Raw genomic sequence first — 71,100 nt, forward strand, 5'->3', positions numbered from 1 at the left:
TTATTTTATAGTTCTGGAGATCAGACGCCTTTCACTGGACTAAAGGTGTCAGCAGGGCTGTGTTTCTTCTGGAGGCTCTAGGAGAGAATCTATTCCCTGGCCTTTTCCAGCTTCTAGGAACTGCCTGCATTCATTGGCTCACAGCCCCCTTCCTCTGTCTTCAAAATTAGCAGCATAGCATCTTCCAATGTCTCTCTGACTGTCACCCTCCTGCCTCCATCTTATTAGGAACATTATGATTACATTGGGCCCCCTGGGATCATCCAGGATGGTCTCCTCGTCTCAAGATCCTTAACTTAATCACATTTGCAAAGACGCTTTTGCCTTGTAAGGTAACATATTTACAGATTCTGGGGATTAGGATGGGGACATCTTTAGGGGGCCATTATTCTGCCTACCACAGACCCCGAGCAGGATGAGCTGGTTTTGGGGCACCAGCCTGGAACTCAGCCTGCCACCTCCCTACCGACTCTGTTCAAAGTAGAACTCAGTGTGGGCGGAGGGCTCACTCTCCTTGGCGAGTCGTACTGGCTGCTGGGGCTCAGTCGGGCCACAGAGAAACCAGCCAGGCCAGGCAGAAGCCTCAAGTCTGAAAGCCGAGCCCAAGCTTCTCTGGAAGAAGGTGAAGCGTGTGGCCTGTTCACCGCACTTGTACAGGTCCTCGATGTTCACATCCTGTGGGGACAAGGCAGCCGGCTGCAGGGGCTTGGCCAATGAGGGCCTTGACAGTGTGGGTCTTTACCCAGGGAACTACCTTCTGCAGGTTCTGGAGGTCAATGAGGCTGCTGATTGAGATGTCAGCCCTAGAGGCCTCTGGGGCTTGGCCAATGAGGGCTTTGACAGTGTGGGTCCTTACCCGGGGAACTACCTTCTGCAGGTTCTGGAGGGCAAGGGTGTTAGCACTGGGTACAGAAGGAGATGGTGGAAACCTGAAGGAGAGGGACATGTGGCGCAGAGATGCCAGACCATCCTGGAGGCCAGGCCGGGTCTACAGGTTGCCCTAGAATGGGGTGCAATCTCTCACCTCCAGCTGCAGGGAAGGCCCGTCTCCTGTCTCCACACATGCCAGGCAGCGACTGCCTCCCTGGATCCCCAGAAAGATGGGTACCTTGGTGCGGTCCAGGCCTCTGTTGGGAAGGATGCAGATCTTCTCTAGGAAGGAAGAGAGAAGAGAGCCAGGAGACTAGGGGACCCCAGATCACAAGCTTGTAGGTGAGCTAAGGCTCAGGCAGGAAGGAACAGGCCAGGGTGTACCTGGCTTAGCCCCTGCATGCAGGCTGCTGGGTGAGCTGCAACTCCTGTAGAGGTGATGATTCCTCACTAGGAGAGGTCCTCTGCTGCTCCCTGCCTCTTCTCACTGCCACTGGAGGCAGGAGGAAGGCAAGAGGAGAAGGGAGAGCCTGTGGTAGATGGAGCATGGGCGAGTCCCAGGGGATAGAGGCCCCAGATGCTCACCTGCACAACAGTTGTCCACCTCAGGATCTCCCACCAGGAGCTGGTTGGCTTTCGAGTATAGAGTCTTCTGATCTGCATCCTTAATTCTGGAACAGGATGGCAACACTGATGGCCCACTCCCTTCAGGAGCCACTGAGCCCCCCAGCTTTCCCCTGTCCCATGCTCTGAATTATCACACTGAGCATATGGGAGTTCTTCTCCCTTCCACAGGTGAGAAGGGGGCCCCGCTCCACCCCAGCACAGGTAAAGAACAGGTCAGCCTTAAGGCAAGGGAAGGCCTCCTGGGGCTCGTGATTTCCCAAGGCCGTTGTTCCTCCCTTACTAGGCTTGGCTCCTGTCAGGGCCCTTAGGGCGGTGAGGGGAACTGGCGCCTTCTCACTGAAGGGTAGAGTTGGCCTGACTACGCCGACCCTTTTCCATGACTTCCTGAGAGGTTTCCTAATGAGGCTCAGATGTATCTGGGATACAGCGAGCCTTATCTCAGCTTTTCTGGGTCTGCCCCAATTTTTCATAGATGTTTATTCTCTTCAGTAAGGGGGTTAGTTGAGTGTATAACGAAGTGTGATTTGCTTTTCAGATATTTTAAAGACTTTCTGTAGAAGAAAATCCACAAATCAGAAAAAAAAAATCCTATATGATGGTAAGTATGCCAACGTGGCCACCCTGCTCTGGGCGAGGTGTGCTCTGGGGTGGGCCCGCGTTATGGGTGCCAAATCAAGGAAGTGAGCAGAGAGCTGGAGCGGGGCCTGATGACAGTCATTTGAGGTTGGCTGTGGTTCTAGTGATCAGCCTGGGAGGGTGAATACGTGCCGGGGAAGCTGGAGAGAAACAGTGGTGAGCGTGTGCAAGATCAAAGTCATGCAGGTTATTAGCTCTGTCGCCTGGCTGGTTTCAAAGATGTTCATCAGCTGCTCTCAGGCCCTGGGGAGCCCACCTTAACTTCCAGGGCAAGACCTCTGGGCCAATGCTGCGCCTCCAGGAGATTTTTCTCTCTCAATGACAGCTAATTATAATAGCCTTAGCCTTAGCTAATGATCGTATGTGTTCAAAGCAGGTGTGCTTTTTTATTCGCTTGTGCAATAAAAATCAAGATCTGAAAAAAGCTTGGGCTTGACAACTGGGATTCTCCCCCAAGCCTGGACAACCAGGACTTGTAGATAACTCATCTGCCAGCAACAGTCTATTTGGAGACCAGAACCCAAGCTAGCTAGATTCCCCAAAGGGTTGATATTTGTTTTGTCATTTGCGTATTTTGTGCTCATGTCCTGCCTTCCCAGCCAAGATGTAACTTCTTGGAAGCCCCGACTGGCCCCTCCATGTCTAGGGCAGGACAAGCCCAGGGAGGAGCTGAGGAAATGCATCCTAGAGGTCAATCCTATTTTATCTTTATTATGTCTCATCTCATTCCTTGAAGGGCTTGAGGTAGTTTACAACAAAAATTACAGACCGTAAAGTGGTAAACTATAAGTAAAGACCCAAATGTCAAATGAGGTAAAACACAAGTAAGAGTTGGAAGCCCAGAATGGGAGTAAAGGCCACAGAGGCCAACCTCTGTCACCGAGATTCAAAATTGTCTCTGAGCTTTTAGAGAGAGGAGGATGGAGCAGCACAGAGAATGCGGAATCAGAGTCCTGGCTCTGTGTGGCATCAGGTAATTTATTTAACCTCTCTGAGCCTCAGTTTCCAGATCTGTAAAAGGGGCTTAGCAATGCTCCCCTTGTAGATTTCTCAGGATGGAGGCAAGGCAGTAGAATGACTTGCATCTTGCAGATGCTCAGTAAAGAGAGCTATTTTTGTTGTAATGAGGATTAAGCTTAATTGTGGGGCACTTGAGATTTCCAGGGTAAGAGGGAGCCTCATCCCTCTGACTTGGCCTTCTTTTCCTCTTCCCTTGTCATCCCCAGACTCCTGATTAGGTAAGGGAGGACTCCAAGAAGACTTACGTGTAGTATCTTGCCATGGGGAGGGAGCACATTCTTGCAATCAGGAGTGACTGGTTCTTGCTGAGGCGGAAGGAGAGAAGGGCTGTCAGAGAAGCAGGGCGGTGGAGCCAGAGGGCAGACACTCTCCGGGCCCCCAGTCACCCAGTCACACGGTGGAAAGATCCCACTAGCCTGCTTATGCATAAATGGCCAGCCAGAATCCACCAAGGTCTCCCCCAGCCCAACAAGCTCCAGGCAGCTCTAGATGATCCTCATGTGGGGCCATCCAGGAACAAGTCGAGCTGGCGGGGTGTGAGCCTGACGTGTGCACTGATGCGAGCCCTGGGAGAGCAGAGAACAGGTTCCAGCAAACAGGTTAGCCAGGAGCACTTCCCAGGGCTGACACTGGCATGGGGTGTGCTCTACTCTCACAGTTTGAGGACGAGCCCGGCTCAAACCCTGTCCCGCGTCCCAGCCTGGCCCTAGAGTTACCATACTCCTGCCGTCCCGTACCTAGCAGGGGTTAGGACCCAGAGCTCAGGGAAGAGCAGGTTGCCCTGCAGAGTTAGAAAGTATCATTCATAGGGACTGGATGGGTTTGCCAAGACTGTGAAACTATCTAAACTTCCCAATGCCCTATTCTGCTCCAAATGGAAAACAGGCTTGAGACAGAGACACTTGTGTTTTTGAGGGTGATGGATCTAAACTGAAGCCACTGTCCCCGTATAAATCCCAGAGCACAAAGCTTCCTATAGCTCTGCTCCTTCTGGTTGGATTATCCTGCCCTTAGAGCTTTTCCCTCAAACGACTACCTTCAACAAGGCCAATATAGAATCTACCATGGAAATAAACCCAGAGCTAATCAGGTCATGAGGATGGTAGGGGTCAAAAAAACAGCCCAGAAAAGTAAAATGCAAGGATGGCTAAGACTGAGTTTATGCAGTAGATCTGATTCTCACCAAGTAAGAAGAGAAAAGAGAAGAAAAAAGATAAGAAGGCAGAAACTAAGAAGGAATGGGAAAAAGGACGGTGGGAAGAAAGGACCAGAGATGAGAGAAAGAGAGAGGGACACTGAGGGACATTTTGGGAAGTGGGTAAGGAGGAACAGGCTGATGCTGACAGCAGGACTTCCAGCCACCACAGCAGCACTGAGCTCCCTGGCCTGGGTGTTAGAAGAAAGGGGGCTGCAGCTGAGCAGGCTTTTAGTACTAGATCTGCCAGTCGGTGACCTTAGACAAGTCATCTCCTATCCCTGGGCTCTTCAGTGGGAGTCTGAGTGTTGGTCAGACTGCAGGATAACAGGGCACCGACAGGAGTGCAAATTCTGGATGGATGTTGTTACGTGAATTAAAGTCTTCAAGCATTCTATGTACTTTGTAATTTCATCTGCTGTCCTTATTCCAAGGAAAAATAATGGATTGCCCAAATGTTTAGTTATAAAGATGTTCACTGCATCGTTTTTTACAATAGCAAGAAGTTGGAAATAATCTAAATACCAAATAATAGGTGATTGGTTAAAAAGTAATGGCAGGTTTAGTAACTACTAAGAAAGTGTGTGTACATTAAAGATGATATCATAGAAAAACATTCTATGATATAAAAATTTTCAAAATACATTAATTGAAAAGTGCAGGTTATAGATAATGTGTACACTACAATTCCATTTAAATCCACACACATTGAGAGACACAAGTACACAGAAACAAAGATTGCCAATATTGCTGCAGCTGTGGTGCTTATCTATGGCTGACAGACTACGAGTGATTTTTATTTTTATTTTTTAACATCTTTTAACATTTTTCCTATATGAACATGAATTTCCTTTGTAGTATAAAGTAAGTTTTAATTTTTTACAAAATGAAGTGTTCAGTTAAAGTCTTTGACTTCCAAGCGTGCCTGCCCATCAAATCACCTGGAGGACTCTTGATGAGTGCTATGTCCTGGGCTGAAGGTTCTGATTTGGCAGGACTTGAAGGATTCCAGTGATCAGCCAGGCTTGGAACTGCTGCACTAGCGCAGTTCTTCTCTCTTTCTAATGAACATGTACATCCCCTGCAGCTCTTATGAAAATACAGATTCTAATTCCCTAGGTCAGTGAGACCTGAGACTCTGCATTTCAAACCTTCAACCAAGTGATGTGAATGCTGCTGGTCCCTGGCCACACTTTGAGTAGCAAAGGACCAGATGATCCCCCAGAGCAGAGAGCCCAACAGCAGCAAGGCCTCAGTGCAAGCCCACTCGTGCTGTGCTCTCTCTCTGCCAGATGACTGGGGCTCCTTTGGCTGTAGCAGAACTATGGGCAGCCCGGTAGCTGTGCCACCATCTGGCCAGGGCAAACTAAGTGGAGGGTCCCTGTGTAAAGCTGGGCAGGCAGTCTGATGACTCCCACTCTTGGTCAGGGTCAGTTCACAGGGCCGGCAGAAATTCAGTGCCGGTCCAGTCCAGTGGGAATCCCTGGGGTCCCAGACGCCTCCTGTCCTGACCCAGCCCCAAATCCCAGTGTCTCTCCTACAGACTCCCATAACAGTCTCCCCTTGCCTGGGGTCTGGCTAGATCATGATGGGGCGAGTAGGAGTGAGAAGCTGGCTTCTAGTCCATCAGAGAGCCTGGGGGTCTGGTGCTGAGTGTCTGCCACGGTCCCTCCCAATGCACCACATACTCTATCTCCAAAGCTTTCCCTTCTCTCTTGCCCCCAAGTGACCTTTCACTGGACTGTAGCCTGTACTCCTCCCTGAACGCCATCTCTGGCTGTCTCAGACCTCCTCAATTCACCTGTCCTGGATCAAGCACCACCACCAAGTAGCCCTGGGCTTTCTCCGTGTTTCTTTGCACGTCACACACCCTACTCTCTCCTGGTTCTCCTACACATTATCTACATGGAATATGCTCTCTCCAAGACCAATATTAACTTCTGTGGAACCAAATCCAAAGACTCATTTTCGATTCCTCTGACATTTGGCTGCTGCCTCCTCAGAACCCTTGACATTGATCAACTCCCTTCCATTTTCCCCTTCTCAGGCCCACTGTAGATTCTCCCTTCCTTTTGGGGGCATCCCTAAGGCTGGAAATCGCAAGTCAAAGTCCAAAGCACTTCTCTTTCATATGCTGCAATTCATCCATTTCCACCGCTGCAGCGATCATCTTGGTCTAATGCCTCCCAAGTCCGGACTGAGCAACCTGCTTTATCTCCAGCAGTCTAAAGGACATGCCTTTTTGAACATCCTGCCATCACACTCAACTAAATATATCTAAGGTCAAATTAATCTTCTCCTCCTCCTTGCCCATTCATCCCTCCCAACTTCATTTCTCTCACTGCCGTAACCTTCCTCTAGTCCGTGAGATTTGAAACCTAGGGATCATTGACAATCTCTCCCACTTCTCTTGACTCTGCGTCTGATTTATCAACAAGTTCTGACAGACTATTCTTTAAAATATAACTTTGTTTTCACTATAGCCATAAGACCTGTGCCTGTATTCCTGGTTTTCCTACCTTCAATCCAGCCCCAACTGTGGAGTACCTGGACTCATGTTCTAAGTATTGTTTTCACCACATCCCCGTCCAGCTGTAGAATCCACAGTAGCTGCCCATTTCACCACCATCTGGCCCTGATTTGCTTCTATGAGTGTATCTCACGTGGTTCTTGCAAGCAGGACATAGAAACATACACAGCAGATTTGAATGGCAAGGTTGGATTCCAGACCTAGCTCTGCTACAAATTTATCTTGCCATCTCGGAAAGTCCCCTTTTGTCCCCGGGCTGCCAATTTACTATCATTGGAATGAGAGGCTGGGAAAGGTTAATATTTTTCAAAACTAAATTTCACAATGATATTTTTCACAGAAACCTAATGAAAGTAAAATGGGTAAAAGGGACCTGCCTTTGTTGAATCAGGAAGTGATGGAGACACCAGAACCCTGCTAGCATTTTCCTTGACCACTGAAGCAGGCACTGGAACATCTCTAAGGAACTCCCAAGCCTCACCAAACACTGCTGAATCCCAGTGGCCTAGATGATTTCCTCTGAAATTACTTTCTGCAATCTATGATTCTAAATATTTAAAGATCTTGACTTGACTTAACCATACCTTCTCTTCAAATTCCTTCCATATGCCTCTAGACTTATTTAGCATCCCGCAGTGTTCTGTGGAGGGGATACTTTGTTATCTAGAGATCTTGCCAGGAGGAGTTAAGGGAAGGGGCATATCAGAGATATTAACAGAAGGGAGAAGAAAAGAGAGAATACTGCCTGTCCACCACTGACCTGCAGATCCTGGGTACCTGGAACCTCCGACTGATTTATCCTGGGCATCTGCACTGAGTTTATACTGTCCCATCAGGGTGGGTCAGGCCTGCAGCAATCTTTATAATTGGTTCCAGGATGGAAAAGAAGAGCCTAGGGATTTCACAATGTCTTCAGCACAGTATGGATAATAAGAAGGTGGGGGCATTAATGAGTGTTTGTTGGAAGGGGAGAGAGTCACCCGTGAAGCCTTGGCAGAAGCCAGGCTCAGGGCCCCTGCTCGTAGCTACTATAATTGACACTGTTATTGGTGGTTTTGGCAGCCAGATAAACAGTGCTGGGGTCAGATATCTTCATACCACCCTCCCTTTGGTGCCCCATGGGGCTCCATTCTAGGCTTAGAGAGGTGGAAGAGGCAAGAGTGAGTGTGTCTGAGGGGCCTAAGGACAGGGCATCAGGACCTCTGATGTCTGAAGCCAGGCTGGCTGTGGCCAGCCAGGCAAATGAGAACAGGGCATTGACAGCATTGTGAGTAGGGCCCTGTTTGGAAAGACAAAAGGGAAGTCTCTGCTTTACAACAGGTCCTTGTAGTGGGTATCAGCTTGATGAGACAGAAGGTCTAAGGAAACCCACCTACAGAGGACGTTGCCCTTAGATCCATCCTGGGACTAGACAGGTGCCATGTGCCCTGGACTATTAGGGCACACGACATAGTGTGAGCAGGGCAGGGGTAAAGAACACTCAGGCCTCTAACTGACATTACTCAACTCAGTCCATCCATCCACTCATCTATCCACCTACTCACAAGGGCAGAGAAGCTTAGGCATAGTGTTCTGTGGGGACCAAGCACCTTATTGTAATTCTCCCTCTTAGGTCATTTGCAAAGTTCCACAAAGGGCTTGGTGAGGAAGTGGGAGAGGTCAGTCCAACACTCAGATGCCTCAAAAGTGAGAAATAGGTCACGGGCATACTGGAGACAATAGGGGCAGAGAATCTCCTTGAGTAAAAAAACAAATTCCTAGACTTGAAAGGGCCTTAGACATGACATCATAGTCTCCCTTCAAATGGAGAAATTTGAGCTATAGCATCCCTGAGAAATAGGTTAATCAGGCTCTGCTTCAACACCTCCCGTGTCAAGGACCTCACAAGCTCTTGAAGAAACCTTAACAGTGTATGTAGTCCTTATGGTTAAAATTTTCGGGTCACACAGGAAAAACAGCCTCCACGTAATTTCCAATCATCTGTCCTGCTTGTGTTTCTTGGAATTACACAGAACAAGTATATTCTACTAGGCAGGCCTTTGAGTACTTGAAGGGGGCTCTCTGTGTATGCTTCATCAGGATAAAGACTCTCAGCTCCTTAGCCTCCTCATTTACGACCTGGTCTTAGGACCCTCCCTCCTCTTCAGGACACACTATTAGTCCCCAATGCCTGTAGCTGGCACAAACTCAACCTCATACAGGCACGCACCTCAGTAAATATAGGCCTAGGCTGGGAGCTTATATTGAAATTGCAGAAATCTAAAACCACTAGATTTTTTTCACTTGAACAGTCATGATGCCAGGTCCTCCAGCCCAATCCATTCCTAAAGGTAGCATTTTATGTTCCTCCTTTTTCAATTGACTCTTGTCAGCTCATCCCTGCTAAGGCCCTTTTAAATTCTATCATCCCACAAATGATGAAGCAATCATTTCAGGTTTGAGAAAGCTTCAAAACTGAGGTGGAATTTCAGCTGTTCCCTGAAAGGTGGGCCCATTTAAATGGGTGAAGAAGAAAGAAAGAATATTCCAGGGTGGAGAAATAGTTTCCACATTCTACACTCACTGGATTCCAATTGTTTGCCAAACACTATTTGAGGTGCTTGGACACAAACTGATATAGCCTTGACCTTGACGTCATTTTAGGGACCACAGACCCCAAGTCAATTACAATGAGGTCAAGTTACCAAAGAGATGTGCACAAAGCACTATCAGAGAAGATGACCAGGGATCTCAACTCAGCAAAGGCTTCTCAGAGAAGGTGACACTATGAGACTATGGCTGGGTCTGTGGGCAAAAAGAGAGAGTGAGCTGGGTCTGCAGAAACACAGCCCGGTACCTGGAGCCCACGTTCTGAGCAGCCCTGTGCGGCTTGCTGCCCAAGGACTTCAGGAGCTTCTGAGGTCCACTGAGGCAGACCCTTCTGGCCTGGCCACCCCCTTGCTAGTCCTCAGCAGAATCTGAACCTGCCAGGCTGGTCTGATGGGTGAGGTGCAGGGGGAATTCCTGGGGCTCAGATTTGGGCCTTCCTCTGGCCTCTGCTCTTATCCCCCAGGGTAGAGACAGTGGAGTCACAGTCCCTGGCAGGTACGACTGGAGGTGCAAAGGTAGTTAAAGAAGATCTAAACCTTGTAGGAACAAAGAATACTCAACAAATTTAGTATGATCAGCTTGTAAATAGAATATTTGGGGAAGTAAAAGGGCTCATGTTCATTTTGAGAAGGAAAATGAAAATATTGGAGAAAATTACAATTGTAATAAAATAAATGCATTTGTTTCTCTTACCCTGCATATTATTTACCTATTGCTGCATAATAAGTGACCCCAAAACTTAGCAACTTAAAGCAACAAACATTTATTATCTCACACAGTTTCTGAGGGTTGGGAATCTAGAGCAGCTTGGCGGGGGTGTCCTGCTCTAGAGTCTCTCATCAGGTTGCAGTCAAGCCGTGGACCAGGGCTGCATCATCTGAAGGCCTGACTGGGGCTGGAGGAGCTGCGTCCAAGCTCACTATTGTGGCAGTTGGCAAGAGGCTTCATTTTTCACCCCATGGGTCTCTCTATGGGGCTGTTCACAACACAGCAGCTGGCTTCCCCCAGAGCAAGTAAGCAAAGAAATAGAGAGAGAGACCAAGACAGAAGCTGTAGTGTCTTTTATAACATAATCTCAGAAGTGGCATAAATTTCTTCTGCCGTATTCTATTGGCCACAGAAACAACTCTGGTACAACGTGGCACAGGCTGTGAATACCAAGAGACAGGATCATCGGCAGCTGTATTAATTTCCCAGGGCTGCTGTAGCCAGTTACCACAAACTTGGTGGTTTAAAACAACAGAAATTTGTTCTCTCTTAGTTCAGGAGACTTGAAGGCCATGCTCCCTCCGAAGGCTCTGGGGAGGAATTCTTCCTTGCCTCTTCCTAGCTTCTGTGGTTGCCTCAATCGTTGGCGTTCCTTGCCTTATTGCAGCATAACTCCAACCTCTGCCTCCGTCTTCACGTGGAGTTCCTCCCTGGGTCCCCTCTGTGTCTGTTTGTCCTCTCCTCTTCTTACAAGGACACAGTCATATTGGATTTAGAGTCCTCCCTTATACAGCTGAGCTCTTAACTAATTGCATCTAAAAGGCCCTATCTCCAAACAAGGTCACAGTCCGAGGTTCCTGGAAGGACATGAATTTGGAGGGAACACTACTCAACCAGCACAGGAGCCCCTTTGGAGGCTGGATCCCACATCTTGGAATCTCAGGGGGCTGTGACCACTTCAGGTCAAAGTACGGGATTTTTCTTTTTGTAAATTCCTTCCTTGGAATATTTCAGCCACACTAACCCATCACATCTTCCTTCTTCACAGCTTTGCTGAGATCACTATTCTGATTCTACCGACCAGAGCAGCAGAGCTCAATTCAATTTGCATTTCACTCCAGGGAAGTGGAGGCTGAGAACAATAAGAAATAACATCTGCTCTGTTTACCTCAAGATTAATTTTTCTTATTATTACACAAGTAATCCATCTTCATTGTAGAACAATTAGAAAACACAGATAAATAAAAAGAACAAAAAGAAAAATCTCCTATAATACCACCACCCTGACATTGCTAGAATTGAAGTAATCTCCTTCAGACTTTTTTCTATGAGGAAATATATAAATAGGTATTTTTTTTAGTTAAAATAGAATTATAAGATATGCTACTTTGTAACTTGCTCTTCTCACTTAATATGCCATGACCATCTTTTCAGGTGAATAGACACCAGCATCTTGGATTTTAATTGTACCTTGAGTTTCAAAAGGTATGACATGCCCTGCCCATCTTTGGTCTTCTGAACTGGAGCCGTGTCCTCGGACACCACCACCCTCCCCTGCCCATGGCTAGAGCATGAGAGTAGAGATGGAAAGGGCAGCATATGATGGCAGCCGAATTAAAGGGAAGAAGGAGGGGGCTGGGCCTTGGGTCCCTAACTCTATGACCACCCTCCCTCTCCTGCACAGTGGTGGGTGACAGGACTTCCTTTGGGCAGCTGGTGGCCCTAACAAGCTCAACTGGGAACGGGTTGGCCTGTGGGGCCAACCACGGATTATGAAGGATCCCTGCCAGTCTCCCTACCCTGATCCCTTAGGAATCTTCTTATGTGACTCCAGTTTATCTCATACGGCTTTTGCCAAGTTCCACAACAGTAAGACCACCTAGCAAGGAAGGAAACTGTGGACTGAGCTCCAAGTCTCAGAAAAATTTACCGAAACTGGGAAGGTGGCCATGTGCCTAGCTAGTGAGAGGTGGGGGCCCTGAGAGCAGGGGAGGGGTGATTGCCATGGGTCTCCTCCTCCACTCTCCTGCCCCCACTGGAGCTGGCCCTGCCCAGGGAGTTTTGGGGGGCACATTGTCCTAGTCACACTGCTGGAAGTAGAAGTCTGTGATGGGGTTATCCCAGCTGGCGTCCTCGGGAAGCTGGGTGAGTCTGAGAGGCTGGTCTGCTTCAGGCACAGTGCAGAGGAACCAGCCTGGGTGGGCAGCCGATTCAAAGCTGGAGGTGAGTCCCGTGTCCCGCCGGTAGAAGGTGAAGCTCTTGGATTCCTTGGCACCGAGATAGAGCTCCATGATGTTCACTGGCTGCGAGCAGAGGGGCATAGCAGGTGAGGGGCAGAAGTGGGGGTAGTGAGGAGGCTGGGCCGAGGGCACATGGAGACAGGTCTGCAATCCACAGAACCCTGCAAGGGCATCCCCAGGAGAGGCACTCGGGCCACAGGTTGCAAGGCCTCAGTGGGTTCAACGTCTGTTGATTTAGTTGCCAGATGGCGAGGATTCCCAAAAGGACTCACCTCTAGTTTCAGAGTTGGTTCCTGCCCCGTCCCACACGACAGGCACTGGCTCCCTCCCTGGACGCCCAGGATGACTGGAGAGAGCTTGGCATCCAGAAACCGATTGGGGACAACGCTGATCTCCTCACCTAGAGGAGGGAAGCCAGATGCAGGGGCCTTGGCCACCCTTCCTTCTCTCTCCCCATGTCCTGGACTTTGGGGAGCAGGACCTGTGTGAGACATCCTGTCCCCAGGCTGGGCAGAAGGGAAGCTTCTTAGCGGCTGTCATAAAGGGAAGAATGGTCTCCTGCCAGTTGGCCCAGTAGACATCAAGGCACATAAGCACATTGTACCATTTCCCACCCCCAGGGTCAAATCTTCAAGTCTTCTCTAACCCCTAAGGGAGACTGGACCTCCTTTAATGCCCCTCAACCCTCAGGCTTCTTTTCTGAAACTTGTCTAGATAAGCCTCCCATTAGAGTTATTTGAACATCTTTCTAACCCCTGTGAGATTCCTGAGAACAGGAGAGGATATCACTCCTCCCTGTACCACCCCACCCCCGCCACACACACACACACACACTCTCACACACACGTGCACATATGCATATATGCACACACACATACATGCATACACATGTGCATACACACATCCTCGCAAAGGGATCTGCCTAGCCCTAGCACCCAGTAAGGGTGTTCAGGGTGGGCAGGTGTGTGCTGTTTTAGAGAGAAGGATCTGTTCCAGTGGCGGGGAGGCAGAATGAGTAAGCACGAGGCCAGTTGGTGCCACCTGCTCTCTGGGTGCCACCACTTTGAGTGGCCAAAGATCCTGAGAGCAGAGGGGACCCAGGGCAAAGGGGCAGAAACCTAGTCCCATATGGGAATAAAGGCACAGAGAGCCTGCTTTGGTTTCGTCCTTAACACTGGCTCCCAGGAAAAAGAGTGTTTGACCCCAGTCCACCTAGGAGGGAATGACAAAGCATCCATCTTGGAAAACATTCCCATCTCTGCAGGGAGGGTTCCGGGGGCACTGGGGCACGGGTCCTCACTTTGCTGGAAGGTGTAGTATTTTATTTGTCCTTGCTCAGAGCCTGGTTTTACGATGCCCCATCTACCCTGTCAGGCCTAGGGTCTGTAGGCCTGTGCCAATTCGCATGACCGTGTAGGCCCCCTCCCCTAAGAGTGTGTAGAGACTTGGGATAGTACGGTCATGTTTTGCCACCAACCTTTCATGACCTTCCCTGTATGCAGCCCTCCGGCTAGAAGCTGGTTATCATGCAGATAAAGCACCTTCAATGCCGCATCCTTCATTCTGAAACATCAGCACGGGACGACACTCAGTTAGGGGAGGCGTGGGTGCTTCCCCTTGCCCGGGCTCTGGAGTCCCCCATCTCAGGTATTGTCTCCCTCTCCTCCAGCACGGAAGTAACGGCACAACTTTCTCTCCCTCCCTGCTGTGCTCACGCCCTACCAATGGGACAACCCCACAGTCTCCAATCTGAGGCTGGGATTTGCTCCTTCACCCTACTCAATCTTTTCTGCACCAACTCATCTCCTCTGTGTGTTATGTTGGAAAAGTAACTAGACTGTGAGTCAGGGTCCTGGGGTCTCGTCCAGCTCAGCCACCATTACTGCCGAGTCACAACAGACAAATCCCTCTCCCTCTCTGAGCCTGAGTCTCACCACTGCTAAGCTAAGACGATGACTTAGATAATGCCCAGGCCTCATCCAGATTAAAGTCTGATTCTTCAATTATTATTGAAGACATCAAGGTACATTTACTTCCACTTGGCCATATATTCCCTACGAAGTGAGGAACTTCTTGAAATTTAAAACTCTTTCATTTTACTTGTCAAATTTATTTTGCCTCTATGATCTCAGTTGATCTGCTGACATCCTGCGAAAAAGCTGAAATATGTAGCCTAAAGTGGATTTCTCCAGATGTTATATGGTAAAAAGTATGCTGTGTACAAATTGATTCCATATTGGCTAAACACAACTAAATCTCTACTTCAAAGTTACTAATATGCTGAATTGCACCCTGGTTTTCTCTTAAGGAGACATAGAATGAGGTATTTCCCACATTTGCTTAATCAAGGAGTGCCACTGTATAAAACAACTCATGGGACTGGGGTTCCGCAGAAGACACATTGGGAAAAACTCCACTAGACTCTGAGTTCAGTGAGAGCAAGGACCGTTCTCATTCCCTGTTGCAAAATCCAGAGCATAGCAGAGTGCCTGGCTCAGTACATGCCAGTGGACAGACAGACTGATTGACTGAATAGTTTTGTTGTTGTTGTTCTGTCTCAAAGGGCAGGAAGGAGGAAGAGAATAGCCGGACTGACATCAAATCGCCACAGTGGGTGGTAACAGCAGGGCTGCAGGCCAGGTCTCCTGACTTCCATTCTCATTATGAATAGATGAGGCTCCCTCTCTACACAGGGCGGTTCACTTGTGCCCCCTTCGCATCAGGGAACTCCCTTGAGGGGGCCTGCCCCAGTCTGAAGAAGGCTGAAGGAACTTTTCTCAGGGCAGTGAGGTGCCATTCACAACTTCCCAGCTGCCCCCCCACCTCTGAGAGTCCCAGCTCAGGGCCATCACAGCTCCTCCCTCCCTGGAAAGGCCGGACAACAGGTCTACCTGGAACTCACCTCCCCTACAGGACACGGCCAAATCAGAGGCTCTGTTACTCACCGGAAGCACAGCGCTCCACTCAGGACCATCTTGAGCGTCACAGTGTGTAGATTCTCCTATTTTGAAATAACAGAAAATCTTAGGTGGAGACAGAGGCTGAGCTGGTGGGAGCCTGGGTAGCAAGCAGCCTCCTGACCCCTGACCCTGACCCCACACCCCCAGCCTGTGAACAGAGAGCCCCAGCACTGCTGGGGAGGATGAAGCCCAGCTCCCCAAAGGACACCTCAGATCCTCCCTTCTCCTGACAGCGCCTGCGGTGCCTGCCTGCTCTTCCGAGGATGCCTCAGCCCTTTTAATGATGCACAAGGGAGGGGCTCCTGAAACTGCCGCGACCTGTGGAGGAGCAGGGTTTCCCAGAGAGATTTCACGTCACCCTAAGCCTCCAGAAACGCCTGCTACTCACTACCTCTTGCAGGGAAGGAAGATTCTGGAGACAGTCTTCTTCCAGCAATTCTGAAGAACTTCCCAGGGGCTTTCCAATTCTTCATAAGCACGCAGCTCCTCCAAGCGCTTCCAGACCCAGAGGCGTCAGTGCAGATAGCAGCTCAAGGAAAGCAGATTTTAAAACTCCTTTTCCTTGCTTCCTTCCTTCCTTCCATCCTTCCTGCCTTTGCCAGGCCTGTGGAAGATGTTGAAGGTGGGGCTCTCCTGCTTAAGTGATGTTTAATCTCCGTATTCATTGTCAAAAGACCTGAAAATCCAGACTGACAAAAAAAGAAAAACATGCTCATCTTCTGTGAGCACACGATCAGAAAACCAACGACAACACTTTTTCCTCTGCGCACATATACACGTTAAATGTGGACAGCTTTTCACACAACTGCATCATAGAACCCACATTCTTTCCAACCTGCTTTTTTCATGTAGCAAAGTAGCAACGTATCTTTTCATACCAAACATGAATACTGACATGATACCATTGAGTAGCTGTCTAGTATTTCATTGTGTAGATGCAGCATCAGTTACTTATAGCAATCAATTATTATTAGTCCTTTATATCATTAGTATTATTTGCTATTGAAAATCGTGTGATCATTATTTTCATGATCATGATCATGAAAACACCTTTGTATCAACATCTTTGCTCATGTGTCTGATTATTTCCTTAGGAACTAAAATCTAGCTCGTGCCATCTGTGAATGATGTTTCTTTAGCACCTAATTGGTAAAATAGTATGTGATTGTGTTTTAATACATCTTGCAATTTTAATACATCCATACACTCTCTGTGATGGATCTGAATTAAAGGTAACGATCAGTGTATAATAACAAACAATTTCATTACGTCTTGAGGACCACTGAAAACCATGTATTGTTAAGTCATAAATTTTAAAGAATTGTGTTCAGGCTTATGGGCTAAAAACTCCTTAAAGTGTTCAAGAAGAAATAAAATACCAAGTTGTTCAAAGGGTAGGAAGTAACCCACCACTCACCTAATGCCACTAATGTGATAAACACCTTTCATAAAAATGAAAGATGTTGAGGCTACCTTATGCAAATTTATTAAATTGATGATAAACTGAGCAAATAGAAATGACACTGAATTGGTTGCAAAAAAGAACAAAACAAAAAAGAAACTCCAGAAGGAGGTGGCCCATAGGCAAAGTGGTTTTAAACAGAAAGGCTTTCACTTGCAATGTGGTGATAGAGAAGTAGATATTGTTTCACCTAAAAGGGTGAAATACAGTCTGCCCAGGCTGCCTTCTCTGACCCCCTGACCCCAGTGAATTGCACCTGTGTGCCCGGGGGACACTGCTGTGGGGCTTCATAAGCTCTTCTCTCATTCTGCTGAAGAAAGAATGAGGCCAGTAAATCGCCGCCCCTCGAAATGGGGCGAGCCTGCTGAGGGTCCAGGGGCATGTCTCCGCCAGCTTTATCTACTCTGCAATGTGCTTAAATGGGGATGGATGTAGAATGAATGGATGGAGCAATGCATGGATCGAACTGGATGCAAATGGATGGAACTAAGAAGGCGAAAGTGAGACAAATAAACCCCTGTTAAGCAAAGTTCTTGTCTTGAAAATAAAACAAAATGATGACTGCATGTGCTTTCAACGTCATACTGGAGCATCGTCAAATAGACCCCACCAACAATTACTCAGTTCCCTAGGGAACGTATACCTTAGTTTGACTTGTTAATTACTATGGATTAGATACCAGACTGTAAGGTTAGTTGTGAACTAAGAGGAGATTGATAAATTGCAAAATATTTCTGCCTGATAGAAAAGATAGCCCTAGAGGGTGCAGTTTTATTGACTTGCAATTCATTAAGCAATTTTTTTTTAAATCTAAGTTAGCCAAACAATTCTACCATTTCTCTCCTGACTGATTATATAATCTTCTGTTCCTTGACTTATCTTTTGAATCAGTTTTATCATCTTGCTGGTTCCTTCGTTTATTAATAATGATAAATCTTTGACACATGCTCGCTATGCGTTTGCATGAGAGTCACGTTTTGGACTTTTTTGAAAATTAAACTGACACCATCTAAGACAATGTTATTTTGCCCCAAGATCACACACCATGGTTGGTGGTTTTAAAATATGTCCACAAATTTTTTGATACTTTATCCTTTAAGAGATGGAGCTTAATTCTTCTTCCTTTGAGTGTGGGCTGGACCTAGTGACTTGCTTCTAAAGAATATGCTATACGGTGGAAGTGACAGTGCCACTTGTGAGGCTAGAGCATAAGAGGCATGGGGGCTTCCTCCTTGATCTTCCTGGATCACTTGCCTGGGGGAAGCCAGCTGCCATGTCATAAGGGCTCTAGAAGCCTGTGGAGAGGCCCATGTGGTGAGGAACTGAGGCCTCCCGCTAACAGCCACGTGAGTGAGCAATCTTAGAAACAGACCCTCCAGACCCATTCAAGCCTTCGGATGATGCAGCCTTGGCTGACACCTTGACTGCAACTTCATGAGAACCCCTGAGCCAGACCACCCAGCTAATGCCACCTTTTTGACTCCTGACTCTGAGAATCTGTGTGAAATAATAAATGTTTGTTGTTTTAAGCTGCTAAGTTTGGGGATAATTTGTTACACAGAAATAGGTAACAATACCTATTTGATACCTTGTCATCACTATTGGCGGTTTGTCTTCCTTTTGTTTTGTTCTTCTCCACCATCCTCACTGGGTACCCTCCCTTCTTTGGAAACATCTCAATTCTTCACGCACTTTATATGACCAAGAAGGTGCCCCAGAAGCTGTCCCACCTACACCTACAGAGGCGTAATGTTCCCCGCGGTGACTTCTCACCTCCCTTGTGAGAGCGGCAGTGCCCTGGAGGTGGGAGTGGCTCCTATGCTTGCTGTAGAGATGAGAACTCAAACAGCACGAGTGTCTACACCTGTGTCACTATGTAAGCACGCCTTCACAGTTTATTACAGTAAAATAGTAATTTTTTATTAGGAAGATAAATTTAACAGTAATGTAGATAACCAGTATCCATTTGGTGTTCATATGTCCCTACAACTACGTTTCATCATTCGCCTAAATTTTCTCATTTTATGCTCATAACTGCCCTATTTGGTAAATACTATTATTATCTCTGTTTTATGGATGTGGAAACCAAGCACAGAAAGATGAATTATGTTGCCTGATATTGGGCCAGTAATTAGTATGAGAGTCAGAACCAAATCCAGGAAACTTGAGTCTAAAGCTTTGACCCCAAGACACAACATGGCAGTCAGACTGATCTTTTTACAATCTGAGTCAGATCATGTCACTCCTCTGCTCCCCATGTCTCTGAGAGTAAAAGGCAAGTCTTCACCACACTTCCAAGGCCCCACAAAATCAGGCTATCATTAACTCTTGACCTCATCCTTTCACCACACCGTGCAGTACACTCAAGCCACACAGACCCCTTGCTCTTTCTTGAACAAGCCAGACATACTCCTGCCTCAGGGCCTTTGCACTGGCTGTTCTCTCTGCCTGGAAAGCTCTTCTCCAAGATATCAGCATGGCTCATTCCCTTACCTCCTTAAAGTCTTTGCTAAAATGTCACCTTTTCAGTGAGACCTACACTTACCACCCTATGCTGCTCTCTTGCTCCCACATTCCCCTAACCATGCTCCATTTCTTTCCACAGCACTCACCATTTTTTTACATATTATATAATTCAGCTGTTATTGCGTGTATTATTTGTCAGCGCCCCCACTCAATCCTGCTGGAAGATAAGCTCATACAAAGGGAGATGCTGTCTATTTTTTTCACTGGTGTATGTCAAGCACATAAGATGGGGCCTGGTGTACAGTACATCTTCAACAACTAATGGTGCATTGACATTGAATGAATTGCATACTGTATCACACTGAAAGGCCAGAGAATTGTCAAACATTTTGTTCACAATTACGATTTTGTTTCTCAGAGAGCTTTGATGCTTCTGGGTCCTCGTTCTCTTAAGGTAGCAGTTAAGACCACGGGTGGACCAACTTTGGCCTATGGGCTAAGATGGGCCCCCTGTTTATTTTATAAATAAAGTTTTATTGGAACACAGAGCCATGCTCCTTTGTTTACACGGTCTATGGATGCTTCTGCACTACTGTGGCAGAGTTGAATATTTGTGACTGAGACCGCATAGTCAGCAAAGCCTAAGATATTTAGTGCATGGTCCTTCACAGAAAAAGTTTGCTGAACCCTGGTCAAAACTGTCTTGATTCAAGTCCAAATCTGTCACTTATTAGCACGTGTCTTTGGTGAAGTTATTTAACCTTTTTGTGTTTTGGACTTCTCATCTGTAAAATGGGGATAAAAATAGCACTTACTCAGGGGCGGTTGTTGAGATTAAATGAGTTAATATATGTGAAGTGTTTAGAACAGTGCCTGGCGCATAGTCAGTGCTTAAATGTCAGCTATGTCATCATCATCATCATTAGCTAAGTGGCCCTGGGAAATTGCTTCGTCTCTCTGATTTGATGATTTGTCTCAGCCTCGTTATAGCCTTCTCTATAAAGAGGAGAGTAATATCCACGTCACTGGGTTGTCATGAGGACTGGAAGAGACAGAGACGGTAAAGAGCAGGGTCGGCACTTAGCATGAACCCACAGACACCTGCTTCCTGCCAACTCTGTGTGGCACACCTCCCCTGCTCTCCTCCCCGGGCCTGTAAAGAGGACACTGAGAACATGGCAGAGGCTAAGTTATCATTGACCTAAGTCTGAGGCTGGTTCAAGACCAAACACTTCCTCGCATGTGTTAGAGCAGCCTACCTGACCCAGAGAGGAAGATCGTCCCAGCTTAGCCTGGCTGAAGGACTGTAGAACATGCTGTGGGATTTTCAAGTTACTTACAAGAAAGGTTTACTGCTCATTCACTGTGTCAGTCTGGGCTTTGTCCCATCAGTCCTGTGAGGTGAGTGCTGTTCTTATTCCCATTTAACTGATGAGACAAAATGAGGCTTGGAGAGAGTCAGTAACTCACCCAAGGTCACAAACTAATGAGGGGTGGACCTGGTATTGACCCTCTGATAGTTCAGTTCCACACTAACTCACCCCCATTCCCCACTGTGAACGAACAAACCATGTAATGCTTATCAATTCAAGCAATAGGGGTGTAGAGGGCAGAGCTGGAGGCTGGGGGATCTCCCTGTCAGGAGTCTGTTTGCAGGAAGGACCGAGGGACTTCTTGAGAAGAACAGAGGCCTTGGGAAAGACTGTAGAAACCAACAGAGTTGGTCCAGAGACAAAGGGCTCACCACAGCAGAGTGTGGCATGCATCAGGATGGAGGGAATTCCTCAGTCCCTGGGGTGACTTTTGGTGGCTTAGAACATCTATGAAGGCCCTGCCTATAGGAGAGTTGCTGGGGATGTACAGACGCACAGCCTTCGGGGAGCGGTGAGCAGAAGGGGACCTCCTACTATGGCCCTGGGCTCCCACCTCCAGCCCAGCCACATCTTATGGCCTTTGTGGGGAACATAAAATGTGACCTGGCACATAGCACGTTGGAGAAACACTAGAATCCCCGTGAAACCATAGGGAGGTTTGTGGGTCAGAGCACTATAGCTGGGTGCTGAGCCAGAAACGTGTTGCTGTGTTGTCCTTGCTTAGTCTCACAACATCTTCCAGGGTGGGGGGCTAAAGTGGGGCCAGTTCTGCAAGCCAGGATGCGGGAGAGAGTGTGGGCAACCCACAAGGCGGGGCGAGGCTCTGGTGTGCGTCATACCCACAGGCAGTTTCTCTTGACTGAGTCACCGAGGGCGGCGCCAGAGCCACTGGCAACCTCCTTACCTCATATCCAGGTGAGACCCTCCAGAGCAGGTCCAGGTGGTTCCCTGGTCTGTACCTCAGAGGCCTTCAGAACCTGAGGACTCGCCTCCCACAGAATGTGTGGTTTGACCATTGCTGGACCTCTTTCCCCAGAACAGTTAGGACTTGAGCTAGATTCTGAGCATGAAATTAGAAATAAACCAAATGAGGAAGGGAAAAGCCAAAAGGTCTGGAAGAGTGCTGGTCTGGCTCCATTCTTCCTGTTCCCTCCGTGTCCCCTCCTCCTGCCTGGCCAGAGTGTAGGTTCTGTGTGCAAGGCTATGACCTCACCAGAGAGAGCGCTCTCGGCCAGGCTGGATCTGGCCATCCACACCTGGATGCATTGCTTCCAAACGTCCACAGGACCAATCCATGCGGTCTTTCCTTCTGTTTCTCTGTCTCTTGTCACAAAGGATTTGGAACAGCTCGCCCAGGCGGTGAGCATCCATAACAGAACTAGACAGGATAAGGCGAGCTACTTCAGAGCTCCCCCAGAGGAGGCCCCAAGCTTTCCCTGGCTCTGTCAGTGGTGCATGTCACTGAGGGGGTGGAATCATCCCCTTTCATGAGCAACTCAAGAACAGAGACTGTTTCTTTTTTTTTAAATTAATATCAATTTTTTTTGCTGTTTTGGTAACAATTATTACATAGGTGTTTGCACATTTGTCTTTCTAATTTTTTAATCTTTTTGAATTGTGGTAAAATACACATATAAAATTTATCATCTTAGCCATTTTTAAGTGCATAGATCATTGCCGTTAAAGTACATTCACATTGTTGTGCAACCATCACCACCATCCTTCTCCAGAAATTTTTCATCTTGCGAAACTGAAACTCTGTACCCACTAAACACTAATTCCCCATTTCTGCTTCCCCCTAGCCCCTGGAAACCACCATTCTACTTTCTGCCTCTGAATTTGACTACTCTAAGTACCTCATATAAGTGTAATAATACAGTATTTGTCCTTTTGTGACTGGTTAATTTCACTTAACACTATGTCCTCATCCATGTTGTAGCATGTGAAAATTTCCTTCCTTTTTGAGACTGAATAATATTCCATTGTATGGATATACTACACCTTATTTATCCATTTATCCATTGATGGACACTTGGGTTGCTTCCATCTTTTGGTCATTGTGAATAATGCTCTTATGAACATGGGTGTTCAAATATCTGTTCAAGTCTCTGCTTTCAATTCTTTGGGGTATATACCCAGAAATAAATTGCTAGATCATATAATAATTCTATTTTTAATTTTTTAAGGGACCACCATTCTGTTTTTTATTGAGATATAATTGACATATAATATTGTTTAAGTTTAAGGTGTACAACAGATTGATTTAGTACATTTATATATTGCAATATGATTACCACCATAACATTAGTTAACACCTCTATTATGTCACATAATTATCATTTCTTTTTTATGGTGAGAGCAAGTAAGATCTAGTCTCTTAGCAATTTTGAAGTTTATAATACAGTATGGTTGACTATAAACACTCTAGTGTGCATTAGATCTCCAAAACTTATTTATCTACTAGTTGCAAGTTTGTGCCCTTAAACAATTTCTCCCTAATTCCTCCACCCCCCAGCCTCTGGTAGCCATCATTCTACTCTCTACTTTTATGAGTTCAGTTTTTTTAGATTCCGTAAATAAGCTGTATCACATAGTATTTCTCTCTCTCTGTCTGACCTATCTCACTTAGGTCCCTCAAGGTCCATCCACGTTGTCACAAATGGTCCAATTGCCTTCTTTCTCATGACTGAATAATTTTCCATTGGAATCTTCTTTATCCATTCATCCATTGACAGGCACTTAGATTGTTGCCATATCTTGACTATTGGGAATAATGCTGCAATGAACATGGGTGTACAGGTATCTCTTCAAGATACTGATGTCAACTACTTCGAATATATACTCAGGAGTGGGATTGCTGGATCATATGGTAGTTCAATTTTTAATTTTTTGAGAAACATCCACACTGTTTTCCGTAATAGATGTACCATTTGCATTCCTACCAACAGTGTATAAGGATTCGCTTTTCTCCATATCCTTGTCAACATTTATTATCTCCTGTCTTTTTAATAAAAGCCATCCTAATATGTGTGAGGTGATAGCTCGTTGTAATTTTGATTTGCATTTCTCTAATGACTAGTAATGTTGAGAATCTTTTCATGTGCTTATTGGGCATTTGTATATCTTCTTTGGAGAAATGTCTATTCAAGTCCTTTGCCTTTTTTCTAATTGGGTTGTTTGTTTTTCTGTTGTTCAGTTGTAGGAGTTCTTTATATAATCTGGGTATTAATTTTTTATCAGATATATGAATCCCTCTTTATTCTTTCATTCAAAAGACATTTGATAGTGTCCTTTGATGTACAGAAGTTTTTTATTTTTATTTTGATGTGGTTCCATTTATCTATTTTTTATTTCATTGTCTTTTGGTGCTCATATCCAAGAAATCACTGCCAAATCCAATGTCCTGAAGTTTTCCCCTATATTTTCTTCTAAAAGTTTTTATAATCTTAGCTCTTACATTCTGGTCTTTGATCCATTTTGAGTTAAATTTTGTATCTGGTATAAGGTAAAGTTCGTACTTCATTGTTTTGCATGTGAATATCCAGTTTTCCCAGCACCATTTGTTGAAAAGATTATCCTTTCCCCATTGAACCATCTTGGCACTCTTGCAAAAATCATTTGACCATATATGTCAGTGTTTATTTCTGGGTTCCTTATTCCGTTCCATTGGTCTATAAGTCTATCTTTAGGCCAATACCACACCGTTTTGATTACTGCAGCTTTGTAGTAAGTTTTGAAATGAGGAAGTGTGAGACCTCCAACTTTGTTCCTCTTTTCATCATGGTTTTGTACTAGTATCACTTTTATCATAAATATAGAAGCTCATTGTTGAAAATTGAAAAAACATCCATGCAGCAGGGTATCCAGTGATAAGACTTATTTTACTTCACTTTAATTTATTGTATTTTATTTTATACCATTTCGTTAAGTATAAGAAACTGCCATTGACAGGTTAGCACCCACTTGTGTTTCTGTTGTTGAGAAAACTGACAAACCCTACAGAGATTTCTTTGTTTAATGCTTAAAGAACTGCTTAAACAGACCATTTTGTTTCAGTAGTTTTAAAACAATGTTCTGGAAGAAGAGTCTTATTTTCTAAAAATTTTATTTGGGCTGAACAGATACTACCTCTTCTAGTTCCTGTGTCTTTCTGTATAAATTTTAGAATTATTTGGTTGCTGGGGAGGAATGGGCAAATTTGAAGAGGGGCTAGGAGGTCTTCAGAGAGATAAACAACACTTTCTTAGAGCATAACTGAAGGATTGAGATCAGCTGAGGAAAAAAATACACCACAGCCTCAGGACCTAGAATGACTCGGTGGTGGAGGATGTTTGCAGCCTAACATCAGCACTTTTACCACCTCTGCTGCCATCACCACTGCCCCTGTCATCGCCACCACCACCTCCCCCAATCTCTTCCACCATCACCATCATCTTCGTCACCTCCACCACTCCCTTCTCCACGGTCACTACTGTAACCACCTCCACCACAATCACCATCCCTACCATTACTTTCAGCACCACCACTTCTACCATGGCACCCATGTGACTAGTACCTTCTCCCTCATAAACACCATAACAACCACTACCACTCTACCATTATCTTAACCACCACCACCATCACCTCTCCCTTCACCACCACTGTCATCACCACCACCACCGTCATCATCATCATCATTGTTATCGTTGTGTGATCCTCCTCTTCCTCATCATCATTAACAATAGTAATAAAGATAGCTAGCGTTTTAAACAAATTCAATTTCTTTCATAGTTATAGGACTATTCAGGTTATCTACTTCTTCTTGTGTTAGTTTTGGTAGTTTGTCTTTCAAAGAATTGGTCTATTTCATCTAAGTTGTCAAATTTATAGGCATACAGCTGTTTATAGTATTCACTTATATCCTTTTAAAGTATGTGTAGTCCGTGGCACTGGTAATTTGGTTTTTCTCTTTTTCTCTTGATCAGTCAGCCTGGGGATTTTTTCAATAACCAGCGTTTAGTTTCATTAATATTCTCTATTGCTTTATGTTTTCAATTACATTGATTTCTGCTCTAACCTTTTGATTTTTCTTTTCTCTGATTGATTTGGGTTTATTTTACTCTTCTTTTTCTAGTTTCTTAAGGTGGAAGCTTAAATTACTGATATGACATCTTTCCTCTTTTATAATATATTTAACACTGTGAATTTCCCTTTAGGGATGCTTTAGTTGCAGCCCACAAATTTAGACATGCCTTATTTTTATTTTCATTTAATTCAAATATTTTTAACATTCTTCAAGACTTCCTCTTTGAGCCACGGATTATTTAGAAGTATGTTGTTTAATTTCCAACTATTTGGAGTCTTCCCAGAAATCTTTTTGTTATTGATTTCTAGTTAATTCAATTATGGTCTGAGGATGCACGTTGCATGATTTCTACTCTTTGAAATTTGTTGAGATTTGTTTTATAGCCCAGAATATGACCTATCTTGGTGAATATTCTGTATGCACTGAAAAATAAAGTGTATTCTGCTGTTGTTGGGTAAACTGTTCTCTACATGTCAGTTAGGTCTAGTTGGTTGATAGTGTTTTTCAATTCTTCTATTTCTTAACTGACTTTTTGTCTATTTGTTCTATCAATTATGGAGAGAAGAGTGTTGAATTCTCCAACTATAATTGGAGATATATCATTTCTCCTTTCAGTTCATCAGTTTTTGGTTCCTGTATTTTGAAGCTCTGTTGTTAAGAGCATACACATTTATGATCATTATGTCTTTTTGGAGAATTGACCCTTTTCTCATTATGGAGTGTCCCTTTTTATTACTAATAAAAGTCTTTGTTCTTAAGTCTGCTTGTTGAATATTGATATAGCTATTCCAGCTTTCTCTTGTTTAGTATTTGCATGGTATAACTTTCTTCATATTTTTACCTTTAACTGTCTATGTCTTTGTATTTTAACAGGGTTTCTTGTAGATACTAAATAATAAGGTCCTGCTTTTTTATCCAATCTGACAATCTCATCTTTTAATTGGTGTATTTACAGCATTTACATTTAACTTAATTATTGATGTGGTTGTATTAATATCTACCATCTTGCTGTTTTCTATTTGTTCCTTCTGTTCTTCGTTTCTTATTTTCTCCTCTTGTGCCTTCCCTTGAGTTAACAACATATTTTTTGACTCTGCTTTATCTGTTCTATTGACTTATTATCTATACCTTTAAATATTTTTGTTGGTTTCCCTAGGACTTACAATATATGTTTTTAATTAATCAGAATCTGCCTTGAAATAATTTTACACCCCTTTAAGTGTAATATAAGGACCTCACAACAGTGTATTTCCAATTCCTCCTTCCATCCTTTGTGCTATTATTGTCATACCCTCTGCTTTTACATCTGCTATAAACGCATAATATGTTGCCACTATTTTTGCTTTAGACAGTTGGTTACTTTTTAGAGTAATTGAAAATAAGAATAAGAAAAAAATAATGTACTTTTATCTTCATCTATTCTGTTTTCAGGACTTTTCATTTCTTTGTGAATCCAAGTTTTGTTCTAATTACATATTTTTTTCTGCCTGTAGAATTTTCCTTGACATTTCTTGTAGAGTAGTCTGCTGGCATTGAATTCCATCAATTTTTGTTTGCCTGAGGAAGTCTTCATTTCCCATTCATTTTTGAAAGATATTTCACTGAGAATAGAATTTGGGGTTAACAGTTTTCTTTTAGTACTTTAAAGATGTCACCCCATTGTCTCCTGGCTTGCATGATTTCTGAAGTTTGATCTAATTCTTATCTTTTTTCTCTGTATGCAATGTTTCCCTTTTCCTCTGGACACCTTCAAGGTTTTCTCTCCGTCTTTAGTTTTAGGCATAGCATAGTTTTTAGCTGTACTTCTTTTTTTTTTAAATCCTGCTAAGTGTTCTCTGAGCCTCCTGGATCACGGTTTGGTAACTCTCATTTAAGTTTGGAAAATTCTTAGCCACTATTTCTTCAAATTTTTTTTCTGCCCCATTCTCTCTCTCTTCTCCTTCTGTGATTCCAAGGTCATATATGTTAGAACATTTGGTATTGTAACATAGTTCTTGGATGTTCTGTTCTTTTTTTTTTTTTAACTCTTTTTTCTCTTTGTGATTTAGTTTGGGGAATTTTCATTGACTTATCTGCCAGTCCACTGATTCTTTCCTCAGCTGTGTCAGTTCCATTGATGAGCCCTTTGAAGGTGTTATTCATATCTTTTCCTGTGATTTTTTTATTTCCAGCACCTCTATTTGTTTATTTCTTATAGTTTTCATCTCTCTATGAAATTCGTGATCTGATCTTTTATTTTATCTACCTTTTTTATTAGTGCCTTTAACATACTAATCATAGTTATTTTAAATTTCACATTATACACTTTCAGCATCTGTGCCACATTTTAAACTGATTTTGAATATTGTTTTTTATTTACCTTGAGATTTTGTTGGTTTTTCTTATAGCTTTATATGCCTCATATTTTTTTGTTGAAAGCTGGACATGTTGTATAGGATAGTAGAGACTGAAGTGAATAGTTTTTAATGCCTGGATATAGGCATATCTTGTCATCTGCTAGGCATTTAGTATGCAGGTTTGCATTAGTCTAGTTAAGAGTTGGGCTGGGTTTGTGATATGCTGTTGCTATGGTTGACCTCAATACACCACAGACTTTACATTCTTGTAGAGATACCTTGTTTAGCAAATGGTTTACCAGAGCAAAAGTTTTAGGTTTTCCCTTAGTACTGTACTTCAGAGAGGGTCTTTTTGCAAGCTCTTATTCTTTTTCTGTACCTCTCCCAACATACATAAGGCTCAGCAGCAAAGATCCCCACGCCCAGGCTTGGCATACATCTTCAAGGATCCAAAGATTCTTGAACATGCGATATATCAGCACTGAACAGGATAGACCAAAAATCTCCCTGAATTCTCTGGATTACATATGAAGCCTGAGATTTTACACAGCTCCAGTGGTGATATGAAAATGGAGCGGGATCCAATAATGGGTGAAACCGTATTTCTCTAATAATTTTATCTCTTTATTTCTACTTTGTTTTATTTGCTTTACTTATTACTATATACCATTTCCCTTGAAGTGCTTCCCCCAACATCTACACTGCACAATGTCTTATAATTTACTTTTGATTTTTGAAAATGCTTATATACTTTCTTCTATTTTATTTCTCAACTTGATCATTTCTTTCACTACATCCTCCCTTTGGTATTTTTTCTCTGGTTTGTATAGTTCTACTTCATGATCTTCCTTTATTGCTGAAATTGCTTTATTTGGTTTGGAATGTACTGGAATTGTGCTGGAATGTTGGATTACATTTTTTATTTACTCTATGGCAATACTTTTCTGGTGACATCCTTCATTTATTAAAAAAAAAAAAGTTGTTTTGCTACTCTCTAAAAAGTTTGACAGTGTCTGGTATGTGATAAATTTGTCCATTCCCTTTTTGTTGTTTTTAATTGAATTGATTGGATTGTCTTGGACCAGTTGTTGGTAGGAGGTTCTTGTGGTGGTGGGGAGGGACCAGGACCTCCATCTGGCTCCACAGTGCAAGGGCTCTCTCCTTTCTTACTGCAGTGACAGGTTGCTACAGGTCAGCTTCTCTTAAATTGGGCATCTCCAAGAGGAACAAATCTGCCTCTCAGAACCTGACTTTGAGTCAAAGGGCTTCTGCCACCATCCCTGCACTACTCTGATTCTTTTATCAGCTTCATCCACTAAGAAACACAGCCCCTACCTTACTATTACCAGGTTATTTAGTCACTTTTAGAAGATACATTTTTACTGGCCCTTTCCCCATCTCTACTTCTTTCACATGTATGCCTGGGACTCTCAGTGCCTCCATTCTCCACCTCCCTTAGCACCCACATCTTGCATGATCGCAGCTATGCTCACAGCAGTTGCTCTCAGAGTGGTTTTCTCTATTTGGGGGCATATATATTTGCTGGTCATCGCTGAGCTCTGTTACTACCAGGCTTCTTCACATTCCCTGCACTCTCTATGAGGCTTCCTGTAAGTACAGTTGCCTGATAAAACACCAGGTATCCAGTTAATTGAATTTCAGATAATAATGAATAACTTATTAATATGTGTGTCCCAAATATTGCTCTTTGGAGGATATGGATAAATGAGATTTAAATTTCTTGGAAGAAAAAGAGAAATTTAGACACTCACATCAATCTAGACCAGGGGTTAGCAAATATTGCACAGGACGTACCTATACTAGAAAAGTATTTGCTGTTTATCTAAAATTCAAATTTAGCTGGACATCACTTACTTTTATTTGCTAAATCTGGCAATCATACCTGCAAACCTTTGTTCCTCAGTTGCATTAAAAAAACTAAAATGTAATTTGGAATCTGCATGTTTTCTGTTTTATAGTTTTTCTGAAAATGTTTATTTTTTTAATCGCCCTTATAGCTCTATAGAATTTCCAGCACAAGACTGGGAAGATTTAAAACTAATCTGCTAATGCAGTCCTACCATGAGTCTTTCATCCCTTTCTTTTTAATCTTTCTCTGACGTTTTGTTTTAGGAGTGCCTCTTGTACACAGCAAATAGCTAGATTTACTTTATTTTATTTCTATCCACTCTGACAGTCTTTGCTTTTTTTTTAACTTTTTATATTTAAATAATTATAGATTAACAGGAAGCTGCAAAAAAAACAGGGGGGCATCTTTCACCCAGCCTTTCCCAGTGGTAACATCTCGCATAAGTACAGTACACTATGGAAACCAGGATTGGTACAATCCACAGAGCTTGTTCATATTTCACCAGTTTTACAAGCACTCATTTGTGTTTGTGTGTGTTTGTGTGTGTATACATATATGTACACATGTATATACACTCAGATACATATATAGCATATATATGTTTCTTTGCAATGACATCACCCTGTAGCTTTGTACAATCACCACCACAATCAAGATACAAAACTATTCCATCAGCACAAGTCTCTCACATGTTTTCCCTTTATAGCTACATCCAGCCTCCACCCCCAATCCCTAATCCTTGGCAACCACTATCTGCTTTTTAATATGTCCCCAGTTTGCTGGGAACAACTTAGTTTTACTCCTGTTATCTCAGCACAAGTATTAATAGTATGTGTTTATATGTGCTTTTTTAAAGTAGCCTAGTTTGGATGATAAATTTAATCCATTTTCTTTTATTGGGATTATTGATGTATTTTGTTGGGCTTATTCTGTGATTTTATTTTAGATTGTCTGCCTACCATAATTTTTGTTTTGCTCCATTCATGCTTTTTATTTGATTGATTTATTCTTTTTTTGTTTCACTTAATTTTCTTCTAGTACGTTAGAGGCATACAATCCTATTTTTATGCTTCTACTGATTAACTTGAGTTTTTGATACACAAACTTATTTTTTTTCTCTAAAATTTATGTTCATTTGTTATTCAGCATGTTGTACTCTATGACTTAACTCAGATCCAATTTTATGTGCTATAAATAAATTAGATTTTTATTTCTTAGAAGAAAGTGAGGGTAAGATATTCAGGTCAGTTTAGGCCAGGGGTCAGCAAACTTTGGCCCATGGACCAAATCTGGCCGAACAGTTATTTTTGTACAGTCTATGAGTTAGGAAGGGTTTTTACATTTTTAAATGGGTGAAATAAACTTTTTAAAAAATAATAATGTTTCATAGCAGTGAAATTTGTATGAAATTCAAATTTTAGTGTCCATAAATAAGGTTTATTGTAACACAGCTTTGCTCATTGACATGCATATTGTCTATGACTATTTTTGTTGTACTACAACAGAGTTGAATAGTTGTCACAGAGACTGTATGGCTGACAAAGCCTAAAATATTTACTATTTGGCCCTTTACAGAAAAAGTGTGACAACCCCTAGATCATCAGTCAAATGTTGGCTCTCCAGGCTCCCTTAGTTCAGAGTACACATTGTTCACTTTTTATGTAGTAGTGAACATAGGCCTGCTTCCCCCACCAGGTCAATAATAGGCAAGGGCAGGGACTGATCTTAGTATTTTTGTATGTCTTCATACCTGAACACCACCTATACTAGAAGACTACATTTTGCTATAAACATCTATTGGAATTATCACCTGCATCCTAACTGTGATCTGACATTTCTGGTAACGGTTTCACCTGCATGTGAACTGTCTCTCCAGCTATATAGTTAAATCTTAAGAAAAGTGGTTCATCAGGCACATTGAGAGCCTCAATCATACTGCATCATATGGAAGCTCTTTCTATAAATATAAATGTTGCTTTTGTAGTAGTAAAATGTACTGAGTTCAGCTACCAGCAAGATGAGGGAATAAGAACCAAATTTAACTACCCACCTGAATCAACTAAAAAAAAGAAAAATGAAAAAATCTATGAAACAATGGTTTTAAAGCACTGAATATCAGCCAGTGAAGGAGAGTGATCCCTGAGAGACAAGAACCAAATGAGGTGACCAAGTAATTACCCCCACTTTGGAGGAGACACCCAGGGAGGGCCCAGCATTCTTTCTGAGTAGAGGAAATGGAGCAGAGAGTCCATGGAGATAAAGGTAGTTAGAGATCACAAAATAGTGCCAGAAAGGGTAGAACTGCGTAGAAAGAATGTAGATCTATAGATCCCCATTGCATAATCACCAGAGTATGTAGGTGAGGAACCTACCCAAGGCTGAAGATAAAAACATTCTAAAGGATTAGTAGGAACAATACATGTTCCCACCAGCCAGACTGGAAAACCTCATAATTCACAAGGCATTGGAGTGTAGTACTCAGAAGGACCTTGTTAAAGAAAGGGAAAATATTTAGACCTAGACTAAATACTGCTCTGGTCCCACCTATCAACTCTGAAATCAAGACCCAAATGGATTAAACTCTTTCCATGGAGCTTAACTGCAGATTCTAGAACAAAGTACAAGAATATTTATAGGAATACAAAAATATCTCACACCCTTGACAAAATGGCTGATTTTAGTACTGAGGCAAGAAGACAAGCCTGGAGCATCCTGCAGTGCCAGAAAGTAATGAAATGCTTTTTTAAAAATCCACAATGGGGCCAGCCCAGCTGCATAGTAGTTGAGTTTGTGCACTCCACTTCAGCGGCCCAGGGTTCAGGAGTTTGGATACTGGGCATGGGCCTACGCACAGCTCATCAAGCCACGCTGTGGTAGCATCCCGTATATAAAGTAGAGGAAGATTGGTACAGATGTTGGCTCAGCGACAATCTTCCTCAAGCAAAGAGAGGAGGATTGACAACAGATGTTAGCTCAGGGCCAATCTTCCTCACCAAAAAAACAAAACCAAAAAACCACAATGATGGGGTATATCAAAGAGACATAAGAGCTAACTGAAAGAGCTGCCAAAGCAGGAATAATTTGAGCAACAAAATAAATAAAGTAGCATTGGATTATAACTTAAAGTATAAAATAAATATTCCTGAAACCAGACTGATATAAATAAATGATTAAATAAATAAATGGCAGAGAACATAGAAATCTCTCATGCAGATGAGTTCCAAATAATTTATGTAGATACTCCACTCTCAAGGAGTTGAAGCATAACTCCCCATGTCTTAAGTATGGGCTGCGTGTAGTGATTTCCTTTCAAAGATCACAGCATGGAAAAGAGAAAAAAAAAAAAGTAGCTTTACAGTGGAGAAACCTAGTAAACACAACCTCAGCCAGGTGATCAAGGTTAACATTAAGAGTAATAAGTTTTTTTGATAGTGCATACCTCTGATTTGATGTGATGAGAATGGCACTTTACCTCAGTGGTCTTCCTCCCAAAAACCCATAACCATAGTCTAATCATGAGAAAAATGTCCGACAAATCCCAGTTGAGTGTTATTCTCCAAAATACCTAACCTGTATTCATCAAAACTGTCACAATAATCAAAAGCAAGGATCCGTGATGAGTAACATATGTGGTATCCTAAATGGGATTCTGGAACAGAAAAAGGATGTTAGGTAAAAACTAAAGGCTTAGATAATAATAATGTGTCAGTATTGCTATATTAATTGTAACAAATTAGTACCATACTAATGTAAAATGTTAATAATAGGGAAAACTGAGTGCAGGGTATATAGGACACTCTGTACTATCTGTGAAATGATTTTGTAAATCTAAAAATTTTCTAAAATTAAAAGTTTATTTAGAAGATAACCAGCACCCGAGAAAGTAAATTTCACAGTGTCTGACATCCAATCAAAGATTACTAGACAGGGAAAAAAAAAAAAACACAGTATGAGGAGAAAAATAAATTGAAACCAACAAGAACTGACACAGATGTTAAAATCAACAAATAAAAGACATTAAAACAATTATTATAACTAAAGCCCATATGTTTAAAAATTTAAGCAGAGGTGTGAAAGATTTAAAAAAGACTCAAGTAACTTTAAGATGAAAACTACACTGTTTAGAGTGAAATATACACTGCATGAGTTTAATAGCAAATTACATATTGCAGAAGAAATGATTAGTAAACTTGAGGACAAAGTAATAGAAATTATTCAAAATAAAGTATAGAAATAAAGAAGACAAAAACAATGGAGGATCATTGAGATGTGGGACAACTTCAAGTGGTCTAATATACATGTAATTGGAATCCTTCAAGAAGAGAAGGAGAAGGGATGAAAAAATTTAAAGAAATAATGGCCAAATGTTTTCCAAGTTTGATAAAAACTATAAAACCATAAATCCAAGAGGCTCAATGAACCCCATGCATGTAAAACATGAAGAAAACTACAGGAGGAACATCATAATAAAATTGCTCAAAACCAGAGATAATGAGAAAATCTTAAAAGCAGCCAGAGGAAAAAAGATGTTACATATCTAGAAACAATGATAAGGATGACAGCAGATTATTTTCCTTAGAAATAATGCCAATGAGAAGGCAATGGAGCAACATATTTGAAGTATTGAAAAAAATTATCAACTATATTTTTGCAGTTATAACTAGCAAAAATATCTTTCAAAAATGAAGATTAAGTAAAGATCTCTTTACATACACACAGAAATAAAAGGATACCATATGGAAATACAGATCTGAACAAAGGCAGATCTGAAAAGCACTGTAAATTATAACTATATTTATAAATATATGAGATTTTTAACTTAATAAATATTTAAATTTATTTAAAAGACAATTTTTAAAAAAATAAGAAGATAGCTTTCAGATTGAAATATAGGTACTAATAAAATTAATGACAAGAAATAGCATGAAGTCTAGGAGGAGAGAAATGGAAGTATATTGTTCTACTTGAAGGTAGACTGGTAAATTAAAGATGGATACTATAAACCATAAAGCAACCACTAAAACAACAAAATAATTAGTTATAACTAGTAAGTCAACAGAGCAGCTAAAATAGAATCATAGAAGAATACCAAATTAATCCAAAAGAAGGCAGAAAAAAAAGGAAATGGAAACAAAAAACAAATGGGAAATATACACAACAAACAATAAGATGATGGACTTAAATGTACCCATAGCAACAACCACATTAAATCTAAATAGCCTAAACTGTCCAATTAAAAGGCAGAGATTGTCAGATTGAATAAAAAGCAAGACCCTACTCTATGCTACCTAGTAAGAAATGCACTTTATTTTTTTTCCTAGTCGTGATTTTCTTTTATTGTGGTAACATTGGTTTATAGCATTATATAAACTTCAGGTGTACATCATTATATTTTGATTTCTGTATAGATTACACCATGTTCGCCCCCCAAAGACTAATTACAATCCATCACCACACACATGTGCCTAATCATCTCTTTCACCTTCTTCCCCCACCCTTCCCCTCTGGTAACCACCAATCCAATCTCTGTCTCTGTGTGTTTCTTTGTCGTTGTTTTTATCTTCTACTTATGAGTGAGATCATACGGTATTTGACTTTCTCTCTCTGACTTAAGGAAACGCACTTTAAATATCAAAAAGCAAATATGCCAAAAGTAAAAGGATGGAAAAAGATATTCCATGCTAACACTAATCAAAAGAAAACTGGAGTAGATTTTAGAAACACTATCAAGAGTAAAGACAGTCATTTCACAATGATAAACGATATACTGATACACTGAAAACTATAAAACATTGCTGAAAGAAAGTAAAGGAGACCTAAATAAATAGAAATATGTCTTGTTCATGGGATGGAAGACTCAATAATGTTAAGATATCAATTTTTCCCTCAACTTGATCCATGGATTCAATGCAATCTCCATCAGAATTCCAGCAGGCTTTTTTTGTAGAAATTGATTTGTTGAGTCTTAAATTCATATGGAAGTTCAGAATAACAAAAACAACTTTTAAAAAGAAGAACAGGGCGGCCCCGGGGCTTAGCGGTTAAGTGCACGCGCTCCGCTGCTGGCAGCCCAGGTTCGGATCCCGGGTGCACACCGACGCACCGCTTGTCCGGCCATGCTGAGGCCGCGTCCCACATACAGCAACTAGAAGGATGTGCCACTATGACATACAACTGTCTACTGGGGCTTTGGGGGAAAAAAAAGGAGGAGGATTGGCAATAGATGTTAGCTAACAGCCGGTCTTCCTTAGCAAAAAGAGGAGGATTAGCATGGATGATGGATGTTAGCTCAGGGCTGATCTTCCTCACAAAAAAAAAAAAAGAAGAAGAACAAAGCTGGTGGGCTTATACTGCCTAATTTTAAGACTTTTTGTAAAGCTATACCACTAAGTAGCATGTGACACTGGCATAAACAGACACAACAGGCAGACAAATAGATCAATGGAGCAGCAGAGAGAGTCCAAAAAGAGACCCACACATATATGAACAACTGATTTTCAACAGAGATGCAAATACTCTTCTGTGGAGAAAAAAAAAAATCTTTTCAACAAATGATGATAGAACAATTGGAAATTCGTATACCAAAGAGAAGAAGGAGAAGAGGAAGAGGAAGAAAAAAGAAAAACATAAACTACACTCCATTTCTTGTGCTATATGTAAAAATAACTCAAAATGGATCATAGACCTAAATGTAAAACCTAAATTTATAATACTTCTGTAATTAAACGTATTAGTTTACGAGAGCTGCCATAAAAAACACTACAGATCAGGTCGTTTATATAACAGCAATTTATTTTCTCACAGTTCTAGAAACTAGAAGTCCTAATTCTACATGTTGGTAGGGTTGGCTTCTTCTGATGCCTTTCTCTTCGGCTTGCAGATGGTCACCTTCTCGCTGCGTCCTCACAAGGTCGCTCCTCTGTGCATGAGCACCTCCGATGTCTCTCTGTGTGTCCTAATCTCCTCTTCTTATAAGGACATCGGTCAGATTGGATTAGGGCCCACCCTAATGGCCTCATTTAAGTTTAATGGCTCTTTAAAGGCCCTATCTCCATATACAGTCTGCGTTCTGAGCTCTGGTTAGGGCTTCAACGTATGAATTTGGGGGACAGTTTTTGGGACACAACATATGAATTTGGAACACAATTTAGCCCATAACATTAAATGTAGGAGAAAATCTTTGCGACCTTGTAAGAGAAAATTTCTTAGATATAACGCCAAAAGGACAATATATAAGATTTTAAAAATTGCTAAATTAGACTTCATCAAAATTAAAAACACCTGCTCTTGGAAAGACTCTATTAATAGAATGAAAAGAAAAGCCGCTAAGTGGGAGAAATACTTGTAATGCATATATCCACTAAAGAACTTGTACCCACAATCTATAAAGAATTCTCAGAACACAATAATAAGAAACTAACACAATTTTTTAAATGGGCAAAATATTTGAACAGATATTTCATCAAATAATATATAGAGATGACAAATAACCACATGAAATGATGCCCAATATCATTAGTCCTTAGGACAATATAAATTAAAATCACAATGAGCTATTACCACCCACCTGTTAGGATGACTAAAAGACTGGCTACACTAAGTCTTGGCAAGTATGTGATAGAACTGGAAGCCTCAAACAATGCTGATGGGAATGTAAAATGCAAAAGATTTGGCAATTTCTATTAAACATACACCAAAAATATGATCTGACCATACAATTCCTCGATATTACTCAAAAGAAAGGAAAGCATATGCCCCCACTGAGGCTTGTAAGCTAATGTACATAGCAGTTTTATTTGCAATAGTGAAAAACTGGAAGCAAACCAAATGGCCATCAATACGTAAATGGATAAACAAATTGTGGTATATTCGTACAATGGAATAGTACTTAGCAATTTTTAATGACTATTAACACGCACTACAACTTGAATGGATCCCAAGGACATTATGTTGAGTGAAAGCAACTAGCAAAAATAGATTACATCCTGCATGACCCCATTTATGTAAAATTATAAAAGCTGAAAGCTAACCTATAGTAACAGAAAGCAGACCAGTAGTTTCCTAGTGAAGGAGGTGTAGGGAGAGTGCGAGGGGCAGATTAAAACAGGCATACAGGAATTCGAGGGACGGCAAATATGTTCACTATCTTGATTGTGGTGGTGGTTTCACAAGCATGTACATACATCAAAACTTACCAAGTTGTACATTTTCAATATGTACAGTTTATTGTATACCAATTTTTCCTCCATAAAGTTGACTTTTTTAAATCCTGAGAGCAGGAATTGGGGATGTAGCAAGATTAGGAAATCCAGACTTTCCAGGGGTGACATTTTATGTGTCCCTGAGTATGGAGAAGCCCTGGAAAGGAGAGAATACCCTTGTCCTAATGGAGATGCCATTTTGGATACAAACATGAGGCTCCAGGTGAATGAGCAAATGCCTCAGAAACGTCCCTCAAAACACTTTCATTGCCGAAACTCATGTCTGGCATCAGATGTACTTCCTGGTTGTTGTCCTTTTGAAGTGATGGGCTGCTCTCTTTCCCTTGGTGTCCAGAGCAGGCTGTGTCAGTGCACTCACCTCCCTGGAAAAAGCCTCCTAGCATCCTCTGAGGGTGGAGTCAGCTCTCTCCCAGCCCCTGGGATACCTGCACCTTTGTCCCAGGGAGCCAGCCCATTTTTCAAATTGGATCGTTTAACTTTTTATTGTCCAATTGTACAAGTTCTTTATATATCCTCAATATGATCCCTTTGTCAGATATATGTCTATGACTTGCAACTCATTTTCTTAACAGTGTCATTTGTTGAGCAGAAGTTTTTATTTTAATAAAATCTAATTTATTTTTTTATGGTTATTGTTTTCTGTGACCTAAGAAACCTTTGCTCCTCCCCAAGTATCAAAGACATTAGCCTATGTTTTTTTCTAAAAATACTATGGTTTTAGCTTTTATATTTAGGCTCATGATTCCTCTTGAATTAAATTTTCAGTATTGTGTGAGGTAGGGTTTCAGATTCATTTTTCCACATGGATATCCAATTGTATTGATTGAAAAGACATTCCTTTCCCCATTGGATCACTTGGACACCTTTGTTTAAAAAGTGTGAGTCTTTTTCTAGGCTCTCTATTCTGTTCCATTATTTTATTTGTCAGTCCTTATGCCAGTACCACACTGTCTTGATTTTTATCACTTTATAGTACAGGTAGTGATTTCTTGGATCTTCTTTTCCAAGCTTAATTTAGATATTTTAGGTCTTTTGCATTCCTATATAAACTTTAGAATCAGCTCAGTAATTTCTACAAAAAAATTCCTACTCGTGTTATGGTAGGAATTTCATGGAATCCATAGATCAATTTGGGGAATAATTGGCATCTTAAAAATATTGAGTCTTCTGATCTGTAAACATGCTATCTCTTCAATTCTTTAGATATTCTTTATTTCTCTCAGCAATGTTTTGTAGTTTTCAGTGTACAGATGTATTACACCCTTTGTTAAATCTGTTCCTAAGTATTTTATGTTTTTTGATGCTATTGTAAATTGAATTGATTTTTTATTTCAATTTCTAACTTTTTGTTATTAATATATAAAAATACAGTTAACTTCAAAGATAATAAGAATAAATATTATTTTGCAATCATCATAGTAATGACTGATTCAGGCAAAAATAATCAATGGATGTTAAAACCTCTGTGTGAATGTTTGATGAAGAGCAAGATATACATTGTCTTAAAGAATCTCCTCACAGATTACTTACAAATTACAAAAGGAAAATTGGTAATTTTGCAGTGAAGAAACCTAGCAGCCTTCACTTTAACCAAGTAGCCAAAATTTACTTCTCTAGTAAGGTGCCTCCTTATCAGGGATGACACACTGAGAAGGACACAATATCTCCTCTGTAGTATTTCTGCCAAAAGCGCATAAGCTCGATCTAATCATGAGGAAACATGAGACAAATCCAACTTGAGGGACAGTTACAAAGGCATCCCTGTACCACTTTGTATCACCAACAATGACTTCCTATACTCTTCAACAATGAATCGAATAATGATGTAGGGATAGAGAAAAAGTAGGCTGATTCAGAAGATATTTAAACAGCACGTTTCCTGAAGAGTTCCCTTCTATGTGTAGCGTGTGCTACCATTTATGTGAAAAAGGTATACATTCAGAGGCCTGTTTGTGCTTAAAATTTCTCTCCAAAGCTAGTCAAGAAATTGGTAACATTAGATACCTCTAGGGAAGGGAGATGGAGAACCTGGTTGGAAGATAGAACTGATTATCACCAATTCTTTCATCCTACCTGATTTTTTTAAAAAATCATTTAAATATGTTATTTATTTAAAGTTTATTTTTTTACTTAACTTTAAAAGGTAGTTCTCACACATAATGTTATGTGAGAAAAACCAGGCACAAAAAGAATGCATCCGTATTATTTCATTTACATAAATTTCAAAACTAAGCAAAATTAGTCCATGGTATTGGCCATAGGCTGAGGGTTAACCTCACCCTGAGGTGGCTGGAAGGGGCACAGGGCTGCTTCTGGATACATGTGCGTGTGCAACAGGAAAATTCAGCAAACAGGATACTGATGAGCCTTGCAGTGTCCTCTCTGTATGTTATACTCCAATAAAAATGTTTGTTTAAGAAAATGCAATTAACTTTTCTATATTAACAGTGCATCCTGCCATCTTGCATTTATTAGTTCTGGTACTTGTTTTGTAGATTCCTTAGTATTTTCTACTTAAACGATCATATCATCTGCAAATAGGGGCAGTTTTCCTTGTTTTCTGGTCTTTATTCCTTATCTATTTTTAATTGACCTTTTGCAATGGCTAGGACTTCCAGTAAAATATGGAACGCAAGTGGAAAGAGCAACCGTTCTTGACTTGTTACCAATTTTAGGGAAAAATATCCAGTCTTTCACAACTAAGTACAAGCTGCAGATTTTTTTGTAGATGCCCTTTGAACATATTGAAGAAGTTTTCTTCTATTCTTAGTTTGCTGAGGATGTGTATCATGAGTAGGTGTTAACTTTGGCCTAATGCTTTTTGTGTGTCTGTTGAAATAATCACATGGTATTTCTCCTTTATTCTTTCAATATAGTTCTGTTTTATAATTCTTGTCTGCTACTTCCAACAGCTAGGTTATTTCAGGGTTGATCTTCATTGATTATTTTCATTCTTGACACACGGTCACATACTCTTTGTTCCTCATATGTTGAGTAATTTTGGATAGTTCCCTGGACATTGTAAATGTTATATTATAAAGACTCAGTATTCTGTTACATTCCTTTGAAGAAGTTTGTATTTCTATCTTAGCGTGCAATTAACTTAGTTAGACTTAAAATGCAAATTCTGCCTCTCAAGTGGCAGGATTTGTCTCACATCAGTTCTTTTATCTTTATCTGGGCTTCTAAGCACAGTTCAAGGGGCAACCAGAGACTTGGGCAGTTTTTACACAGAACTTTATGGCTCTTCCTTACTGCCTCTCCCCTTCTTTTTTTTTTTTTAATAATTTTATTTATTTATTTTTCCCCCAAAACCCCAGTGGATAGTTGTATGTCATAGCTGCACATCCTTCTAGTTGCTGTATGTGGGATGCAGCCTCAGCACGGCCGGAGAAGCAGTGCGTCAGTGCGCGCCCGGGATCCGAACACGGGCTGCCAGCAGCGGAGCACGCGCACTTAACCGCTAAGCCACGGGGCCGGCCCCGCCTCTCTCCTTCTAATGTTGCCTCCTCACTTTCCAGTGGCTGTGCTTGTCTCAAAATGAGTCCCCTGGTTCTTCAAGAAAGACTGTAGAGTTTTCTATCAGTTTTCGCTGTTTCACACTATGCAACTTGGGCTTGCCTTCAGTCTAAAAACTGTAAAAATGGGAAATTGATCCTTACCAATTATTTTTTCTAAGTGGCTACTCGGCTCCAGAATCTGTCTGCATGTGTTTGCCTGTGCTCACTCACCACTGCATTCAGCTTCCCTCCCCACCAGGTGTCCTAGTTGTTTTTGCAGAAGTCTTGGTCCAATGGGAGCTTACTCAGTGACGCCAAAAGAAACTCATACCTTTCTGTTTTAAGAACATCTCTTGTAATTAGCACATTGCAGTATTTTTTTTTCCTATTCTGTTAACTTTCTTTTAACTGGAGAATTAAGTTAATTTAAATTGACCAATGTCAGAAATATGTCAATTTATTTCTACCATCCTTCATTTTCCCTTTGTTTTCTTTCTCATGTCTCTTTTCTGTTTTCTTTTTTTTTTTATCCTTCCTTTAGTGCCTTCAACTGGATTGAGTGAGGCAGTTTTGTTTGTTTTTCCTTTGCTCATCCTCCCCTCAAGTTTGGAAGTTACATACTCTCTATTAATTTGATAGTTACTCCAGCTACTTTAACAATCTTTCTTGACTTAACTAAATACCAAGTTAATCAGTATTTTTAGCTGGTGAACTGTGCCATCGTGAGAGTGGCCACAGGGGTAGGATGGTGACCACTGCCTGGGGTATCTGATCTTTCCCTCCTTGAGTGTTCCCTGAGTTTTGTGATGACGGCAGGGTGGGACTCTCCACTCTGTGGCTTGTAATGGCCTTGGTGAGGGGGCAAGCAAGAGCAGAATTCAAAGTTGACACCTGCCTCATTCTACAAAACAAACACTACTACATCCTTGGACATCCAAGATGAACGGAGTGAGTCTGGCATCAGGAACCAATCTGGACTAGTTGAAGGCTACCCACCCTTCCTTCCTCCTCAGCTGTTGAACTTAACGGACAGAACCCACAACTAGTTGTCTTCAGTCTGGTGATAAATGGAGTATATCACAAGAGAATATGGTTTGTACAGCCTGGAATGGACGGTTTCCCACTGAATAACTCTCATTACTGAGTTCTTCACCTGAAACACAAGCATAGATAGAGACTGAGTGGTTGAGGGGATGGGCTCTCGCCAGCCTGTCCCTAAATCCATAGACTCTCTGCAGCTCAATCTTTTGTCCTCATCTATGCCTCTTCATCTTCCTCTCCCCCGACTGGTCCTTTGAAGTCATGAAGCTTATCTCTTCTCCTGGCATTCTGGGATCATGCCCTCCTTAATTAACCAATTCCAAAGCCTCTCATCTGAGCCTAAGGCTTGAATTCTTTGCTATTCTACGTCTGCCTCCACATCAACCAACCTCCTTGGTTTGTGGCCAAACTGGACTGAGACTCAGGGATGTCACCCAGTACCACACATCTCACTCTGTATGAACTACAACAGTGGAGCAACTAGAGGTCACAGCTGGGTTTGATATCTTCTACCAGGAAATTACCTTTCTTATAGGAATTGGACCTTCTAGAGAAGAAGCACGGAGCAGAGATTTGCTGAAAGCAAATGGGTGTCCCCAGACCATATCAGACTTCCCAGTATGAAAATTCCTCTACCTTCAACAAAATAGGAGTACCACAGGACAGAGTCTGGTCCAGAATGACCATAGTGGACATTGGGCAGATCTCTGAGCTCAGCCTGCAATGAGAAGCCCTCTGGAGCTGGGATTGTAGATCTGGTTGGGTACTCTGTTCTCTGAAGGCCTCCCTTCTACCACCTTGTAGCAAGAAGGCAAGCATCTTTCCTGTTTGGGAAGTGCAAAGCCCAAATCCCAACCTGTCTCCTGGACCAAGTTATCAATACAATCTATCCTCCGGGGAGATCTCAGCCCCAGTTAAGGCTTTCTAGTGGAGGGGAGGGAGGAACCTCTCAAGCTATCATTTAACCTGAGGAGGAGCAGTACTACTGGACTTCAAATGTCAGCTTCAAAGTCTCACCAAAACTTCTGTTATTTATTCTCTCAAGGAGGGACATTCCCAGAGAAGTTGTCTCATTGCAGATCTACCCTAATTATGACTCATAAACGGGACTAAGAAACACAAAATTATCCATGCAAATTTAGTAGTACCAAACATCCACCCCTTTAATTGATCTGACCTAGGTCAAATCAGCATATAAAATTTAGTATATAAATTTGATGAGAATTTACCTGTAAAGGATAAAATTTACTAAGGCCCATTGCCTGAGGGATGCTTAATTGTGTTCAAAATTAGATAAAATATACAAAGACAACTCTTAGGACATAAAGAATCCCGTCATTCATATAATCATTTGAAGAATGTACAGAAACAGAAAGTATGGACCAGTGGGTCTTCTACAGGAGCTAGGTCTTCTAAAAGAACACAAAGTTGCACTCTCTGGTCTGTAGAGAGAATTCACACCTGAGTCTTAAGGGAACTCCCAGAAACAGCACAGAGTCTTGATCCTGGAACATCCTCGGGGGCCCACAACAGAGAAGAACCTGGACATGGTAGACACAGCATCCTGGAGGTTGAGAGCCGTATCTCCATCTGTGGTCACAGATCCACAGAGACACCCATGCTCATCATGGGGAGGGCTAGAGGGAGACACCTGGTTCTCAAGCACTTGTAAACATACCTAAGTGTCAGAGGGAGGAATTCGGAGCCCCCAACTCTATAGATTTAGGTTCAGTCTTAGCAATCATTTTGCTACAGTTACTGTGATTCCATTATATTCTCCCAACTAGAGAAACTTAGGGAAGGGCAAATTCCCTGAGGCAGAATGCAGACAGGGAGGGCAATCTACACAGGGCAGGGCAGCCCTAGATTTTGTCTTGCCCAGATGTAGCCTCCTCTGATGGCCTGAATCACCAAGGCTGGGCCTCCAACATCATCCACCTCCCTCTAAACCAGAAAAGGGACATCTTCTGGGTTTTCAGCTTTGAGAAATCAGGATGAGGAACTCTGGGCAGGATCAAGCACTGACTCATTCTGTGACCCAAGGGCCTCTGAAAACCTGAGAATAACCTATCCAGGAATTGAGCTATTTGAGCACCCACATAAGTGCATTCTTCCAGGGGCAGGAGATGGAAGTTCTAGTTCATAATTGACTTTGTCATCAGGAAGGACAGGGATTGAGGCAGCATCTCCACCCTGGGCATGAAAAATGAGCTTGATACCCTCAAGGACATACATCAGATGTTTGGTTTCCTCTCTAAGAGGAAAGAGGAAAGAGGAAAGGTGCCATGGTTTGTGCTTTGGATAAACCTTCTTGGATTTTCTATATTTATCTCATTAAAGGGGACTCAGTCCTCACTCCAGTGAAAAAACAAAGTTGTTCAGATGAGTAAAACAAGGGCACAGAATCATACTATTTTAGTTCATTTTAATTTTTATCATAGTAATAATTGCATATTGCTTTAAAAAGTCAGATAGAGTTTAAAAACTGCATAACTACAAACAACAGATCCCTGCCCACCCCTTTCCCCCAATTCCCACGCCCCCAAGGCAGCCATTTTCCTTCCTTTAGCCCAATCCTCAGATCCATTCAGGAAAGACATTCTCTATGCCTGAGACAGGGTCATCCCAGGAACCCCACACCTCTCTTCTGGCCTGAAGTCCTAACCTGTGACTCCTGGGTCTTCCCTCTTCGTGGTCTATTTCCTATTCTAACCCATTTATAAAGAACCATCAAATCATCTAGGTATAAACATCAAAATATTTCTTTTTTTTTTCTTTTCCTTTTCTGCAATCACTGCTTTAGATTTTACTGTATTCACTCCACCTTTCCCATTGGGTATCAGGTCCCCTAATAACATTCCAGTCAAGGTGTCATAACTTTCTTGTCATTTTCCTCAGATTGGTGGGCGGATGGGAAGATGATATTTTGGCTCCAAGGAAGCTATTCCCCTTCTTTTCACCAGGCCTAGTGTGGAGATGTTGGGGGCAAAGAGCAAGAGTAGGGAAAGCAGAGTTTTTCTTATGGCACTGGCCTCAGGTCTGCAGGGGAAGGTGTTCCCGCATCCTCTGGTGCAGTCTGGTTTCATCTGGTTTCGGTAGACAGTGTGTGTAATTGTTGGGGAGAGTGTGACCATCAGCGTCATTGTGACTCTCCCCATCATTAAGTACCCTCAGAGGGACCTGAGTAGTTCCCAGGCTCCAACTCTTTTCAGGGTTGAGCATCTTATCACTTGACCCCTTGATCCCTTCGAGAAAAATCCCATGGTTCCAAGCCTTCTGCCAACCTCAGGCCTCATTGCTTGGAGTCATGAGAGCCTCTGGGATTATCTTCCACCCCATTAAGTACCTCAAAGTTCTGAGTTGGGGGGGTTTCCACCAACTGCTTCCCAAGAATGTTGCCTCACAATCCCCTTAGGCTCTGCTGGCATAGAGACTGCTAGAGAGTCTTCTGTCTTTAGGATAAATCTCTAGAATACCCCACACTTTCCAGGCATTGGGAACTGGGAAGAGGGCACTGGGAAAAGCTGTGAGGCAGAGCTGCAGCTTTGGAGGGGTTGCCTCTCTTCTGGACTCCGGATGGAGGGATTTTGTGTCCATCTTCAGGGACCAGGATGCCCACAACGGTGGCCAGCTCTGAGGAGCTGGGGACTTAGGTGGAAGTGCTTTTCACTAGAACTCCTTCATTCAGCCCTAGACAGTGCTCTCCCTGACCCCAGGGAGCGCCCATGTTCAGATAGAAGAGGATCCGGGCACCTGACTCAGGGCAGTCCCACAAAATGTTTCCGTCACTTCGTGTCTTTATTTTTACTGTTGTGAGGATTTCCCCTGCCTTCCTTCTTTGAGCAGCTCTTAGCAATCTGACCTGTGCTGCCACTGTCACTTCCCCACCCAAAGCCTCACCAGGAAGCAGCTTCTAGAGAGAGGAGCCTCTGCATGCTCCTCTGGCTAAAGGCCTAGAAGCCTAGCCTGAGCCAGTTTGAGTATCGGGGGCTGTAAGAGACACCGGTGTGTCCATGGGAGCACGGAGATCCTGATCCACATTGGTGTCTGTGCCCCTGATCCCAAGCTCACTGCTGTGCCTTTGGCCTGGCCCTGGCCATGGATGAGGGTCTTAGCTTGTGCTAGAATCAAAGGGACGGTGAGTCGATGGGACCGTGCTCTTCACAACAAGGGTAGGGCAGGGGCAGGACTGGAGACAGCGTAGGAGGGCACTGAGGAAATTTGGCCCTGGACTGGCCTTGGACCCTCAGGGAGCAGACAGGACTGGAGACACTGGTCTCTAAGAGGGGACAATGCCAATTCTCCATAGTTGTTCCTTGTTGTCCTGGAGTGGGATGCAGAGGGCACGCTGATCCAGAGCCAGAGCATGGCAAGTTCTAAACAGGTGGACCTGCTCACCTGTGATGCTCATCTCCTGGCCCATTACAGAATAGTCCCTCTGGCTTCTGTGGCTGAGGCTCAGAGGAGCTGGTGGATTGGAAAGGCCTCAGGATCCTTCCCTGATACCCGCAGGCTGAGAACATCCCACATGACTGCTGACGAGGCTAGTTTCCGTGAGTTGTAGCTCTCCCAGGCCTCACAGGTTGTCCTAAGCTTCATCCTTCCATTCAGGAATAAGAAGAGGCACTCTGCTGGGAAGACATTGTGCATAGTGAGAAAGTAAACTCTGCCGTGACATTCATCAGGCTGGAATAGCAAGGCAAAGGTAAAGCCTTAACAGGAAACATTTCTCCTGAGGATATGCCACAGCTGTAAAGTGGCATAACATCCCACTTCTTTGAGTGACTGCTACTTTCTTACTCACTGAGACTTTGTTCTTTAAAACCACGGACTACCAGAAATTTGGCTGTTTGCATTAAAACAGCAAGAATGAAAGAGCCCACTTTTGCCTGAAGGATATAAGTCGTTTTGACACCGAGGAGCAGCCTCGATTCCCACCCCAGACACAGAGCCTCAGACAAAGGGTTTCTGGACACAGCATTCTACATCTGTCTTAGCTTTGTACTTTCAAAGGACACAGATCCTGGATCCTTGTCACATTCCTGACCTGATGCTGACCCCTTTCCACAAAGCCCTTTTGCTTTGGGCCCATCAGAACACTGCTTCACTTAAATTTTACCTAAACATTACCCTTGCCCCAGATCTTACAATGGCTGTCTATCTTCCTTTGTTTGGTGAGGTGGCACACAGGTGGACAGTCTCCTGAATTGCAATAAGTCAATTAACCTGACACCATTGCTCCTGGTGGTTTTAGGCTGCCAGGGTGAGGACAATGTGACAATCAGGCATGGCTCCTTCACAGTTGGACCCTAATGGCAGATCCAAGAATACATCATGATATTCTAGATGAGTGACTAAAGTATGAGCTGCTGCCTGATTAATGTGCCAGCCTCCTCCTTCACCAGTGCTGCTGTGCCACTTATGCTTAATTGTCATTTCAGGCTGAACCCAAATACTAGGTCTCTCTGGAGTGGGATGCATCCATTGGTACCAATGACCTTGGCACTGCGGCGACAATTGGATTTTTGCCGTGTTGATTGTTAGAGTTTGAGGGGTGGGGTAATATGTAGCATCCCTCTTTCCCACTTGAGCTATGAAACAATTGAGAATTATGACAAAGTCTAATATTTTTTTGCTTACTGATAAGTTTGTGACTGATAAAGTTGATATTGGAGAGTGTGGATTCTTTTCTTCAAAAAAATGAAGCACAGAGTCAGACCCCGAGAATCAGAATCACACACAGTCACAGGCAGCTCTGGACAGCCACAGGCCTCCTCGTGTAAGGACGGGTCTGATAAAAATGTAAATCATGAAGGAACAGAGCAGAATAGATGCTTTCTTCAGTTCAGCTGGCCCCCAAAGGAAAGTAGGTAAATAGCAGCTGAGCCACACAATCCCAGTTTCTACTAAGTAAGGTGACCACATAATTTATCATACAATGTGGCACTTGTGAGAGTGGAAGGAGGTAGTATCAGCAGCTTTACCAGGACAATGGATGTGCACCAGGAGGTATGGTCTTCCCTCCACTTGGGTAGAGTGGGTGAGGGGAGGAAGGAGGCCAGGTGCGCAATGGAAGGGAACGTCAGGAGTGTGGAAGGACTGTTCTCCCTTTTTTGGTGATTTATGTCAGAGGGGAAAGGAGATTAAAGAGGGCCGCGAAAGCTGCCTTCGCAAAGCTGAAGGACTTGTGTGGACATGGGAGCTCCGTTCTCTGTGACATCGAGGCTTAGGAACAGGAAGGTAAGTTTTATTCTGAATGAGGCTGATCTTGCAAAGGAAGGTGGTCTGCCTGGGGAGGAGATCAGCTCCTCATTCATTCATTCACTTATCAATTTATTAATAATTAATTTGTTTATTCAACATATATTTATGAAACACAGACGCTGTGCTAGGGGCTGGGGATATAATGGTGAACTAGACAAACACTACTTCTCTGCAATCAAGGACATTATAATGTAAGGAGGGAATAAAGATACAGGCAGATAAATAAGTCATTACAAATTGTGTGAATGAAACAATCAAAAACGGGAGGCAGAAATTTCAGGGGGTAGAGGAAGCAGCTTACTTCAGACATGGTGGTCAGAGACGGCCTCTTGAGGAGGTAATATATAAAGAGGTGACTTGAAGGAGCTAGAAATGCAAAGAATAAGAATAAACCAATACAGGTAACAGGGATGTACATGAGCATAGCATATGCAAAGGTACTGGGGCTATAAAGAACTTGGCATATTCAAGGAACCGAAAGATTAGCAAGACTGAAGATAGCAATGGAGGGAAAGAGTGACCTGGAAGTGAGGTTGGAAGCAGGGGCCAGACCATCCAGGCAAGCCTGTAAACTATGGTAGGAAGTTTGCATTTCCTCCTAAGTACAAATGGATACATCAAAGGAGTCAAAACATTGGAATGACATAGCTGAATTTTCATTTATGGAGATAATCCTGGCTGGCTCAAGGAGAATGGATTTAATGACTGGATGGAGGAGTAGATGGAGGTCACCAGTCAGGAGGCTGATTTACAGTACTGGTTAGCTATGGTGTTTGCCCGGTGTGCAGTGGTGAGAGGCAGAGAAGTTGGAGCGAGATGGGTGAATTTGAGATGTATTTTGAAGATATAGACTTTTTGGAGATAGACTTGATGGATTGGGTGTAGGGCTTCGGGGAAAGGAGGAATCAAGGATGACTCCTAGGTTTCTGTCTTGAGTAACTGAGATGAAAAAGACTGGGTGTGGGAATGGGCATGTTGGGCAAGGATCAAGGGTGCTACTTAGGACATATTCAATTTGCAAGTGCTGAGACAATTAAATTCGTAGCTGCAAATGCAAATCTGGAGTTCTGACAAGAGCTCTGGGCCGGATCAAATTGTCAATATCCATCTGGAATTTAAATTCATGAGAACAAGTAATATCCAGTGAAACAGTAGAGAGGAGAAGAGGACTCAGGGATGAGCCCTGAGGAACTTCAACCTTAAAAGTCATGTGAGGAGGAACCAGTAGAGGGGACTGAGAAGGAAAAGGCAGTGAGGTTGGGAGAAACCAGGAGCAACTAGCTGCAGAACCCCCAGCACATGAGTGTTAAGATTAGGAGACAGCAGCAGGCTGTGTTCAATGCTGAGTAAGATGAGGATAGCAGAGTGTCCATTGGATTTAGCAACAGAGACTTCATTGGTGACACTCAAAAGAAAGATTTTGGTGGAAAAGTCAGAAGTCAGAGGTCAGACTGCAATGTGCTGAATAGTGAATGGCTTACTAGTAACAAGGGATGTGCAAATCAAAATAACAGTGAGATATTGTTCTTTAAAAACTGGATGAGCAAAATTTTTTTTTCATTTAAAAGTAAGTTTGAAGTAGAGAGGAATGAACACATCATTGGGAGTATAAATTAGAAAAGCCACATTGAAGGGCAGATTGTCAGTGTCTGTTGAAAATAAAGAACGCACTTACTCGGTGGTCAAGCAATTGACTTATCTATTCTAAACAATGTCTTGCATGTGTGCATAGGAGGCATATACTGGAATGTTCATTGACATGTTGTTTGTTAAGAAAAACAAGCAAGAAAAAATGGAAACAACCTAACCATTCCATCAATGAAGGAACGGCTAAACAACCAACGGTAAAAACCATTCTGTGGAAAACTCTACAGCAGTTGTAAAAGAATGTGGTAGACGCATCCACACCAGCACAGAGAGCTATTTGAACATATTGTTGAGTGAAAAAATGAGTTGGAGAAAAATATGTATCGTATCATACCAGTTAGGAAAACATACACACACATACACAGAGGCCCACACAAAACAACTCTATATGTTTCCAGTAGATACATATGAGTATGTAAATGCATAAGAAATGGACAAGAATGATGCCAACAGTAACAGTGCTTACCATTGGGATGAGGAAAGGGAGAATGAGGATTTTGGAAAAGGGATTTGGATTTATCTGTTATGTTTTTACTTTTTTTTTTTTTTTTACAAGGAGAATGCATCACTGTATTAATAACATAGTTGAAAATTAATTTTTTTTTTTTGAGGAAGATCGGCCCTGAGCTAACATCTGCCAATCCTCCTCTTTTTGCTGAGGAACACTGGCCCTGGGCTAACATCCATGCCCATCTTCCTCCACTTTACATGGGACGCCACCACAGCATGGCTTGACAAGCGGTGCGTCGGTGTGCGCCCGGGATCCGAACCGGAGAACCCCGGGCCGCCGCAGCGGAGCGCGCACGCTTAACCACTTGCGCCACCCCGCCGGCCCCGAAAATTAATATTTTTTAAAGTGGAAAGAGTAAATGGCTTGTGAGGAAAGTAGTTTAAGCAGAGGCTGTGAGTTTCTCAAAGGGTCCCCCCATGGGAGGAGAAGAAGCTCCTCTGATTAACAAGACCCTGATATTCCCTGGACCACCAATGGAACAGTGGTTAAGGGAATCTACTCTACACTGAGGCTGCCTAGAGCATCTTGGAGTTTACCACTCTGCCTTATTCTCTTGGTTCTGCTAGCAAATGACAGCTCATCACAGTGGCTTGAGAATATGAAATCAGAGTTGATGGGCACAGCCTAGGCCCCAAAGGTTAAGGGGAGGACTAGAAGTCACCTCCCATTTCTCTAATCTGGCTGCCACGATAATAAAGGCACTGCTTTGATTTTTATTCTGTCATCAGTATATTCTCTACATGTTTGCATGTGGACAGAGACCAGGGGTGATGGACTGTTACCCCCAAATCTTCAAAATTTAACAACAGTTCCAAAATATGTCCAATAGACATATTTTTCTCCTGTTTTGTTTATTACTGTATCTCCAGCATTTAGAACAGTGTAGGTGCTCAAAAAATATTTGTTTAGTGATTGATTGAAATTATTGATCTTGGTGCTCCCCTTGAGAATAAACACAAGTTCTGGTATTTGGCGTTCAAACTACACGATGAGTTTGGGGAAGCCATTGCTGTTGGCATTGACCCTGGTCAGTTAGTTACAGCTTTTATGATGGCTATGCTGCAATCATAGGCATAGATGAAGCTGATTTGAGAGAATCAGAGCTTTAATCTGCAAAGAGCTTCTAAGTTTCACGAGAGTAAAGAACATTAGCATGTGGGTTTTGGTCTTTTAAGGGTTGGCATTGGATATTGGAAGGTAGCAATCTATCAGCTGCACAATCTTTGCTAGTTTTTGTCTCATTTTTAATTGCATCCCTGGCCAAGTAGAGAACCAATTAGGAATGGCATTATGGGTTTTCTGTGGCTTGTCCACTTATTCCTAGAGTCGTTACCCAATCACATGGCTTAGAGTTGACTCTGCAGTATTTTTTTAATAATGAGGACTCTTCTGCTTGTAAATGACTCAAATAATGTGACAGTTAATTGATCAGTTTATTTTCTGCATATTTCTCTGCGCTTCTTCTTTCTCATTGACTATGCATGTGTTGTTTCTTGCCTCAAGTTCACATTAGATTATAAACAAAATTAAACTTCTTGACCTAATGAAGAGACAAAAATTCTCAGTTGCAAGCTTATAGAGCCTTTTAAATTTTCCCTTCCAAAGAATGAAAGAACCTGGAGTTGAAGGAAGGGAAGAGTAGATATGAATGCTCACACAAACTGGAAAGGAATGATAGGTGGGAGGGAGTAGGAGGCTGAAACAGACTTGCATTTGGGGGTTCAGGTTGCTGAATGGAAGAGAGTCAGGAGAAAAGCTGTCTTTAAGGATCATGTGTATAACCCGCTCTCTGCCAGTCTGTGGTCAACCCACCATTTACCAGTCCTGGATCTGAGTGAGGCCACTATAACTCTAGCTTAAGAAAGCAACAATAGTATCAACACCCTGAGTATTAGAGTACCTCAAAGACTGGAGGAAAAAGTCATAGAAACCAGTGTTTCAGAAACTAGAACAGGGGAAATAACACTGTTAGGACTTTTTCTCCATCTGTCACACCGTAGTGTGTGTATGCGGGGGTGTGCGTGTGTGTGTATGTGTTGGCCGTATTCTCTCAATGCTACAGGTAGACAAGGAACTGGCCTAGCCTGCCTGCTTAGAAGGCTTAAGGAACCTACACTTTTAAGAAGTGCTTTCTGATGTTGACTGAACAGAAATCTGTTTTCCTGTGCCTCTTCCTACGGTTCATAGCTTAGATTCAAGCAAAGAACCTCATATTCCTTGCTATGGTCTGAATGTCTGTGTCCCCTAAAATTCATATGTTGAAATTCAAGTGCCCAATGTGATAGTATTAGGAGGTGGGGGTCTTTGGGAGATGATTAGGTCATGAAGGCAGGGCCCTCATGGATGAGATTAATAGCCTTATAAGAGAGGCCCCAGAGAGTTCTCTTGCCCTTTCTACTATGTGAGGATACAACAAGAAGTCTGCAGCCCAGGAGAGGACCCTCATCTGACATGCTGGTACCCTTATATCAGACTTCCAGCCAGAGCTGTGAGGAATTAATGTTTGTTGGCATTATGCCCCCAATATATGGTATTTTGTTATAGCAGCCCAAACAGACTAAAACATCTCTCAAAACAGGAAAGCCAATAAAATATCTAAGGACACCTCCTTCTATGGTTTCTCCTCCCCCTCCACCGTCACCACTTCCTCACCTCCTCTGTTAGCGGGAACAAGTGATGCTGTGTACAGTGGACTGGCCATCTATCTCCTGCTCATCTCCAGGGCTCTTGGGAGTGCTGGGAAGCTAATATTTATATGCACAGCCTAGAATTACATTGTTTTTCATCACCATCTACTGTTCTTTCTACACATTCTGTTATTTACAGAACTCACAGTCTTTGTAGCCCTTCCCAGAAAACTTGCTTACTATGCGTCCAATTTCATTATCACCACACATCTCTCATAGCCATCCTGGGGGTCATCTTGACCTTAGCCCTGACCTTCTCAGAGAGTAAAATTGCAACTGTGAATTCCCGTGGTATCCTTTTCTGTACCCTGTTTAGGCACAGAACATGCATGAATATATGTTGTGAATATACATGAATACATGTGGGTGAGGGTTTGGAAAAAATACAAAGCCTCAGGCAGTGCACAGAGTCCTTCGGAAGGGAGATGCCGTGGAGGCAGTGGACGCTGGCTGGAGACCCTCTGGGATGCTCTCCAGGCTGTGTTTTGTTTCTATAGCCATCCCCTCCTGAATGGATATCCTAGCATAGTCACAGTCCCCTAGGGTCAGATTGGCGTAAGGGGAAGAGGAAGCAGAGTTGAGACAAGGAAGTTCCTAACCAGCCATCCTGTGTTTTCCTTCTCTATCTTCTTTGAGGAGCTTTGCAATTCCTTGGATCCTTCTTGCTGGTCTGGCCCTGACATCATAAAGCAAGTTCTACTCTGACACATTTCAGTATCATTGGGAAGATGCTAATACATGCAATGAGAGTTCATTTATTTCAGGAAAACTTTTTTAAGAAACTGTTACGTAGGAGGCAAGATTTGGCATCTAAATGGAGTGTATAGATGTAAAAGACACCATCTCTGCCCTCTGTGTACAAGAATTTGGTTGAGGAGAAGAGAGCAAAGAGGCCAAGAGGAGGAGAAAAAACTATAGCATGAACTCTAACAAGGGAAATGTCACATGAGAAGGTAAAAGTGATGTAGACCTCAAAGAAGATAAGATGTTGTATTTGGTTGGGAAGGTGAGGAGCGGCCTCTAAACACTTCAGACAGATGTAGGATGTTAGTAAGACATAGGCAGGTGAGAAGCATAGTCATGAAAGTGTTTGAGATGTTTGCAAAAGCATGAGCAGAGGCAGGGAGGGAAGAAATCAATGTGTTGAGCGTAGTCAGTAAAGAACAGAAGCTCACTTTGGTTCAATCTGTCTTAGTCTGAGTTTACACCAGAAAACAGAGCCTGAGACAAGCGTTTGAATGCAGGATGATGAGAAGCGTCCCCAGGGAACAGGAGTGGGGACTGGGGAAATTGAAGGAGAGAAATGAGGAAAGTCAACGCAAGGATGTGTTCTTGAGCTCAGCACTGTGGTGGGTGACTATGACTCAAACCTGCTGGGCCCCTCATGTAGGAACCCAGTGGGAACCATGTAGATAGAATGCATCTCAGAATTGTCTACCAGAATGATCAAAGAGAGTGGCCTTTCCCCACCCACTCCCATCCCCCATTGGTCAAGAGTTCTTGATGGAGCAGCTCCCCCTTATTTCCAGGTTTGTGCATGTGTGAGTGCCAAGCAGATTCCTGCAAGTGTCTGTCCCCAGGTGTCCTAGGAGCCCCAGAGCAGAGAGAGATGCTTGGTGTAGCAGAGACGACATGCTGTCAGGTTACACCTTCTCAAAGCTAGTTGCACAGCAATGAAAAGGCAGGTTAACAGGATGTAAGGTGGGGTTCCAGGATTATCTCAAACCGAATCACGGGCCGTGAAGCAACAGGAGACAATGCCAGAAGGATAGGTTTGGAAACAGATTATGCCTGGCTGAGAAATTTGAACTTGGTTAGCAATGGGTACCCACTGCAAAACCTGATACCCTTGTTTGTCCTGTGCGAAGAAAGGCAAGGTCTCCCGAGGGAGGAGAGCCTGCTATGCCCACATTAATGTTCAGGACACTATAGTAAATTGCAGTTTACATGTGATAGGTTAAGTGAATTTTTAGATTATATTACAGACTTTAATTAAAGTAACCCTCACAAAATGCACAACTGGCTTAAAAGCATCCCAATAAAGAAACTGTTGACTGAAGGTTCTATTAAAATTCCAAAAATCGTGAATAACAACAAGAAAATATCATAGCTGACACTTCTACTTCCAGTCACTTTATAAAATAAAAACAAGGATAGTACAATCAGTTCTGAGAAGTTGCCTAAAAAAAATTCAAACTGATATAAGTGGTTCTTTGAAATATGGATTGATTTACTTTCATTATGTTTAACAATTAATCTTAACCAAGTATACACTGTGTGTCAAAATATTAACTAATGATATTAGGAATCCATCCTGATTATCAAGACATACAAAATTTTTATTTCACATTCATCTTATCCTTTAGATTTATCTTTGAGGGTACGTTATAATATTTATAATAAACATACATAGAATTAATAAATTCTTTTATTAATAGGGTTGTATGAATAAAAATGTTTGAAGTTCACATCTCTAGGCCATAGGTTTTCAGAAGGATTAGGAAGAGAGGGTTGTGTACAAGAAGCTTTTGGGATGTTGACTTGACTGGACTTGGCAGCTAAGTGGATGTGGAACAAGCCCAGGAAGGAACAAAAAGTGACTCTTAGGTGTCATATTGGGATGCCGTTCAAATGGGGGACATGGTGTGGAAATGGATGTCGAGAGGAGGAGGTGGTTTTTGGGTGACGAGAATGAGGTGGGCTATGGATGGGCATCAGTGCACGGCGGTCTCTTAAGATGCCCTGTTGTGTTTTCACACAGAAGAGTCTCTGACTGCTTGCTCCTCTGTCCTGGGATCAGACACCCACAGCCCAGGCTGAATTTAGTTCTAAACCTCTAAATGGAAGTTAGTGTTGTCAGTTTTGCCCCTCTCCTTGCTGAGAGTGATGGGCTGTCCAGCCATGGAGGAGGTGGCTATGAACCAGTCAGGGTAGGAGAGAGACTGAAAGGCGGAGGTGGAGCCCTCTAAAATGCGGAAAAAGAGAAAAGGCTTCTGCCCTTCACTCATACGGTACAGGTCCATGATGTCTTTCTCCTAGGAGTAGAAAAGAGGCTCATTAGAGAGGATTATGGGAAGGAGGGAGCTAAACTAACCCAGCCCTGGGAGTGACTGCTTTTCCCAAAGGGAGGGACAGAAGCCAGGGACAGAGGCAGAAGAAAGGAGGACACTAGGTGTCAACACAGGCCACCTAGTGGTTCCCAACAGCTTGGCTCCACCCCAGGATCCCATGACACAAGGTGCTCCTGATTCTTGGAGACAGCACTGTCTTCCCTGAGAACAGAGGGAGGTGTAACTCTCTTTCGTGGGTGCTCCTGGTATGCACCCATCTGCAGGTTCAGGCCGGTCTTATGAGATTCCCAACCTCCAAGTGGATTGATACGTTACAGCTTCCCTCATAAGCAGAAGGATTAGCTTCATGACTACAAATATTGCTTTTGGTGCAAGGACCATAGGCGTGTAATATGCAAGATCCAGATTAACAATCTCCCCCCTTGTGCCCTGTGCCGTGCAGTGGCTTTTGCCTAAATGGAAGCACTCCATCATCTCAGAGCGTTGCTGGGAGGCAGTTAAGGAGCATTCCGAAGGTAGCATTTATTGCTTTGGGGATCAGCCAGCTCAGGTTTCCTTTCTTACGCTGAGCATCCAGCATTGAAAAAATGCTATTTTCATTCAGTAACATATTAAATGAAGCAAAAAGTCCATCTCACAATACTTCCCTCATGAGCTGCACAACCACTCACCTTAAGCTGCAAGGTAGGCTGGCCTTGAATTTCTGCGCAAAAGAGACAGAGATTCATGCCGCGGATTCCCAGGTAAACCAGATTATCTTTTTCTTCCTTTTTCAATTTTTGGTCTGTACATGATACTAAGGCAAGAATGACTGGAAACACAAGGGAAGATAGAAACAGTCATCAGGCTCCAAGCAGCAGAAAGGCCAGTCGTCTGGCCTAACTCTCAGTGACTCCGCCCAGCCAGGGGGATACTGAGCAGCCAAGATTCTTCCAGAAGTTTCCTCCCATTAGCCATGTGGCAAACACCCTTCCTCATTGTCTGAAACGCATTTCCTTTTTCTTCCTTAATATCAGAACTCCAATTGTCACCAGGGCACATTGCTTCCCCAAAATAAAAATAAAATTTCCCACCACATTTACAGCTAATTTTGACCATATGCTTAAGTTGTAGCCCATGAGATATAAGTGGAAGTGTTGTGTGGGATTTCTAAGAATGTTCTTTAAAAAGAGCTGACTCTGCTGGGAGGAGTTCCTTTCTTATACTCTGTGTTTCTTACTGCCCTCCTTAAATACTTAGATGATGGTTGAGGTGACCTGAAGATTGATAAAGGAGAAAGCTAGACTCCTTGGACTCTGGTAGCATCATGGAGCCAGCATATCAGCCTCAGCCTGCCTTCTCAGGCTTCTTTTGCATGAGAAAGAAATGAACTTCTATCTTATTTAAGTCCTAGTTATGTAGGTTTTTCTGTCGCTATCAGCTGAATTAAATTCCCAACTAATTTAGCAGGTGATTCCCAGTAGCCTCGGTGTTCTGCATCTGTCCTTCTGGGCAGGGGGCAGGGAATTCATCCACTCAGCCCACTTGATTGAATGCCCACTCAGGACAAGACACTGAAGATTTAGCTGAGAACAAGATAGACATTGTCTTTGGCCCCACGGAAAATGAGACGAAACAATGTAAGCAGAAAAATGACAAGCACCACAATAAATTGTAGCACCTGCCTTGGGGAAACGATTAAAGCCTGGGACAGCAGGAGAGAGACCAAATTGAGATAGAGATATCAAGAAAGACCTCTCTGCAGAGGTGAAGTTCAAACCAAGACCTTAAAGCTAAGAGGAAGCTAGCATCTGAAGAAATGGGAACAGGATTGTGGAAGGGGTTTGGAGGCAGGAAAGGAAAGAAAGGAAAGGAAAGGAAAGGCCCCTCCATGGAAAAGAAAGCCTCCTCCATGGAAAAGAGCTTGGTGAGCTCAAGGCTCTGAAAGAAGACTGGTGTGCCTGAGATCTCCCCACTGTCCCCTACCCCACACTTCCCACCCCCAAAACACAAACACATGGGAATGATAGTATTCAATCAGCACCGTAAGGTCACTCTTGATGCCTTGTGGAGGATGGATGGGAGACTCCACAAATGAAGGGAGAGGGAGGGCAGTGAGGAAGTGATGGTAGTGGTTCGGGTGAAAGATGATATCATCTTAGAAATAAGGCATATTTTGCACATACAGTCATCAGTTTTTGCTGAGGGATTGGATGGAGATTGAGGAAAAGGAGGAATCCAGGATGTCTCCTGTATTTCTGGCTCCAGCAAACAGGGTGGTGGTAGCTAACAGAGATGGGGAAGACTGGGTCCGTCAGCAGTTTTGAGAAGTCAGATCCATAAATCCACTTGGGATAGATGAAGTTAGATTTGACGGAGAGGACATCAAGAGGACATGGCTAAAATGTTCAGAGGAGACGTCTGGGTTGGAAGCATAAATGCCAGAGCGAAGATGCAAGACATCAATCCAAGAGAACAGCTCGCAATCCCTTCAGAGGGGTTGTATAATGATTGCAGACTGACTTCGGAGGATCCCCAGCATTTGGAGATTTTATAGAGAAAGTAGAGTCAGAAAGGAGAATGCAAAGGAGGAGCCAGCAAACCACAGAGAATGTTCTTACAGAAGGAGAAGATGGAGTGTGTTCAAGAAAGAAAGAGTTATCAGTTATGCTGACTGCAGCTGAGGAACCAAACGTGAGAACAGAGAAGTGTGTTTGTTGACCTCGGAAAGAGGAGCTTGAGGGGAATGGTCGAAGAACAGTTCAGAAGTCACACTGTTTGATGTAAGCATGAACAGGAGGTGAAATGGAGGAGAGTTGTGAAGCCGATTCTTCCATGAAGTTTGGCTATGATTGGTATAAAGAACAGTATATAGATTGGTATATAGGAAAATATAACAGTCGTAGGAATGAAATGTGGGAACCAAGAGAAGGTTTTTAGTAGTAAGCTTGGAAATATTATATTAGAGGAAGTCTGTCAGTGATAGAAAGGACCCAGTAAACAGACAAGGGTGGAACATGCAGGGAAGAGTAGAATTTAATTAATTGATTTAATTTAATTTAATTAAACATTGAAGTCCTAGAGAAAGGGAAAGAAGCTGAGATGAATTGACTTTTGATGGAAGGAAGGAATATTCCCCCATTACTAGAAGAAAGGACACCAAGTTAAAAAATTCTGTAGGTTTGGTGGTGGAAAGAGGATGGAGTTTGAATCTGAGGACATAGGTAGTGAAGGTTGGAATTTAAAGAAGAGAAACTCCAAAGAGAAGGTCAGCTGCTGTTGAATGGACAATCCCTTCTTATCTGAAGACATTTTCTTTTGGTAAGGAAAGCTACCAATCCTTCACATCCTCATTTCTAGGTATGGGGTTTCCTTTGTGGAAGGGAACCATCTCGCCCTTCCTTGTCCTTCCTGTGGACATTGGGCTGGTGCCCAGAAGTAGGAGAGGCCCAAGGCCAGGCTCATGCAAGTTCAGCCCCGTCCCCAGTGGAGCTGGTGTCCCTTTAAGAGGCAACAGTGGCTTCAACCATCACTCACCAGGCTTGACGTTGTTGCTAGATGGAACTGCTATTAAAGAATTTCCCTTCAGGACCCACACCATCTGTAGAGAATCACGAATATGCAAGAATTGGGGAGTTTCCATAACTGCCAAATGACAGAAAAGCACAAAACACACATGAGGTTGTTACCAACTTCAGGATTCCGGTTGCATTCTGGTAATAATGGCTTTTAAAGTCCTGGGAGTAGGTTTCCTGCTCTGAGAAAGGTGGCTTCAAGGAGAAAGGGAGGAGAAATTAGGCAGAAGCTGGTTTGTGGATCACAGCATCTGAAAGGATGCGCATGCATTCATGATCCCAAGAGATTTTCAGGATTCGCCTTATCTCTAGGGTTATCAGCGACTTGTCTTTTTCTAATTGATAGTTTCCAGGTAGTAACAAAACCAAAAATATTTAAATTGGTCATCAGTATGTTTGTTGTTTGTACTTTACCCTCTTTATCAAAATAAATAAGCAATTCTAAATACACGTAATAAGAGCTGAATGCTCTGAGATTTTCAAATGTGGATTTTATGATCTGAGTATTTTAGCAAGAGCAAATATACTTGTAGCTGAGCAAATGATAGGGGCCCTTGTACTCTATTGTCTTTGGTGAGGCCAGATGGAGATATTTCCAAGCTGGTTTGCAATTCATCACTTACACTGTGGGGTGGCCATGTTGGCCTCAGGGCTTTTTGTGAACAGGACAAGGTGGAGCAGATGGTGGAGAGGAGGTTGTCAGCAGTTGGTCTTCTGGAGAAAGAGGAGAAGAAAAATATGTTATCTGTTTCTCTTCCCTCCTCCCTGGAATTTCGTGTAAAAATTCTTCCCTGAGATCCTGTTCCAGATGCACAACTGAGACTAAAGATGGGAAGAGCATGTTCTAATACCAGAAAACCCCAAATGGCATCTCCCATCTCTGTCATGGCTGGGTGGTCCTGGTTCTCCAGGCTGCGATAGCCTTTGGATGCCCTCCATCCATCACATCTGGGATTGTTAGGAGGTTCCAGACCATCACCCCAGGCACCTTCTAGTACAGCAAGTCTCTGGGTTTACAGGAAGGAAGGGAGAGTATGTGTCTATCTCCATTTAGCCCTCCACACAGCTGATAAGTCATCAAATTATCCTCACTTCAAGCTTAAACATCCTAAATTACTGGCAGCAAACTTGTCTCTCTCCAGCCCCCATCTTCCCCAAAGATTCCTCATCCGAAGAGGCACCTCTAAGGATCCTGCACGTGGACACCCACAGGTCCCATTAGGTGTTTTGACTGTCAGAGGACATCTGTCTGTGGGCTTCTGGTTAGGGCACCAGGACAGTTCCCCAAGAAGATCACAAACTCCCTACAATGAGAACCAGTTTTTCACATCCCGCCTGCCTCAGAATCCTCGGTGCCTAATTCAATAGTTATTCCTAGAAAGGGAGTAAGCAAACGACCATCTGCACTCTTAGAAGCAGCCCCAGCTCCTCTGATACCCTGTGCTTTAGTCCAAGGCCCCTGGAGGCTCCTCAAGGCTAGACTGAGAGCAGTGAAAGAAGGTTCCCCGTACATGGCTTCTGAACCACAAAAGTTACCTTTGTCCAAAGAGATGTTCTTGTCCCCGGGTCCAACGATGAGGCTCTATCTGCATCCAAGAGCTCTCGAAAGCTATCTAGGACTCCCAGGCCTTTTAATGAGCAAGGAAGGAGGGTTATTTCCTGGCTCTGGGTGTGCCCACTTTGACAAGAAAACTGGTTTGGCACAGAGGTCCTGTCTAGCCACACGGCTAGTTGGGTAAGCAGTGCGGGATAGGTTGCAAAGAGACCGAAGAAATGACCCGGAGACAGTGAACGAGACATAAGGGTTTACTGGGAGTTACTTAGGGGGAATGTCCAGTGATGGCCCACTGGACAGACATGCACACCACTACTGCAGGAGGGGAGGGGGTTGCTTATATAAGCAGGGGGCACAAAGGCTATTGCTTGCCAAGAGGGGCTGTCCCTGGCTCGGCCAGCGTTCCCAGGAACAGTAGCTCACGTGGAGGGGCTCTGTGCTCCTTTAAGACATGATGTTCTTTAAGTGAGATAAGTTAGGACCCGGATGGCCAGGCCCCGGATTGTTACAAATCCCAGCAGCTAGGCGTCCTGCCCAGAAGGGAGCCAGGAGTACCCCTGGTTGCAGTGGGGCATGTGGGTTCTTGCTGAGCAAGCATGGCCCAGGCCCTACACGTCCCTTGAGGCTTCAATGGGTCACTGGGAGGCAACAGAGGCGTCGCCCATCTGGGGTCCCAGAGAAACCAGAGCAGAGCAAGTGTCAGGAAACAACAACGAGGAAATACAGGAAATACAGATGAGGCCAGATGCTGAGTTGAGGAGGAGAGCTTCCTTCTGGGCTGCCTTGGAGGCAGAGGTGTGGCTCTCTCGATTCGCTGACTGTGTGAACCACAGCCTTGTTCACATCTGATTTTGGACAATTCACAGTTCTTCTTTCAGGAGTTTCACACAACCAATATTGAGAGCTATTCTGTGTCTGATAAAGTCGTAAGAGACTTACGTGATTAAGCTTTTAATCCTCGCAACAACCCTTTACAGGCCGTTAATCTTTATTTCTTATGTAAGAAAACAGAGGCCCTGAGAGACGACAAAACTTACCCAAAGTCACATAGCTACCAAGAAATTTAGCTAAGTTAAAAGCCAAGTCTCTCTGTTCTTAACCACCATGTGCTTCCTTTGGGTCATTGTCTCTTGCACTTTGTGCTAGCTGAGGAACATAGGAGGCCTTGGGTTCAGCGGTAGATATATTGAAACCTGCACTGTGTCCAAGAGAGGAGACTTATGTCATAGGAGGGACTTTGGAGGTCTTGTGGTCTCCTAACTCTGAATTAGGAATCAGACTCAGCCTCAACATTGGCAGTGAAAGGGAATCATTCCCTTGAAACCCATTGTTGTTGGTCAGTCCCAAATATTAAAAAATTCTACTCATTCTGTGCCCAAATTCTATGCTTCCATTTAACTCACAACCACTGGACATGATTCTGTTCTCTGAGATCCAACATTAACTCTCTCCCCTGGAGTATTACAATGGTCCCCAATTGGTGTTGCTGCTTCTGTTCTTATCTCCCTAGAGTTAAAGTTCCACCCAGCAGTGAGGAGGATCAAAGACGTAAAATGCGGTCATGTCGCTCCCCTGCTCAGAACTCTCTAACGGCTTCACATCACACCCAGAATAATAACCAAAGCTTTCACCACGGCTCGCACAAGCCCACGTGATGCTTGTCTTTCTGTAGAGCGTCTATCCCTGCCCTCTGACTCTTCCTGCTCCTGCTGCACTGGGGTCCTGCTGATTCTCCCACCCAGACAGCTCATCCTCACCAGGAGCCTTTCCTGTTTCTCTGCAAGAATGGGCTTCCCCAGAGCATCATATAGTTCCCTCCCTTACTTCTTCCCCGCGTTTGCAAAAAAACCAACTTCTAGATGAGATCTTCCTTGACTGCCCTATCTACAAGAGCCACCCCCCCACTCATGCTCTAATCCCTAATTTTTCTCTATTATTTTTTGCATAAAATGTATGCCTCCATGGCCATGGATATGTATGTAAGTACACATGCATGTATGCAGGCATATATCTATGTATTATCTTCATCACCAAAATGCCAGCTCCATGGAGCCAGGGAAATTGTCTGTCTTGTTAACTAGGTTCTCAATGTCTGGAACGGTGTCTGGTCCGTTACTGGAATTCATAAATATTTGTTGAATAAACAAAGGAGTGAATTAAGTATTCTCATGAGTAAGAGGAAGACTGGGAAGAGAGTGGGCTACCTTGTATGAGTTGTGGTGAGACGTGGCAAGTTTCTGCCCTCCTTGTGAAGAGGGTCGGGGGATGCTATCCTATCCCATATTAGGGATGGATTGCCCCAAGAGAATCTCTCAGACAAGGGGGGAGACTGGGAGTTTCACCTCCTGCTGGATGATTGATGTACCGAGACACCCATGGGCTCACCTTGGCTCCTCGGCTGGGCAGGTATGTGGAGAGAGTTCTGGGGAGAGCCTGATATGGGTTCTAGCCTTGCACCCAGGAGACTATACACCCCAGTTGGTCCTAGAGCATCCAAGTTTATGCCCATCATCCCAGTTTAATTATTAATAGAAGCTTTTTCACTCTCCTAAGTGTCCTGGTCATCCCACAGCTCTAGGTAAATCACTTACATATGGAAAGGCAGAGGAGAAACAGTTCTACCTTTTTGTAGGAACCATGAGAAATGAAAAGCTCGGGGAGTGCTGTGCTGTAGCCAGGAAAAATCTAATCTCTGACACCAATCTGGTCACTCAGTGCTGAAAGGCAGAAGATATCAGGATGGGATGAGGAGGTTGGGGCTTTGCCTGTAGGGCCCTGGAAGTCATCAATGTGTTTGTGAAAGTAGCATCCCCACATATGTCCCCAAATCTTGGAGACAAGTAAAAATATGATGGAAAGTCAAAACTCACAACAAGACTACAGACATTAAAAATCTCTATATTACAGAGAAATTCACTCATGTTATGTGGGAAGAAACCTTACTTCATAAAAAGGTAGAAGAACAGATAAGCCTTTGTAATAAATACGCTCTAGATGAATGGGAGCCTTGTCAGGTTACGTTTTGTGAGTTCATGGGAAAAATCCATGAAAGACTCTCAGAAACCCTTGCTGGAGTAGGATGGGGAAATTTCTCAGTTAGCTGTGCACCAGCATTATGCACTGAAATATGGAGTATTTTTTCTTTTAATGAGGCCTTATTTGTACCACTCACCCCAGTTGTGAGTCCTGGGGAAACCTGAGTTTAGGAGGATACCGTATTCCCCAACAACCCCAGTAGGGTTCTTTTTAGAAATGAGAGACTTCATGAGAATCTGCTTTACAAGCTATAAAACTTATTATGAATGCAAGGAATGCAAACTATAAAACTTATTATGACCATGATATTTCATAAAGTCATTCCATTCATAACAGAGAAACTGAAAGGACAAAAGTTTTATTTCACAAATGAACTCTTCCTGAGATCCAGTGATAATGCTTTAGGTGAAAGTTTCATAAACAACACTAGTTCTTCATTCAAACCAGCAGAATACGTAACTTCATGGAGACATAAGCCAAGCCTAGGAGGGGCTCAGCTTTCCTTTGGGTCTCTTCTTTTGATGGAACTTCTATGTCTGCTTCTTCCCATCCTGATCTGAAAGGTCTTGATACAACACCACAGAACAACGTATCTGAAAATCCAGAGACCTGGACTACAAATGAAAGAATCACCCTCATTTCTTATTCAAAGTATTATTACCAAGTGTATTAAGTAGAGTTTTCTTTATTATTTTTGTAATTGTACCACATTTTTGCTATGTGGCCATGGCAAAGACCCTCAATATCCCTGAAATATTTTCCATGTTGCCCCTGGGAAAAGGCATATAGCCTGGCTCAACACTTAGGTCACTGCATGAGTATTTTAGGGTACAGCAAGATATCCTTGTGAAAAGCCCAACCACAGGTACTTCCTTCCTATTCTAGGCTAAGATTTGACTGCTTACTCTCCATTTAACCTGGTTTCTACTTCTGAAAATTAGACATAATTGTGGCAACTCTGCTCCCCCTTGTTGAGTGGGTCAGTATGGCAACATTCATCTCAGAAGCACTTTAAGAGCTAGAATGGAGGAAACCAAGGCCAGATTCTCTGCATGGAGAGCAATCTCCAACTCCAGACTGACATTAAGCCAGTACAGTGAACTTAAAGTCAGTGGTATAGGCTTGCCCCAGTTCTTGGGTAAGAATGAGAGAACAGTCTCCTTTGGAGCAGACGGCGATGAACCAGCCAGGGAAGGCCACGGACTCAAAGGTGGAGGTCGTCCCACTCTGGTTGTGGTAGAAGAGAAAGGGCTTCACCGGCTCAGCTTGGTTGTACAGATCCATTATGTTCTGTTCCTGAAGGGTGAGAAAGAGGCCCCAGGGAGAAACATGACTGCTTGAATTTTTCCACATTCTTTACACCCTGATAGTTTCTGTCCAAGATAGCCTTCCCCATGCATTAAAGCAGCCCTGGAGACCTCTACTTCATACCCTGGGATTAAAAATTATAGGTAAACACAATGTAGTCTACACAGAAGTTGAAATATAATAATGTACACCTGAAATTTACATAATGTTATAAATCAATGTGACCTCAATAAAAAAGAATCATAGGCCCAAGTACTTTATATCTGTTAAGATGATGGTTAAAACCTTAGGCCACAAATTTCCATGGTTCTTAATGTGAGGCTTTGAAAGAAGACATTGTTGACATAAAAGTTTTTGAGAATGCAAAGCACTAGTTTAGCCATTACCTGTTGCTTGGAAATGGAGAAACCCAAAGACTATTGACATAACAGTTGCCATGAACTTTGAATTAAAACAATTGTTTTATGTCAGGTCTCTCCAACCTCAGCACTACTGACTTTCCGGACAGGATAATCCTCTGTCGTCACGGGCTGTCCTGTGTATGATGGGATGTTTAGTAGCATCCTTGGCCTCTACGCACTAGATGTGATTAATATACCCTCAGCCCCCAGTTGCGACAACCAAAGTATCTCCAGACATTGACAAATGGGGGGGGTTGTCCCTGGTTGAAAACCACTGTTTTATATCTCGTCATTAAATTGAGTGTCTCCCTGTGCTTGTTTGCTGAAAAAGGTCAAGAGATTTCCTTTAACACAAAGACCTGGTTTGTGATCCTCCTACGACTTAAAGTATTTTTTTAATAATGGAGACTAGCAATTATTAAAATGGTTGTTCAGAGAATTATGTTTGTTCACTTAAAATTGCAAACTATTTTTTGTCAAAAAGATGTTTTAATATGCTTATCCACCTTGTGAAAATTAACTTCTAAAAATGTCCTTGCTTGTTTGCCTGCACATTATGTGTATATATACATATGTACGTATGCGTACATGTATGTATATATGTGTATGCATGTATATGTGTATATATATACATATATATTCTATTATATATTCTTTATCTATGTATATTCCATTGGAGTTAGGAATAACTCTAAAAGCATTCCTCCTTGCCAAATTATTTTTATAAATACAATAATCAGTGATTTTAGCAGATGAGTTTCAAAACATCCCTGTAATTTTTTCTTATTCTTTCACAATACATACAACCCAAAAGGAACCAAAAATAAATATGCATAAGGATAATAAATAAATTGTCCTTTAAAAGAGTATAAAATCTAGAGCACTTTGTAATGAGCACTTTGTAAAATAAGTTGGCTCTCCTCTCCTAGACAGGCGTTGACAAGACCCTTGTTTTCCACACTCACTGTGAGCTTCAGCGTGGGCTGATCCTCAACCTTTGTGCACAACAGGCAGAACTGCGGTTCCTTCAGTCCCAGGTACACGGGATTCCCTCTGTCTTTCTCAAGAGCCTCCGGATGTTTGCATGGGATTAAGGCGATAGTGACTGCGAACATGACACGAAGAGTGGCATTCAGTTGCCGTTTCCAAGGCACCCAGGGCTATAAGGGCAATAGAGCTGGAATCTGCTAACAGACACTCACAGAGTGGTCACTCCGTCGCCCACCACCTAACCCAGATAGACCTTCATCTCCACCCCTGGGGAACTCCTTCCATTAGGAAAGTCAGCCTTTCATGGATTCAAAAACTGGTCTGCCCTTAGATCCCACTCTTTTGTCCTAGTCCTACTCCTTGGAGTTTCACAGACAGTCTTCTGCCATTTTCCACAGGCCAACCATTCAGTCTCCCTCGATTCTCTCTCTTCTCTGACTTCATGACCATAGTCACAGAATAACCCTCTGATCACCCTCTAGCTCATTATTGCCTGTGAGATGCTCTTCTCTCCAGATGGGGCCAGTTAACAAGCCTCTTAATAATGAAATGAAAAGCTGAGCACAAAACACACAACAGTTCTAGCCACAGGGGCTGCCTTCAACAGACCTTGGCCACTCACCTGGAACCTTGCCATGCTTCCCTGGGACTGATATGAGGGTCTGGCCTTGAAGGACCCACACCAGATGATTGTTATCCTGAATATTCCCCACAATAGGTCTTATAACGGAAAGCCCTGTAGAGAAAGTCAAAATGCAAATGTAAGGATAAGGGCACAGAATATCCCCTTTCGCATTTTTCGCCCTTTCGTGTGGATCTTTACCTCTTTGCATTATGGTGGTGGTGTTTCAGAACTGCCGAAGAGCGAAGATATTTACATGCAGACTCACTCCACGAGAGGGCCTGAGTCAGTCCTGAGCCACAGCTTGACCCCGAGTCAGAAGGGCTAGTGACCAGCCCAACGGTGATGCCAGTCAGAATCTATACTCCCAGAGCTCACCTCACTCCCTCACCTGCTCTCCTTCTTAGACGCAGCCTACCTTCAAGCAGAAGCAGCTATACCTGTGAATCTCGTTCAGGCCTAGACCCAGATTTCTAAGAAGACAGTGAGGGCCAAGGCCAGAGGCCCAGAAGCAAGAGAAGATCAAAGGGCAGCAGACTTCACCGCTACAGGCTGCACCTGTAACCTGTTTACAGAGGACCCCGTGTCCCTGCCGTTGTGGCCTATGTCTTCCTCTGCACTCAGATGCTCTGACCGACTCTAACAAGGCCCAAGCCTTTTATCCACATGGTCAAGGAAGGGGTTCTGCTTCACTGGGGCTGGGACTGCCCGGCACCCTGGCTATTTGCTGGTTCCTGGTGTCAGAGGATTCAGTAAGGCTTTTTGTAAGTAAACGCAAATCGCAGCATGGTTGTGACATGTCTGTGCACCCTGAAAAAGGAGGGCGTGCTAAGCCTTTAAGTGCAACAAGCAGGAAATAGACTCATCAACACTGATTTTGAAGAAAGGAAAATTATGGGACTGGCCCAGGGCCGATGACTGGACTCTGATGCTGCAAAACGAGACACGGAAATGTAATTTCTAAGAGTGGAAGCTCCCAGTAGGTGCAAAGTAGACTGAGGAAGGGATGAGTCCCCTAAGACCTGTGTAGCTTCTAACCACTCCTAGTCCACGGTCACCATATTCTCTGCCAACCCCAGACAGGGAAAAACAACCCAGTGTATGTTCCTCCAGCTTCTCAGAGCCACTGTGCAGGCTGCCTCTCCACTCAAGTGAGCCTCACCTGGGCAAGACCAGCTCCTGGGCACCCTGCCCCTCATGGACTACCTGGATCACTACCCTAGACTAGTGAAGCAGGGAGCCTGGCTCCCAGATGCTGCAGTGCCCTGAGCTAGCAGAGGCTCATTAGGTCTTCCATGAAGAGAAGCTGAGGCAATGCTGTCGATGCTCTGTCCCATCCCTTCAGCCCACCTCAGTTCCCACTCCACTATGGCAGTTCCCAGCACCTGTCAGCTTCACACCTCCAGTGCTTGCCTCTCAGGGGCAACCTGAACCAATGGGGGAAAGGACTGGTGGATGAATGTCCCAGCCTCCGCAGCCTCTGGTGAGACAATGCTAGGGTTTCTCAGAAGGTTCCCAGTGGGACCCAGCCCAGTTGCCCACAACAGTAACCAGCTCACTAGAGTTCCTTTTGTTGGCTTTCCTGGGATCATCTTCTAAATGAACTCCCCGTTTCTATCTTAGAGAGAACCCAAACTAAGATGATAGCTTAGTGGCAAAAGCAAGAGACTTGTATTCAAAAGATGTGCATTCAGGGGCCGGCCCCGTGGCGTAGTGGTTAAGTTCGCACGCTCCATTTCAGCAGCCCTGGGTTCGCAGGTTCGGATCCCAGGCACGGACTTATGCACCACTTATCAAGCCATGCTGTGGCAGGCATCCCACATAAAGCAGAGGAAGATGGGCACAGATGTTAGCTCAGGGCCAATCTTCCTCAGCAAAAGGAGTGGGACTGGCAGTGGATATTAGCTCAGGGCTAATCTTCCTCACACACACACATAAAAGATATGCATTCAAAATTAGGCTTTGCAAATTTCAGCCTTGTGTCCTTGGCAAAGTCCTTTCACATCTCTGATCCTCAGATGACTCTTGTATGAAATGCATTGTACCTTGCTGGACTGTAATGTGAGTTCAAGACAAGTATGCAAATCTCCCAATACACGACAACTTCCTGGAACAACTGGCCTAGTGAGTCCCCTATGTCTGTCACCACACCCCAGATTAGCCTATTTATTTCCATCAGCCTTTTTGCAGTGACCACCAATAGACCATCCTAGCCATTGACCTTTCTGCTGCCTCATCAACCTACCTAGCCACATAAAGACACCTTCATGTTCACACCTTATACCCTTCCCAGGGATTCTCATCCCATAGTGGGATGTAAAGACCATCATAATCTTGCCCTGGGTAGCCTCACAGCCATCCCTCAGGAGTGTGGAATCGTGAAGTACTCACATTTAAATGTGCAGCAGGTGTCCCGGAGTCAAAACTAGCATTCAGAATCAAGCTGAGTCTATGAAGAGGAGCTTCCCACAGGTGTCCATTAGCACGAATTGATTTCTGTGCTCTAAGAAGAAAGTCCAGAGCCTTCAACATCACCCCTATGCTCGCTATACAGGACTGGACACACTTGGATATCTTGAGGGGAGCAGCTCAATGTCCTGCCATAAGGTACAAAGAAGCAAACATCCACCAATTCATACATTGGTATGAATGCTGCATATATTAATGCAAACTCATTCATAAACACAGCTGATAAGATGTGGGTCCTTTCATATTCCTCATTTCATCCTACAGCTGTATGAAAC

At 43.2% G+C, this 71,100-nt stretch overlaps 4 protein-coding genes across 4 annotated transcripts; all 4 read right to left on the reverse strand.

The window, feature by feature from the left end:
* Positions 1 to 462: 462 nt before the first annotated feature.
* Positions 463 to 3,430, reverse strand: IL1F10 (interleukin 1 family member 10). Its single transcript, XM_014791612.2, has 4 exons — positions 3,399 to 3,430; positions 1,456 to 1,541; positions 1,025 to 1,152; positions 463 to 675 (listed from the first exon to the last, which is right to left on the reverse strand). Exons 1-4 carry the CDS (start codon positions 3,428 to 3,430, stop codon positions 463 to 465), a joined length of 459 nt encoding a protein of 152 aa, XP_014647098.1.
* Positions 3,431 to 10,216: 6,786 nt separating this feature from the next.
* On the reverse strand, positions 10,217 to 15,899 carry IL36RN (interleukin 36 receptor antagonist). Its single transcript, XM_087426353.1, has 5 exons — positions 15,767 to 15,899; positions 15,361 to 15,416; positions 13,893 to 13,978; positions 12,688 to 12,815; positions 10,217 to 12,478 (listed from the first exon to the last, which is right to left on the reverse strand). The coding sequence occupies exons 2-5, from the start codon at positions 15,387 to 15,389 to the stop codon at positions 12,254 to 12,256; spliced, it is 468 nt and encodes a 155-aa protein (XP_087282479.1). The 5' UTR covers positions 15,390 to 15,416; positions 15,767 to 15,899; the 3' UTR covers positions 10,217 to 12,253.
* A 40,748-nt stretch (positions 15,900 to 56,647) lies between these two features.
* IL36B (interleukin 36 beta) lies at positions 56,648 to 61,083 on the reverse strand. The gene is made up of 4 exons (XM_014791568.2): positions 61,068 to 61,083; positions 60,407 to 60,514; positions 57,562 to 57,701; positions 56,648 to 56,854 (listed from the first exon to the last, which is right to left on the reverse strand). The coding sequence occupies exons 1-4, from the start codon at positions 61,081 to 61,083 to the stop codon at positions 56,648 to 56,650; spliced, it is 471 nt and encodes a 156-aa protein (XP_014647054.2).
* Positions 61,084 to 66,118: 5,035 nt separating this feature from the next.
* On the reverse strand, positions 66,119 to 68,567 carry LOC101395781 (interleukin-36 alpha). Its single transcript, XM_004435895.3, has 4 exons — positions 68,558 to 68,567; positions 68,357 to 68,470; positions 67,710 to 67,849; positions 66,119 to 66,331 (listed from the first exon to the last, which is right to left on the reverse strand). The coding sequence occupies exons 1-4, from the start codon at positions 68,565 to 68,567 to the stop codon at positions 66,119 to 66,121; spliced, it is 477 nt and encodes a 158-aa protein (XP_004435952.2).
* Between the last annotated feature and the right edge of the window lie 2,533 nt (positions 68,568 to 71,100).

Source organism: Ceratotherium simum, chromosome 40 (assembly GCF_057802395.1).
Source record: "Ceratotherium simum simum isolate JZ-2026a chromosome 40, ASM5780239v1, whole genome shotgun sequence".
NCBI lineage: Eukaryota > Metazoa > Chordata > Mammalia > Perissodactyla > Rhinocerotidae > Ceratotherium > Ceratotherium simum.

Excerpts from the sequence above, each read along its gene's own strand:
- IL1F10 (XM_014791612.2), bottom strand. The coding sequence starts at position 3,430 with ATGTGCTCCCTCCCCATGGCAAGATACTACAC. Across the intron at positions 1,153-1,455 it reads GGTGGACAACTGTTGTGCAG|AGAAGATCTGCATCCTTCCC; the intron begins GTGAGCATCTGG and ends CTTCCTTCCTAG. Across the intron at positions 676-1,024 it reads GGCCTTCCCTGCAGCTGGAG|GATGTGAACATCGAGGACCT; the intron begins GTGAGAGATTGC and ends TTGTCCCCACAG.
- IL36RN (XM_087426353.1), bottom strand. The coding sequence starts at position 15,389 with ATGGTCCTGAGTGGAGCGCTGTGCTTCCG. Across the intron at positions 12,816-13,892 it reads TACAGGGAAGGTCATGAAAG|GTGAGGAGATCAGCGTTGTC; the intron begins GTTGGTGGCAAA and ends TCCCTCCTCTAG. Across the intron at positions 12,479-12,687 it reads AACCAACTCTGAAACTAGAG|CCAGTGAACATCATGGAGCT; the intron begins GTGAGTCCTTTT and ends CTCTGCTCGCAG.
- IL36B (XM_014791568.2), bottom strand. Across the intron at positions 57,702-60,406 it reads TAGCAACAACGTCAAGCCTG|TCATTCTTGCCTTAGTATCA; the intron begins GTGAGTGATGGT and ends TTGTGTTTCCAG. Across the intron at positions 56,855-57,561 it reads AGCCTACCTTGCAGCTTAAG|GAGAAAGACATCATGGACCT; the intron begins GTGAGTGGTTGT and ends TTCTACTCCTAG.
- LOC101395781 (XM_004435895.3), bottom strand. Across the intron at positions 67,850-68,356 it reads GAAGCATGGCAAGGTTCCAG|TCACTATCGCCTTAATCCCA; the intron begins GTGAGTGGCCAA and ends TCATGTTCGCAG. Across the intron at positions 66,332-67,709 it reads AGCCCACGCTGAAGCTCACA|GAACAGAACATAATGGATCT; the intron begins GTGAGTGTGGAA and ends CTCACCCTTCAG.